Raw genomic sequence first — 72,089 nt, forward strand, 5'->3', positions numbered from 1 at the left:
AAATCACCATACAGAACTGTTGGAATCATCAAAATTTTATTCTAGGGTCGTTTGCACATAAGTCGGCATCTGGTCACTATTTGAACTTAAGCTTTAAAACTTGGAACTAAGTATTCCAATTCATTCCAAAACCTCACTGTACCTAAACCAATTACTCCGGCAAGTCATATATCAGTTATAAAGTACAGAATGAGTAATAAATAGGGGAATGAGGCTATAACTTTTAAAATGACTGACCGGGTTGTTACATATAGTTATTGAAGAAACTAATAGTTTGGAGGAAAAAAATAGAGAAAAACATGTTTTGAAGTCTCCTATTTTTAGCATGACTCTAGTATTCAATAATATTTGAACAACCTAAACCCACACAAACTTGGTTTTGACTTACAAAAATAAATTATTTTAGCTTCCAACTCTAAACTAGGTGAATCTCTAACATTATGTCACGTAACTTACAACTTATTTGGAGGATTGTTACTTATTATATCATATTGTATTATTATCCCAAAATAATTTTTGTTTTGATTGTTTCATTAAAATTAAAAAATAAATAGCAATATAAATTCGTATGATATTTAGTTTTGACCAAGGTCTTGGCATTATTCGAGTGACAATGTGAACAAGTAGAATTACGTTTTGAAGGAGAGAATTCTAGAGAGAACGCCAAAATTATGCTTTGAATACTGCCAAATTAGACAGCTAATACAATTTTCACGATAATCTTCAATAGATTTTCATGAAAAACGCTACTTCAGCATAACTGCAACTTCATTATGAAGTTCGTCTCTCTCGATATTAACAATAAAATTACATCGGCTCGTGTAGTCGTGTGGTAGCTGCTAACTACAAAATCAACATTAATATCATCCTCTTCTTTATAGATTCTCCCTATTTGGAGAAAAATTATATAAAAATTGCCAAAGTACAAAATTTGAAACTTTTTTTCATCAATTTTCAAGGGATACTATGATAGGGAGCAATCACTTGTGTTAGTCTGTTAGATCCTACCAGTGGAGGCAAGTAAACTCCTATAGTACGTGATTTGATACAATTAATCACAAGAATTATGTGACTAAATTACTCTTATCTATCTCTTAAATTTAATAATTAATAATATGCCTTTTTATAGTAGTAATTCAGGGAAGCTGGACCATATGATCTATCGTTTTAAATAAAATGTACACAACATTAAATATCTTAATTATAAAAATATCTGTCTAGACTAATTTTATCTCTTTTTAAATATTGCATTTTATTGAAACTCCCACAAGAGTAAATATGTAAGTAAGAAACATTAAATATTTAGAGTATAGGAGAGTGTCATTTATTTTCCATTATATGTGAAATCACTAAGTGTCTCCTTTCAAAATATGAAAAGATTATACTTGCTAAACCGTTTCTCTCGGCGCACGTTAACGTGGACTTGCTAACGTACGCAGTTGGAAGCCATGGGAGGGAGAGGACGGCCCAAGCAGAACCTTATGAAGATTCCGGTCACTGACCAGAGATTAGCAGATGCACGGAATGCAGTAATGGAGCTGTTTGTCTCACCAAAAGGGGTGAGAATTGAAGAACCAAATGCGACTGTCACTCCGAGGAGCATGCAAAATGAGCAGAGTAAGATGGAATCAGATTCAGCACCTAAAAATGCCAAGATGAAATTACATACAACACTATTGCTGAGCTCCATTTTGCATTTTCCTGTTCAACATTCTCAAGATCTAGTTTCACAATTTTCTCCCCATCTTGAATCATCGGTGCGATATATTAAAGATTCATCCCTCTCATTGCCAATGTATTCCCTGTTACCACATTAGCCCATGATTGATTTTCTTTTACCTTCTCAATTTGCTCAGTACCTTTGGGAATTTCTACAGTGTCAGATTTGCATGGCATTGTTTCATTGCTATGTGGCGTCTTCAGCTGTGACTGAACTTTTTCACTCCCAGATCCACATCATATATCACTAGCAGCTACAGGTGTAGGAGTAATGGAACGATTCATAAATTCAGTGGGTAAATTCTCAACTAAACCTCAGATCTATTATTATAATGAAGATTATTTTGTGATTAGATTTGCTAATTTGAAAGAAAGGAACCAAGTGTTGTTTACTGGGCCTCATACTGTCAATAATCGACCCATAGTAATGAAAGCATGGACACCAGATTTCAATCTGCATGATGAAGTATTGAGAACTATTCCTTTGTAGGTAAGGTTTCCAAATCATCCACCAAATTGCTGGAGTATGAAGGCATTAAGTAAGATAAGGAGTGCATTGGGAAATCCAGTGTATAATGATGATTGTACAACTGGTTCAGTCAGGATTTCTTATGCGAGAATGTTAATTGAGATGGACATCACCAAACCCCTACCTAGAAGAGTGAAGATGGAGGATCCAATGGGCAAAATAATTGAACAAAAGATTAGCTATAATTGGGAACCAACTTATTGCAACAAATGTATGAAGATATAGCATAATTGCGATAAAAACAGAATTCAACAATCACAGAAGATGGCATACCAAGGGAGAGTAAACAAAGGCAAGCAAGTTTGGCAGAGGACTGGCAGAGATGGTTCCAAGGACAATAAGCAGGAGAAGGAGCAAACAAAGAAGCCTCAAACAATAAAACCACCAGAGAATAGGCCAATGTAGGTTGCAATTGTTAAGCAACCTGAAGAAGCTGGGTGGATAACAGTCAGTGGTAAATCATCAGCTAGAATGGCCAAAGCAAAACAAGTTGAATAATAGACTCTAGCTGGAAGTAATGGCTTTCAATCTTTAGGAAGTGATCAAGCAATAAATGAATCAGGAACAAGCAGTATGCAGATGAGAAGCTATAAGGTGCAGGAGCTGTATCAGGACACTCAATTTATACCAGTATGAGTGTGGTTACATGGAATATTAGGGGGGTAAATAAAGCTTATAAGCAAAAGGAGATAAAGGAGTTCATAAAACAGAATAAAAAGGCAGTGATAGCCTTAGTTGAGCACAGAATAAAGGAACAGAAAGCTAGCTGCATAATCAAGAAAATTACTCCTAGTTGGCAGTGGATATCAAACTTTAGCAACAACAATAAGAGCAGAATTTGGGTAATATGGGATCCAAGGATTTTTGTTATTGAGCCAACTGAGATAGATGAACAAATCATACATGGGCAGATCATAACACATTCAAAGTTGCTAGCATGTGGATTCACAGCAATATATGGTTTGCATACTATAAAAGATAGGTTGAAAATGTGGCAGAAGTTGAGACATATACACAGTTTGCAGCAAGGACCATGGCTAGCAATGGGAGACTTCAATGCAGTCTTAAATAGTCAAGATAGGCAGCATGGTACTATGATACAGTATATGGAAATAAAAGACTTTAGAGAATTCATGAATGACACAAGAATGAATGAACTGCATACTGCGGGAAGGGACTACACATGGACAAATAATCATACATATAGCAGAATAGATAGAGGACTGGTGAACTCTAACTGGATGATGACAATGCCTAGCTTGAGGATACAAGTCTTAGAACCATCTGTCTCTGATCACTCCCCATTTAAGCTTATGATCTCACAAATGCAGAGGAAGAAAACTAGCCCATTCAGATTTTTCAATTACATTGCTGAGCATCCTCAATTTATGCAAGAAGTTGATCAAGCATGGAACACAACTGGAACAGATGGAAAGATGCAGGGAGTATAGAATAAACTAATAAGAGTTAAGCAAGCAATCAAAGGGCTTAACACTCAACACTATAAAGGTGTTGATGACAGAATCAAAGAAACCAGAAGGGAGCTACAGGAAGTTCAGGAGAAGATGAGTTGCAGAGTGCTGAACACAGAATTAATTGAGGAAGAAAAGGAACTAAAGAGTAAACTAGAGACATGGATACTGATAGAGGAAAGTATATATAGGCAAAGGTCAAGAGTTCAGTGGTTGAAACTGGGAGACACTAACTCTGCATATTTCTTTGCTCAAATGAAAAACAGGAACAGTTTGAATGGTATTCATGCTCTCGCAAATGAACTGGGGTGCAGGTACATATGGAAGAGGACATAGAGGCAAAAATACTTGGCTATTATAAACAACTGCTAGGTTCTAGTGCTCATACAATTCCAGCTATTAATCCAAATGTAATGAAGAGAGGGACAGTGCTAAATAGAGACCAGCAAGTTAAACTGATCCAACCAGTGACCAGACAAGAGATATGGAAAGCTTTAAAAGATATCAATGTTTGGATACACTAATGTTTGGATTATTGTTATACGTCGTTTCATAATATATTATATTGTATTATATTGTATTGTATTGTTTGATGAATATAATATTTGGATATATTGTATCGTTTGCCGTCATTTTATGATGTCACATACTAATAACATGAAAAATAAACTTGCAACATTACCACGAAAAAATAGGATACAAAGTAGAATTATTATATAAAAAGTAAGATAAAGGATAAAATGTGATTATTTAATAATAAGGATGAGTAAGATGAGAGAAAAAAGCAAGGTAACGACGCCACCACACCAAATCCATCGTTCCATAAAGTGACACTTTTTGTCGTTACCTAACGATGGATTTAGCGATACGATAAAATTGCGATGACCCAAAATGTCATATTTAAATTTAATAATCAATTCTCTATTCTAAGACCTCGAAAAGCACTATTTATCACTCCTCGAGTTGCGTGCGCAGTCTGTAAAATTTTTCGAAAAGTTTTTATGTGAAAACTGGATTAAAATGTGAAATAGAGCCTTAAAATTCAACTGAGTTAACTTTGGTCAATATTTTGAGCAAACGGACCCGGATCAATATTTTGACAATTCTGGTAGGTCCGTATCGTGATTTGGGACTTGGGCGATTTTCACGAAAAAAATTGGGGTAAGTGTTTCTTATCCTATATTGATTATATTTCATGATTCCATACTCATTTACATCATGAATCTATGAATTTATGGAAGAAAAATCAGATTTTTATAAAATCTTCCAAAAACAAAAAATTAAGATTTGAAGGTCCCCCTTATGCAACTACGAGAATTTCTTCTGGTTCGCTACTATTTTTTCCTACAGCTCACGATTGACCTTGAACTAGCCAAAAAGCTTTCTATTTGAACGGAATTCCACAATTGCAGAAGCGGTCCATTTGACATCGGAAAAGGATAATTTTTATATGATTGAACTCGTAGCGGAACGAGTGCTCAAATTTCAGCTACCAGAGGAGACTTGAGGTATACCTGCACGACGTCCGTAGTTCTGAAGTCCCCGTCTACTTTACTTTAGTTGTGTGTTTGTTTTCAGACAGCTTTATTTTATTCAGATCTTTATTTGTATTATTCTAGAAGCTCGTGAACTTGTAACACCAATTCTGGGATGTTATTTAGACTCCGTTATTTTTATGGATTATTCACTACATTTCAGATTTTACTTCTGCATTTATTTTTATTATTAATAATAAATTTAAAAATTATTTTAAAATGGATAATATTATTCTAACTTTGGCTTGCCTAGCAATGAAATGTTAGGTGTCATCACGGTCCGAAGGTAAAAATTTCGGGTCGTGATAGTTGGTATCAGAGCACTAGGTTACATAGGTCTCACGAGTCACGAGCAAGCTTAGTAGAGACTGAAGGATCGGTACGGAGACGTGTGTACTTATCTCTCAGAGGCTATGAAGTTTAGGAACAATATCACTTCTTTTTTATTCTGTCATGCGAATTTATTCTATCATCGATGATTGAACCATTCTACTCTTATTCTCTCGCAGATAGTGAAAACACGTAATACATCTACCGATGGACAAGGACCAGAGCCCCCGATGACAACTATGGCCAGGGGTAGAGGTCGAGGCCGAGGTAGAGCTCAGTCCAGAGCTCGAGCAGTTGCACTTGTTGTAGAACCTCAGGTGGATCTTCAGGAGGAGGTTCCAGTTCAGAATGTACCAGTTGGACCAGTTCAGGTCCCGGAAGGATTCATAGCTACTCCAGTGCTTCAGCCTTCAGGATGCTCTAGTCCGTTTGGTGAGTCTTATGGAGGGCGTGGCCCAAAATGGTACATTTTCAATGGCACCAACCGTTTCACGGGCTGGGGAAGGAGCACAAACTCCCACTACTCCCGTTTCGTAGCAGATGGCTCCCCAGAATCAGGCTCCAGCAGCCCCGCCAGTTGGGGTAGTTCAGCTAGTTATTGCGGCGCAGACCGGTGATAGGCCCGCCATGTCTTTTGAGGCCTTATTGAGACTAGATAAGTTTACCAAGCTCTTTCTAGTTCACTTCAGTGGTACACCTTCTGAGGACCCACATGATTATCTTCACTGCTTCCATGAGGTGTTGCGGAACATGGATATAGTTGAGATCAATGGGGTTGATTTTGCTGTATTTCAGATGACGGGTTCTGCCAAGAGATGGTGAAGAGATTATACATTGATCAAACCAGTTGGATTGCCTGCACTTACCTGGGAGCAGTTCTCTCAGCTATTTCTGGAAAAGTTCCTTCCTATCATACTGAGAGAGGATTTCCGCAAGCAATTTGAGCGCCTACAGCAGGCCAGTATGACTATTACTCAATATGAGTCCCGTTTTATGGATTTGGCCCGTCATGCTCTCCTTATACTACCTACTGAGGGAGAGAGAGTGATGAGGTTTATTAAGGGATTCACTCACCCTATCATGCTTCAGATGGCCAAAGAGACCGGAAGTGAGATTTCTTTTCAGGTAGCTGCTAATGTCATGAGGAGGATCGAGATGGTTCTTGCACAGGAGAGAGGGCAGAGGTCTGATAAGAGGCCTCGTCAGTTCGGTGGTTTTAGTAGTGCCTCGTCTGGAGGCAGGGGTAATTTTGGTAGGGGTCATCCTCCCAGACCGTTTCATTCAGCACTTCATGCATCTCACGGTGCTTCAGGGAGTCACGATCCTATTATGCCGCCTTATGGGCAGCCAACATTCAGTGCACATTCAGCTCCTATCAGTGCACCACCACTCCAGAGTTACTACAGCGGTTATCCGGCCCATTTGGGTCAGCTTCAGTTTCAGCAGCCACGGCATCAGGATGAGTGTTATGAGTGTGGGAACATTGGTCACATCAGGAGATATTGCCTTAGGTTGGCGAGTAACAGATCTCGACAAGATTCTCGTGCCATCATACCGGCACTGGTTGCTTCACTGCCTACTCAGGCAGCTAGAGGTAGGGGTCAGGCAGCTAGAGGTGGAGGTCAGACCATTAGAGGTGGAGGTCAGGCCGTTAGAGGTGGAGGCCAGCCAGTTAGAGGCCGTCCCAAGGACGCAGTTCAGAGTGGTGGGGCTCAGCCCTGATTTTATGCTTTTCCAGCTAGGCCCGAGGCCGAGTCATCTGATGCTGTGATCACAAGTATTATTCCAGTTTGCCATAGAGATGCTTCAGTTCTATTTGATCCAGGATCTACTTATTCCTATGTGTCCTCCTATTTTGCTTCATATTTGGTTGTGCCTTGTGATTCTCTGAGTGCTTCTGTGTGTATCTACACCGGTGGGAGACTCTGTTGTAGTAGATCATGTCTATCGTTCGTGTGTGGTTACTATTGGTAGTCTTGAGACTAGTGTGGATCTTCTACTTCTTGATATGGTAGATTTTGATGTCATCTTGGGTATGGATTGGTTGTCACCTTATCATGCTTTATTGGATTGTCATGCCAAGACAGTGACCCTATCCATGCCGCGATTACCTCGGTTAGAGTAGAAAGAAACTCCTGGTCATTCTGCTAGCAAGGTTATTAGCTCGGCGTATGGTAGAGAAAGGGTGTGTAGCCTATTTGGCTTATATTTGCGATCTCAGTGCGGATGTTCCTTCTATGGACTCAGTACCAGTTGTTTGTGAATTTCCAGAAGTATTTCCTGCAGATTTGTCGGGGATGCCACCTAATCGGGATATTGACTTCTGTATTGATTTAGCTCCGAGCACTCAGCCCATTTCTATCCCACCATACTGTATGGCCCCACCAGAGTTGAAAGAATTGAAGGAGCAGTTACAAGACTTGCTTGATCATGGATTCATTAGACCCAATATCTTGCCTTAGGGTGCACCAGTATTATTTGTAAAGAAGAAAGATGGTTCTATGCAGATGTGTATAGATTATCGGCAGTTGAATAAGGACACTATCAAAAACAAATATCCGCTGCCAAGAATTGATGACTTATTTGATCAGCTTCAGGGTGCCAAGGTATTTTCGAAGATCGATTTGAGGTCTGGTTATCATCAGTTGAAGATTAGGGCATCTAATGTCCCTAAGACAGCTTTTCTAACTCGGTATGGGCATTACGAATTCCTAGTGATGTCATTTGGGTTGACAAATGCCCCAGCAGCATTTATGGATTTGATGAATTGGGTGTTCAAGCCCTATTTGGATTCTTTTGTGGTTGTATTCATTGATGATATCTTGATTTACTCCAGCAGTCGAGAGGAGCATGAGCAGCATCTTCGGAGTGTGCCTCATACTTTGAAGAATAATCAGTTATATGCCAAATTTTCAAAATGTGAGTTTTGGTTAGACTCAGTTGCATTTGGGGGGCATGTTTTATCGGCAGAAGGTATAAAGGTGTATCCTAAGAAGATTGAGGCTGTTTAGAATTGGCCTAGACCTACTTCAGTTACGGAGATTCGGAGTTTCCTGGGTTTGGCAGGTTACTATCGTCGGTTCGTGGAAGGGTTTTCATCTATAGCAAGCCCATTGACCAGACTGACCCAGAAAGGTGTCCCATTCAGATGGTCAGACGAGTGTGAGTTGATCTTTCAGAAGCTCAAGACTGCTTTGACTACGGCGCCAGTGTTGCTATTACCCACAAGTTCAGGATCGTGTACGGTATATTGTGACGCATCTCACATTAGGCTTGGTGTAGTATTAATGCAAGATGGCAGGGTGATTGCATATGCGTCGCGGGAGTTACAAGTTCACGAGAAAAATTATCTTGTTCATGACTTAGAACTGGCAGCCATTGTTCATGCACTGAAGATTTGGAGGCATTACTTCTACGGTATCTCGTGTGAGGTATTTACTGATCATCGTAGTCTTCAGTATCTGTTCAAACAAAAAGATCTTAATTTGAGGCAGAGAAGGTGGTTGGAGTTGTTGAAAGACTATGATATCACCATTTTGTATCACCCCAGAAAGGCCAATGTGGTGGACGATGCTTTGAGTAGAAAGGCTATGAGTATGGTCAGTCTTGCGTATATTCCGGTTGGTGAGAGACCATTAGCTGCAGATGTTCAGACTTTGGCTAATCAGTTCGTGAGGTTAGATGTTTTAGAACCCAGTCGGGTTCTAGCTTGCACAGTCGCTCGGTCTTCTTTATATGAGCGTATTAGAGAGAGGCAGTATGATGATCCTCATTTACTTGTCCTTAAGGACACAGTGCGGCATGGTGATGCCAAACAGGTTGTTGTAGGGGAAGATGGAGTTCTACGAATGCAGGGTCGTATTTGTGTGCCTAATGTTGACGGGCTTCGTGAATTAATTCTTGAAGAGGTACACAGTTCCAGGTATTCTATTCATCCAGGTACCGCCAAAATGTATCAAGACTTGCGAAAACATTATTGGTGGAGGAGAATGAAAAAGGATATAGCTGCATATGTAGCTCGGTGTCTGAATTGTCAGCAAGTTAAGTACGAGCATCAGAGACCTGGTGGTTTGCTTCAGAAGTTAGAAATTCCTGAGTGGAAGTGGGAGCGTATCACTATGGATTTTGTAGTTGGGCTCCCACGGACTCAGAGAAAATTTGACGCAGTTTGGGTCATTGTGAAGAGGTTGACCAAGTTAGCATATTTCATTCCAATGGCAGTTACCTATTCTTCAGAGCGATTAACTGAAATTTACATTCGTAAGATTGTCCGCCTACACGGTGTGCCCGGGTCTATTATTTCAGATCGAGGTACGCAATTTACCTCACACTTCTGGAGGGCTGTACAACGTGAGTTAGGCACGCGGGTTGAGTTGAGTACAACATTTTATCCACAGACAGACGGACAGTCGGAGCACACCATTCAGATATTGGAAGAGATGCTTTGCGCTTGTGTTATAGATGTTACGCCCCAAAACCGAGGAGCGCGACCGGCGCTCAACCGAGTGAACCCGACCTAGCAAGCCTGTTAGATTTCCTTCCACCCAAACTCATCCACGAATGGAGATAATACATATTTTCATTAATTAGACAAAAGGTGTTCACGTCTACAATACCAATTCATTTCCAATAGTTTCATCATTTTTAAAGTTTAAAATGGACAAGTAATACAACTACAACATAATATATTTTGACTTTCCCAGCACCAATACACAACCCACACTATGTCTACGGAGCCTCTATAGATAAAGAAGAGTACAATGATAATGTCGGCAATAAGGCCTCACCTATACATCAACCATAATACATAAAGAACAAAAGATACATTAATCCGGGATGAAGTGGGGCTCACCAAGTCAGCTCGGAAGAAGGTGTACTGCTATCACTGATCAATATCTCCTACTGTATAACCACCTGCATCCATTTAAAAATGCAGCACCCCGGCAAAAGGGACGTCAGTACTGTCGAATCGTACTAGTATGTATAACTAAACACCCTCTCAATAGAATGACAAATAATACAAACAAGATTATCATAATATTAATGAAAGCCTTAATCAACATCAAACCTCAATTTAGGATCAAGACAATGTTCAAATTAATTTTCATATCTCATATTGGGAGATTTTTAGTATTGATATACCATTGCCCATAATACCAGTACCACCGTATTCTCAGTATGGAGTCCGATCACGACCCGATCGGCTAGGCTATCTCATTAGAGACATCATACCACAATTACTCTCAATATCAATACCACCGTATTTAACACAAAGTCCAATCACGACCTGATTGGCTAGGCTATCTATTAGGGACATCGACCACAATCATAATTTTAATTATAATTTCCAGCACAATCACTACCATGTGTGCGGCATGGTGTCCGATCACGACCCGATAGGTTAGGCTGTCTTATTTGAGACATCAACCTTTTTATATCAATCATCGCATTTCATAATACTTTCATATCTTTTTGTTTCATTGGCACTAGTTGCCATAATTATAAGATCATTCTTGGCACGTTGGCCATATTCAGTATTTCATGCTCACCTTATCAATTTCAAATATCATCCTCACCATCAACAACAAACACAATTCAAATCAAAGTGTGTAGTACACATGTGAGCAATTTAGAGTCTAATGCACATAGAGATATTTCACAAAATTTGGCATAATAGCCTTCATTTGAACTTGACTTAAAGTCGAAACATTATTAATGCATAGCCCATATTTTAACACATCCTCAATTGGTAACATAACATGAATAAAGTATTTGGGATGCTTATTGAATATATATCTTTCAACCCAATCTTACTCGGAATAGCCAGTTTCATAATGAATCACTCGGGACTTACATCATTTACATGAATATCGTGGGATTCAATTCTAAGAGAAGAGTTTAACCAACATACCTCAATTGAGCTTCCTTAAACTCTAAAATATTTCGGAATTCTTAGCAACTTCAATATATTGTAGAAATATAACAAATTGAATCAAAATTAGGAAGATGATCGTGGTTCTAGCTCATTTGAGCATTTTTTCAAACACTTGGTGTGCATTAAGGTTCCAAGGCCCTTTTATGGAGAATTCCATCATCCCACAATCCAATCTTTACCATTTTTAACTCAACAATCTTCTTACACCCTTTTATAACACATGCATATAAATAAACAACCCTCCTGCCCAGGAATTATCTTGCTAATTGTCCATTTCTACATAAAATTCGAAAGTGAGGGTTAGGGTGTAGAATCTTACCTCTATGATGAAGACCTAATGAGTTTCCCTTCTTAATCTTTCAAAACTTGGGCAAGAATTGAAGAACAATTATTGAAGAACACCTTCTCACTCTAGGGCACTCTCTCTCACTCTAAAATATTAGATTATAGCTCAAAAATGGCCTAAAGAGTGTATTTAACAAAATAGAGTCGGGTTTTAAAAACCCAAAAATTGAGCTCCGGAACAGTTCTGCGGTCGCATATGCAACCGCATAATGGATATGCGGACCGCATATCGGTCGCATAATTGCTTACAAAAATGATCAAAAATATGTCTGTGTATGCGGTCACCTATGCGACCCCATAACTGTTATGCGGTCGCACCGCATAACAGTTATGGGGTCGCATAGTCGACCGCATAGCTGCTTCCAGAATGGCTCTCTCCTGCTCACTTCTGCGACCATTACGCGATCGCATAATGGACAACATAAACGCGCCTTTCTGGTGCATTGTTCAACCCAAAAAGTCTGAGTTGCGACTCGCAAGCTCGCCACGAAGATTTTCTATAATCCTCAACACGTAAGCCTAGTCCGGCACTATGAAACATTATTTTCTTTGTAAATTTTACCGGGCTTTATACTTAAGTACTTCAAAAATTTTCGGGGTGTTACATTCTCCCCCGCTTACGATCATTCGTCCTCGAATGATGGTAAAAATCCGTTATTAGCATCTTATGAAACATAGTTTGTTTTATACCACAAACTAGCAGCCCCAAATTTGACTAACTCCCTAAATTTTTAAAATTTTCGCAAGAGTTTCCTTTGTAATTTGGCCTATCCACCTCTTAGAGAGCCCCAGAAACACATCCTAACAGCATATACATAATCCAACGACGTAACATAATACGAAACAACACCAACTGTGGCCTCATAAGCAATATATTTCCAAAACGAAACACCCTCAATATCAAATGTACAAATAATACATAATTCATAGAAAGTAAGTCTTATAATTTTTCTAGATCACAACTTTATAAATACTTGGTCATTCAAACAAATAAGGATACTTTTTCTTCATTTCTTCCTCGGCTTCCCAAGTAGCCTCTTCAACCTGTTGGTTTTGCCACAACACTTTCACGGAGGTAATTTCTTTATTTCTCAATTTTCGGACTTGGCGATCAATAATAAAAACCGAAATCTCTTCGTAAGTCAATTTCTCACTTACCTCAATAGTCTCAACCGGAACAATGAGTGTCGGATCTCCAACTACTTTCTTCAACATAGACACATGAAACACCGGGTGTACTAATGACATCTTAGGTGGTAGCTCAAGCTTGTACGCCACCTCACCGATCCTCTGAATGATTTTGTACGGTCTGACATACCTCGTACCTAATTTCCCTTTCTTACCAAATCGCATTACACCCTTCATGGGAGAAACTTTCAAGAATACCCAATCATCTTCTTTGAACTCCAAATCCCTACGACGAACATCTGAATAGGATTTCTGACGACTCTGAGCAGTCTTCAATCGCTCCTTAATGATTTTCACTTTTTTCATTGCCTGATGAACGAGGTATGGCCCTATCAACTTTGCTTCCCCAATTTCAAACCACCCGATAGGAGATCTACATCTCCTACAATATAAAGCCTTGAACGGTGCCATCTGAATGCTAGCATGATAGCTATTATTGTACGCAAATTCTATAAGTGGTAAATGATCATCTCAGCTACCTTTGAAGTCTAGCACACAAGCACGCAACATATCCTCAAATGTTTGAATAGTCTGCTCTGCCTGCCCGTCAGTCTGCGGGTGAAAGGCTGTACTAAGATTCACCTGAGTACCTAAACCTTGCTGAAATTTCTTCCAAAAATTAGCAGTGAATTGTGCTCCCCGATCAGAAATGATGAAAACTTGGGTACCATGCAACCTGACTATTTCTTTGATATACAACTGAGCATACTGCTCCGCTGTGTTGGTAGACTTAACCGGCAAAAGTGTGCTGACTTCGTGAGTCGATCCACAATTACTCAAATTGAATCAAAATTGCGCGGAGTGCGCGATAATCCTACCACAAAGTCCATATTAATTATTTTCCATTTCCACATTGAAATTTCTATCTTCTGTGCCAACCCACCGAGTCTTTGGTATTCGGCCTTCACTTGCTGATAATTCGGACTTCTTGCCACAAAGTCAGCCACATTCCTCTTCATATCATTCCACCAATAGACTTCCTTAAGATCATGATACATTTTTGTAGAACCTGGGTGCACGGAATATCTAGAAGTGTGAGCTTCAGTCAAAATTCTTTCACGGAGACCATCCACATTTGGAACACATAGTCGCTCTTAGTACCTTAGTGTACCATCATCCATGCCAAGAGAAAAGGCCATGGTCTTATGTTTATGAATTCCCTCTTTCAATTGCACCAACAATGGATCGTTGTATTGCTTCTCTTTGACTTCCACAACAAGCGATGATTTAGCCCTATTCTGCACAATTACTCCTCCTTCACTAGAGTCCGTAAGACGAACTCCCAAACTAGCCAATCGATGAACTTCCCTGGCCAATGGCCTTTGGTATGCCTCCAAGTGTGCTAAACTATCCATAGATTTTCGGCTAAGAGCGTCTACCACAACATTAGCTTTTCCCGGATGGTATAAAATATCAATGTCATAATCCTTGAGTAATTCAAGACATCTTCTCTACCTCAGATTCAATTTCTTCTGTTTGAAAATATATTGAAGGCTCTTATGGTCCGTGAATATATCCACATGGACCTAGTCCTCAACACGTAAGCCTAGTCCGGCACTATGAAATATTATTTTCTTTGCAAATTTTATCGGGCTTTACACTTAAGTACTTCGAAACTTTTTGGGGTGTTACAATAGACTTTGGAGGTTCATGGGATTAATTCTTGCCACTTGCTGAGTTTGCTTATAATAATAGCTACCAGTCAAGCATTCAGATGGCTCCATATGAGGCATTATACGGAAGACGATGCCGATCGTCAGTAGGTTAGTTTGAACCGGGAGAGGCTCGGTTGTTGGGTACCGATTTGGTACAGGATGCTTTGGATAAGGTCAAAGTTATTCAGGACCGACTTCGTACAGCTTAGTCTAGGCAAAAGAGTTATGCCGACCGTAAAGTTCGTGATATTACATTCAAGGTTGGAGAAAGAATATTACTCCGGATTTCACCTATGAAAGGGTTAATGAGGTTCGGAAAGAAGGGCAGGTTGAGCCCTAGGTATATTGGACCCTTTGAAATTCTTATAAAGGTAGGTGAAGTAGCCTACATGCTTGCATTACCACCTAGTTTTATCAACGATTCATCCGGTGTTCCATGTGTCTATGCTCCAAAAATATCATGGTGATATGTCCCATGTGTTAGATTTCAGCTCAGTCCAATTGGACAAACATTTGACTTACGAGGAGGAGCCGGTGGCTATTCTAGCCCGGCAGGTCCGGCAGTTGAGGTCTAATAGTTATCCTTCAATTCGAGTGCAATGGAGAGGTTAGCCGGTAGAGGCATCTACCCGGGAGGCCGAGTCGAACATGCGGAGTAAATATCCGTACTTATTCACCAGCTCAGGTACTTTTTTCTAACTTCGTTTGAGGACGAACGTTTGTTTTAGAGGTAGAGAATGTGATGACCCAAAATGTCATCTTTAAATTTAATAATTAATTATGTGTTCTAAGACCTCGAAAAGCACTATTTATCACTCCTTGATTTGCATGCGCAGTCCGTAAAATTTTTCGGAAAGTTTTTATGTGAAAAATGGATTAAAATGTGAAATAGATCCTTAAAACTCAATTGAGTTGACTTTGGTCAACATTTAGAGCAAACGGACCCGGATCAGTGTTTCGACAGTTCCGGTAGGTCCGTATCGTGATTTAGGACTTGGGCGATTTTCACGAAAAAAATTGAGGTACGTGTTCCTTATCCTATATTGATTATATTTCATGATTTCATACTCATTTACATCATGAATCCGTGAATTTATAGAAGAAAAAATAGATTTTTATAAAATCTTCCAAAAACGAAAATTTAAAATTTGAAGGTCCATTTGACATCGAAATTGGATAAGTTTTGTATGGTTGAACTCGTAGCGGAACGGGTGCTCGGATTTCAGCTACCAGAGGAGATTTGAGGTATAATTGCACGACGTCCGCAGTTCTAAAGTCCTCGTCTACTTTACTTTAGTTGTGTGTTTGTTTCCAGACAGCTTTATTTTATTCAGACCTTTATTTGTATTATTGTAGAAGTTCGTATATTTGTGACACCAATTCTGGAATGATATTTAGACTCCGTTATTTTTATGGATTATTCACTATATTTCAGACTTTACTTTCGCATTTGTTTTTATTATTATTAATAAATTTAAAAATTATTTTAAAATAGATAATATTATTCTAACGTTAGTTTGCCTAGCAAGTGAAATGTTAGGCGCCATCACAGTCCGAAGATAAAAATTTTGGATCGTGACAACAATAAATTTAAATAACAATTAAAATAAATATTGTATTTAAACTAACAAACCATACAAAACAACTATCCAAATAATCAAACTTCTCAATGTCAATGATTCTCATTCACTGCATCATTCTTCTCAATCTCTCTACTTCTACGATCTTTTCTACTTTTCAATATTCCCTATAAATCTTCTCATTCTCTTTACTTTTCTACTACCGTCGACCGGAACAAACTTCCCGGGGGAGATCTCCGACTCCGATTTCAGCTCCTCCATTTCCTTCCACAACAACTCTTTTTCTAGCTCCAAATTACCCAGCTCTTTCTTCAGTGCCAAACACGCCTCAGCCACGTCACCACCACTCCCCCGTGAGTTTTGCTTTATCTCCACGTGTTCGATCTCCGACTTGTTAACCACCATGTACGGCATTTGCCCCATCGGAAAACCACTCTCAGTTACCGGAAACTTCAAACTCCAGTGTATCTTCCCCGCCACCTTACCCATTACCGGAAACATCGTTCTCGCACACACTTCGCCGCCAAATAATCCCTCCGCCGCAAATAAATCAGCCCACATCACTTTGCCGCTCTTCTCCTCCGTTATCTTTTCATCCTTAAAGATATTTTTTTTCTGAACGTCGTTATTTTCGGTTTTCTTCGTATTGACTGATCGTCGTATTGAGAAGTCACCTAATTGAGATTTAAAGTGAAGGAAAAAGCTAGGATTTCCATTATGGACAAAATTAAATTCAGCACTCATGGTCATGGGAGCTTCAATGAGAGAACCGAGAGATCCGACTCCAGTTTTAATAACCAAACCGAATGGCCGGTCTGAGTCATTGGGTCGATACAACAACTTCATAACCGGACCGAATTGGAATAAGGTACTGAAACTCAAACATAAATCTTTGTCTCTGGCGTAATTAGTGCTGGTTTCGATTCTAGACCGGAATGGGATACCTAATGTATTTAATGGGATTTTGGCTTTGAAAATTGGGTTTTGATTTTCTCGAAATTTCACTGAAGCTTTCATTATTTTTCAAGGAAAAATTCTATTTTGCGAGTTGTGTAGAGATTTAATGGAGGAGGCTCTTGCCATTTTTTGAGTAGCTAAAGGTTACTTTCAGTGTGTTTAATTTTGGGAGCTAGTATTACAAAAGGTGGTTGTGACTTGTGAATTGTGAGTGCTAAGTGCATGCGTTATGAGTGTAAATTCCTTTTTTTTTTTGTTAATAAAATAAGGTTTAATTATTATTCCGTGACGTGGCAACTGTCAAGCCGTTTGCTTATATATACTTTGTTGTTAGTCTTATGGGATTGTAACACAAATCGCCGGTCAGATTCAATGTTTAATTTTTATAATCCCTATATATAAATAATACATTGATCATATATAGTTAGACATATATTAAATACAAATTACATATATATTATATATTCATCGACTATTTCTAATTTAAGAGATTTGATGAGCGGCTATTTGAGATAATTTTTCTACTTTCATTGGGCTGGGCTGGATGTTTGGCCAATGTTTGTGTGCTGGTCTGGTGCTAAAGCTGTAATGTAAACCAGAAAATTGAGAATGTCCTCATAATTGGCAATATTTAATAAATAAACTCTGCCTCTTTGCCCCTTCGACTCCTTCTTCACCAGAACACCATAATTCATCAATTTTAGAAGTTCAAAATTTTTGTTTAGGGTTAAAAATTTGAAGTAAATGGTTAATTAACGTTAAAATCGTTTGAGTGTTTGTTATTTATGCTTAACTTTTAGTTTAAATAGTAATTTAATAATTTACTTTAAAAGTCACAAAATTTCATTGTCAGTCCTCAGAAAGTATCCAAGAAGACAAAGTCAATCTTGTTGATTTGATGTTATTTGGCTAAATTGGTGATTGAGGATCATTTGTGTTGGTATTTGGAAGCTTTGTTTCAAATTTGAGATTGTTTGGAACATAGTTGGGGTGGTTTGATGAAATTAGAATTGCAAATTCGAAAAATATTTTGCCAAACAACACAAAATATTATAGCATTTAGGTAGACTTTGATGAATAATTTAACAGATAGGTCGATGGTAGATAACACAAAGTTATGTCGATTGATAGAGTTAATCAATAATTGAACAAACACAAAATTACGATAAAATGTCAATCCTTAGAGAGCTTCACGAGTCCGAAGGTCATTTTTAAATGCATTAATTAAATGCATTAAAAAATGAGGACAATAATGAAATATCAACCCGTATAGGACCATTCATGTTAATCACTCAATGTAGACTCAAAAATTATTTAGTTTGTCTATGGTAGGCTTCTTAGATACAATGGTGCCAATGTGATTATAAGTTGCCCTTGTAATTTTTTAGAAAAAAAATTAAATTTTCATTTAATTAAAATTAGCAAAAGAAATGGAATATAAAGAATTGGAGGTGAACGAACGGCCTATATTTGCTGTCAAACTTATCAAAGAGGAAGATATACAATAGAGTAACTGTTACTGAGGATAGTAAATATTTATTGGAAGCTATAAATGCTACTATTATACACGTGTAAGGAAGCAAACAAATGTACAAATTTTCTGACAAACGAAAACATAGACATGAAGAAAATTTGTTAATTTGAGATAATATGCTACAGAATATGAAATTTTTACTCTTGGCGGACTTAAACCACACTGTTTAGGAAAGATTTTAAGATATTTTAGTTTAATAGTTTTTTCCAGTTATCAAAAGAAAAAAGATTTACAAGCTTAAGGTAATTTGACTACGTGACTTTGAAAGATAAATCTTACAATATCGTAGAATAAAAAACTCAACACAATCCAAACACACGTAATTTGTCTAGAATAATAAGGTAAGAAAAACTAAAATCCTTAACTTTTCCTAATCCGTGGCACCCATATACAGGCGCGGATTTAAAGCTGCAAATTAGAAGGTCCAACTTTAGTTCCGGAACCGCCCGTTCTCTCTCTCGGGGCAAACCAAAACCCTAGCAATTTTGCCGTCCTTCCTTTTTCTTTTTTTTTTTGTTCCCCTGCTTTCTTCTGTAACCATATAGCATATCAAATTCAGTTCATTATATGTATATGTATACTTGAAAACACAAATTCAGACCTTTTTTTGTTAAATTATTAGATTTCTTCTCTCTTTTAGTTCATTTTTTCTGTGTAACCAGCAATAGTGGAGTTTGGGAGGAAGAGAAGAGTAAATGGTGCTTTTCGTAGCAATGGAGGCATGAAGAGAGCAAGAAGTGGTTAGTTTTCGCTTTCTAAGTCTTCTTTTCGTGCACTTATTGCACGCCTTGTTGTACCCAGAAGTTTAATATTTTATTTTCTAATGGAATGGGGCAAAAATGATAGTGTAGGAAATTAACTGAAAGTTGAGTTATTTTGTGGTTAGAATGATAAGTTTTATGGTTTTCCTGCAATATGTTATAAGTGAGTAACCTTCTATGTAATTAACCGGAACACCGTATCTTGTTTAACGAGTACAGTTAAATTTAGGTGATTTTGAATTTTTATAATGATAAAATTGGGTTGTATGGAGAAATTGTACTGTGTGAATATATGAATCTATTTAATATATTGCAAATGCCATTAGAAATTATGAACTGAAGAGAAATAATCAATCTTTTGCAACAGAATCAGAATCCTTTACTACTGGCGTAGGAAGCAAATCAAAGCCATGCATGAAGTTTTTCAGGTTTCATGTTTAATCCATCTAAAAGAAGTATTCTCAAACTGATTCCTCTATGTTCTAATGTTTTGTAACGTTTGAACCTTAGCATTTGGAATAGCAAGCTAGTGATGGTAAAAGTTTTCCAGCAGCACGCAGAATTTTATTTTACAAGGCAAATGTTGTTAGAGCACTACTTATAATGTCATCATGAAAGTAAAAAAGGGAAAGAAACAAGCACTCTCTACCTCTGTTTATCCCGACTATTTCTATCAGCTGTATTTACCTACAGGTTCATATAGTAAATTTCTATACTATTGAGAATGTTCAAGCCGGAGTGTTGAATCAAGAACGGCTTATCTAGGTTTTTCCCGTTGGAAGATTTTTCAAGATTGAGGTTGTGAGTGCCAGTGTGTGTGGATAGAGTTTGGAATTGATATCGCCAAAGTTTCCAGATTTTTCTATATAATCTCTCTGAAACTTCCTGATCAAAAAATAACAACTGTTATTACTGTACTATGTATAGCTGTTGTGCCTCTGCTGTGAGCATCTACCAACGCATCTTGTCTTAGATGATATATATGTTACTTATTAGACTAAATCACTAAATTTTAGGCAATATTCTCTTATAGAACCATGACTGTATGGTAACCAACTACACAGATGGTACTGGAAGTAACTCATGAATAAGCCAGGGTGGAATATGAACTTAGTGCAATTATTTTCCTCATTTTAATTATTCAGTGATTGTAGTGTTTTGGCATACCATTTTTTGTCTTATGAAGAAGCATTAAATATCCAATTTTCTCAATCATGACAAGAAGATTAAACAGTAAATCTTCTTTTGTTAGTCAACGAATATTGGTAACTGAAAAGTCCAAAAATGGCATATTGGACAAAAAGATACGGTGGTTATAGATATTGAGTCTATCAATTGCACAATGAAATGAGTATAGGACTGTAGGTTATATGCAATGGCGGAACCAGGAATGTTGCAAAAGGTGTTCAAGGTTTAATGTATATTTTATAAAAAGTAATTTTTAACTTATTTACATAATATAATTTTCTATATACTTTGTATAATTTTCCGATGAAGCTTTCTATGTGGCTACGCCACTGGTTATATGCTTATCGGATGTAGATAAGCTCTGATTTTTCGCCTAGTAAATACCATTACTTGCACCATATCATACCAATATGATATTTTAAGTGGACTCACATTAGGTGTTTGTTTACAAATTTGAGATGGAACTGTCTAACATCTAAAATTTGATTTGAAAAAGAATGAACCTGGTAGATTCATCAATTTAGTTCAGACTGAAGTTCCTCATGAACTTTCTTTTTCTAATTTCGAGTAATCAGAAAGGAGTTTATCTAAGAGCTGGTTTACCTGGCATCCAAGTTAATGAACCTGGTGCTAGTTTCTCGTGCCTTACATTTAATGGAATAACATTTGAGATTCTCGTGGTCTTTGTTTAGTGATAAAAATCTTTCGCCATATTGCTAAATCTTTTTGTTTTCAATCATCTTCTCGCTTGTAAGTTCATGTTGGAAACAGACAGGATTTTTTAAGGTAGTAATCTAATCTTAGAAATTAAGATTTTCTTTCTAGTGCCATGATATTTATTACTACATTTAATAGCAATCGCTCTGTGTAAGTAGTAGCAGGTAGTGTTTGCTGGAACAATGTTATGCACATGCTAAACAGGGAGGGAGAAAGCTAATGTTTTAAACTTGCTGATGATTTAATAATATGCACACCAGTGTGTTCTCTGTTCCCGGCTCCATTTGGCTCTCTTTGGTTGCATTCCATTGCTCAGCTAATAACCATTTTCCTGATGTGGTGTAGCACTTCCGGATGCTCATTTGGGGAGGCATGTCACTTTCTTCATTATGTCCCTGGCTACACTGCTATGAGTCAGCTATCAAACATGGGTTCGAATCCAGCAGCTCTAGTTGGAAGGAATGGTGCCTCTTTTAGTGATGGTCCTGCTCCAGCTGTGAAGTCTAAGTTTTGCAACAAGTTCAACACTGCGGAAGGGTGCAAATTTGGTGATTAGTGCCACTTTGCTCATAGCGAGATAGAGATAGGTCCGGCTTATGATGATTTCCCAGCAAAACGACCTATGAGTGGGTTCTCCGGATACCTTGAATCATCCCAACCTTGTCTAGCTGCGACAAACTTTGGAGCATCTGCAACCACTACCATTGGGATAGATGCCTCTCTTGCTGGAGCGATCATAGGGAAGAATGGTGTGAACTCAAAACAAATATGTCAGCTTACAGGTGTCAAGCTCTCTATAAAGGAGCATGAAAGAGATACTGATAAAAGGAATATTGAGCTCCAAGGAACCTTTGATCAGATCAATCAGGCCAGTGCCATGTTACGGGAGCTCATATCCAATATTCGTACACCTACAGGTGGGTCAAAAAACGCCGCCCCATTTACTCGGGGTTCTGCTGGCCCAACAACATACCAAGTGTAATGCCACAGCTGTGCGAATTTTTCAAAAGGCTTATGCACGTTTGGAGAGAAATGCCATTTTGCTCATGGGGCTAGTGAGTTGCAGAAGCCATTGGCTTGGTTTTCATACTGTTTATTAGCATTTTGTCTGTGCTGTATTAGTGTATTATTTCCATAGAGTATTTGGTGGCCTCATAGACACAGTCCATTGGTGACCGTAAAACACGTTATTATGCAAGTCCGTTTAGGATCCTGTTACTGCCGCTTTAGAATAATTGGATTTCGAAATTGAGAAATGTTAACGACGAGCTTTATAACAAGCCCCTTTCATATCTATGTTCACGTATTTTATTGCGTAGGCTCTTGAAACTCGGGCAAACAGTATCTGTACTGACTGAATTAACAGGAATTCCAATGGAGCTTAATCAAACATCTTAACCATATTGAAGATGTAGTATTCCTTATGTTCCACGTTATGTAGCACCACTACCATTTGGAAAGTTAAAAGAGGTTATTCTTTATTACAATTTTTCCAAATATTTTAAAATATTGAACTCATCACTTAAATGAAGGGAAGTAATAAAATTTGATTCTTTTTTCCGATAAAATATATACTGTAACCTTAAATTTTCACTTTTACAATGCTAGTTCTCCGTTCCTTTCAGTTCCGGAATTGCTAATTTTGCTTGGTGCCTCACCCAGATATTATCTTCTGTCCTTTGAAATATACGTGGCTGTTTGGAAGGGAATGTTTCTCTCCAATCTGGGTGTTGGATTAGATAGTCCCACTGCCTGTAGAAAGAATTTGTTCAAATGATGTTTCACGTGGGAAAGGAATTAGTGTGTCATAATTTTGGAACTATTGTAGTACCTTCTTAGGCCATCCACGAAATCTGGAGCCTCGGCAAAAGGAGAAGTGGAACATGTAAGAAGGATTTCTTGGTCAGATAAATTCTGTAGCATGAGGGCTATATGTATCTTACGCATGTTCCTATGTCAACAAAAATGGAGTTCATTAGGAGATATATTTAAAACATACATCAAAGAGGCCTACCTTTAGTGGCATAGGCAAACAAAAAATGTGTAACCAAGAGATCACAGATTTTGGTGCTTTTTAATACCAATTGTCCCACCTATGTAGGTTCTATCAATTGTTAGAAGTCAAAATCTTTTTTTTTTTTCGTCGCTTAAGTTAGTTAAGTTAAAGTTAGTCGCTAGTGTCTCAGCTGGTATATAGTTGACTAGTGTCTCAGCTGGTGTAGTTATGTATCTATATATTACTCTTGCAGTTCATCTAAACAAAATTAAAATATAGATAAGGAATTTAGCTGACAAAGTAGCTTATAACGAATTCAGGGAAGGCGACAAACTGAGAACTGACATGACAGGATAAGAAATATAAATCATGAGATAATGTTGAAAAAGCAGTAAAACTATAAATAAAGAATCCAAAGGTAAGCAGTTTTACCAAGTGCATGGAGCAATCACGAATTGGTCATTCTGAGTATCATATGTCTCTAATAATCTTCCTTCCCAACTACCGTCCTCAAAAGCTGCAGTCACTCGTATTCTCCTAACAACTTCATCAGGACATCTTGTTGTTGCATCAAAGCTTGCTGGAAAAATAGACCCAGTGGCAGTTTCCACCTAAGCAAATGAATTTTGAAAAATCTAAGAATCTCCCCTCTAAAAAGATCTGCAGTTGCTTAGAAAATTATATACTCGAACAATCGTTTCTTTGTTACAGAGGAGAACCAAAAAGTATTGATGATCAGCCGACTGACTCAAGGCTCAATCCATAATCCCCCGGATGTTTTCAACATGCCAGTCAGTAATGCCGAGAAAACCCAATAAATCTTTCTCCTTAACGTGTTAGTTAATGTTTACTTTCCATCTCTATATGTATCAGTTCTTGATTTCTTTTTTTTTTAAATCAAGTAATAAGATTTTGTTAAGAATTGGGAAAAAATCCCGTATACAAGAAGTATACCCAAAGTAGAAAACCTTACAAAAAGATATGGTTTTCTACAAACGACACAGAGTCCTCTAGAACCCCACTTGTGGGACTACACTGGGTATGTTGTTGTTGTTGTTGACACAGAGTCCTCTACACTTATGGAAACCTCATGGGTGCAACAAAAAGAAACAAGGGATAAGAGGCTATTCCTCAAGTGAACAAAATCTTTCTCTATTCCGTCAAAAGCTCTCCTACTTTCTCTCTCTCCATATGGTCCACATAAGTGCTAGTGGAGCAACATCCCACGCCCTGTGTCTTCTCTTTCATCCACTAAAGGTCCAGCTAAACAAAACTTCTCTGACCGTGCCTGGATTCACCCATTGAAGACAATACAAACACAGTATTTCCCACCACAAGCGAGACGCCATCCAGGACATTGCATCTTGGAATATTGAGGTATCATGACTGTATAATAAAGGCTATCTTTTTTCTGAAATGGTAAACTCACCTACCCAGGAGCCGAAAATGACAGTCTTTTCCCACTTTGCTCCATTGGTGATTTTACCACTAAGCTTTCCCTCCCTTGTCCTGTGCTAATCAGCGCTATAAACTAAAGTGAAATACAAATTAGAGCTTACCAGCAAACCAGAGAAGATGGGGTATGAATTTCCTTCAGAATCTCGTCTTGTATTGTGCCCAAGAACATGAAGAGTGTGAATCTGGAACTTCATATTACTCTTTGCTAGGCTTTCAACTATTTTCTTGCACAAAGGGAAGGAATAGCCCTCCAATTCTGCATGACCTTCCGTAATACCATTAACATGCTGCATAAAAAGCGCAACAGATTCAGCTTCATTATCTAGCCTCTAGATGACTCACTATCTCACTGAAAATCAAAAGAAAAGCGGAGTCTTGGCCAGACTTTAGGCGAGCCATCATCAAAGCCACCAATTATATGAACCTGCATATTATACCCATCCAATGTCAACATCCAAAGTGATTAAAGAGCTAAAAAAGCTAGTTACTAATGTTGTTAGACATCAAGGATTAGAGAAGAATACATCCAACATGGCATCTGAGCTTTGATTGACAACAGATGCCAACATCTGGTCTAGGCCAACATCAACAATATATGGTGAATCCAAGTGAGCAACAGAAGTCCTGTAGCGAAGTCACAATCACAATAGTTAGACTTAAGCAGCATTGTACTGCAAATAATGACGTCCTGTCTAAATAGTTTCTCTTACATTCCACTTTTTTGGTTTCTTATGACAATGCCTACACAAGTTGTTGCCTCATCCGTGCCAACCGCCTATGTTCAAGAGCAAAGGAAATCTTTTAGAACTTCAGCAGAAAAGAGTGGAAATTTTTGAAAAAAATTGCTCATTTTTTGGTACTGCAGTAGATCAACATTGTTTGAGAAATGGAATGGTCAAGAAATGTGCTCTTCAACGTAAACACAAACAGAAATTGCAACAACTTTCAGTAAGTTGCAATTATTTTTACATAAATGACCACTTGAGGTGCGGCGTGGGCCATGTGGTTTCTCTTGAACGTGGAATGCTTTGTGCACCGGCCTGCCCTAAGTGACCTATGAAGCAGAAATACATTCAAGAGAAACCACATGGCCCACCATCAAACATATCCCTCTAACTTCTGCTATAGAAGACAGAAATGCTAAGACAGTAATTAAAAGAGAAATAATTTGACAGAGATGTACCGGAGAACTCTTAGTTATGCCAAGACAAAACCTTTAGAATGTCATCACAAGATCACAATTATTCCAGATGATGAAAACAGAAGTTCTCCAAAATGATAAGAATAAGGATGAGACACACAATAGTCAGCAGAAAGAGGTTTAACAGATGCATCCCAGCAATGCAGATGAATCTCTTAAAGCTATAAACTCTCAGTGGACAGAGGAGATTTGAGCATGGGTGCTTCAATCAGATAGGATCAGGAAAGTGTCCAGAAGAGAGTCCAAGTACTTGAAAGGGAAATAACAAGTGCTAACACAGAACACCTGAATCAGCACACCATAAACATAGTGGACATCTTAGATCCAAGTATATCTGCAAGGTGCACATATGGAATAACATAATGCATTTTACCATCCGGCAGACTGAGGACTGCATTGCCCTCGTGCAAAATATTCAATCTGATCATCCAAATGCATCGCTTTCCCTCTAGGCAATTACACTCTCAACTGTTAAGGCTAATTTATGGTCTACTACTTTCCTTTTGTTGAGCATAAAATATTTTTTCTTGCAGCAATGGGCACGTTTAGCACACAGATACTCACAGCCTTGCCCAATTTTATAGTGCTAAACCTGGTAGTTATAGCCAATGCCTTCTATAACTATTTAGAAAGATTAGGTACTATGCAGCAATCAGCATATTGTGGCACGAAAAGTGGGCGATAAAGACAGATCAGACGAGGAAAGCTCCTTTAAATCAACTTCTCTCCTGCAACTGCAAGTCTGGGACTATGAAAAAAGAAGGAAGAAATCCAAATGGGGAGAAAGGATGAGAAACAAGGTCAGATGTTACTTCAGTAGGATTGTTATAGAAAGCATGAACATACATCGACAAGTGCAGGATCCACAGTTGCATATTCTCTCTGGAAAATGTAAACCCATGTATTATGTCTTGATATACTCAAACTAGAGTCTTTAGAAACAGAGAACTTCCTTTCTTCAACATCATTCAATGAAGACGAGGCAGATACCAAAACTGGATGCTCCATTAAAGCTGTCAGGATGTCATGTTCCTGTTCATATAGGATGTTCTTATTAAGTAGCTACATAAAAACAGAAAACGAAACTTTGTATCCATTGTAATGCAGAGATAAAGTTTGATGTAATGAGATTTTAGATTCAATATGATAATGTCTCCCTGTGAAACTAATCTTGTTGGTTAATAGGAGTCATTAAAAGCAACCTCCTCAGATGTATCTAAATCAATTAAAATTGGTGAATGGCTCATCAGTTATATATGCATCGCCAAAAATATTTGCCTGTGATAAATACTCTGCCTGACACTGTTCTAACCACTGGATTAGATTATAAATATTGCTTATGATTATTTATTGTCTAAAAATTGATAAGATTATCAGTCTTTTTCAATAATAATAATAATAATAAATAATTTTAAAAAATAGTTCAAAGATTACAATTTGTTGTAAAATAACCAAGCAGCGTCTATAATTGATGAAACTGATTAAACAAACTAGAATAAAGAAACTGAGTAAGCCAAACGTAACAATCCAAACCAAACAGTCCCTTTTTAATGCAATGTACAGCTAACAACAGAAAGTCTTTTTCTCTACTCAACACATTGATTCTTTAGACAAATATAAGTCCAAAAGAAATAAAAAATTAATAACCAATCAACAATAGCGCAGATGAACAAATTTAACCAGAAAAAAAAAAGAGAAAAGGGGAAAAGGTGGAGTCTTTACAGATTAGAGTACAACAGCATTACTATAAATCAACCATATATTGCAGAAGACGCATTTATCTCAAGGATAAAGAAGGGATTAGTTGTAAAAGATTCATAGGTGGGTGCAACCCTCAATTAAGATTGAACCTAAACCTGAAGTTGGATTTTTGTTAAATAAAAAAAGAATAAAAGAATAAAAGTTGACAATACCTGAGACTGAGAAGAAGAAGAATCATCTGTAGGGAAAGGAACTCCACCCACAAATATCATAGTGGCGCTTATGTTAGAAAAGAGAAACAAATTGCAGAGGATAGTCTTTTGAGATGTAGAGCTGAAAAACAAAGGCGCAGAGAATAGAGATGACCAGAGGGGCAACGACTGGACTTCTCTCTTCTCTTGCCCTTCGTTTGGTAAGTCTTGAACAATATTTCTGGTAGAAATTATATTATTTGGAGGTTTAAACTTTTGATTTTAAAATATTGGGCAACTGTTTTATATACTCTTGTTTATGGTTTTGATTGGAGTTCAACTGCTTTATTTTAAAAAATAGGGGGTGTATTTACAATTTTATTTATTTATCATTAGTTATTCGAAATTTATTGACTCAATTAATACAATAATTCCGAACAAAATAATTTTAATTTTAAAATGAGATAATTTATTCAGAAAAATTAGTTGTTTTCATGATAAAGTTATTGATTCTATCCACAATAACATAATCAACAACAACAATATACACGGTGTAATCCATAATATCAAGCAGAAATATATAGATGTATTATGTCACAATACATCATAATGCAAAATGGTGAATAGAAAACAATTTAAAGAAAAATTCGAGCCATATTGGACTTTTATATAAATCAATTATTCTAACATATTTTCCTTTTATTCTTCTCTATCAATTTATCTTTTGATAAACAAGTGGCTGTTGTAAACAAATGAGCAAATTAATGAGGCATTCAAGTTTGATGCGGAAAATAATTATGAGTAGAATTAACGGTAGAGTTATTTAACCAAAAAGTATAACTTTCGGATGAAACTAGTATATTTATGTAATAACGGGTTAAACCTAGTTAATGATAATATCTCTAGATGCGAATTTTGAAAACGTGTGTGAGGTGGGACAGATCCAGTAAGGGGTTGACAATAACAAGCATTAAATAGTCATATAAAGTATAAGCAATAATGGAAGAGTGGCCGATAATAAATACCAATAAATAGCATTTGAGTAAATAAGAGGAGTGATTCACCCAATAAATAATGAGCTAGGTGATTATTCCTCCTGGCAATGATGAGTGATAGACAGATCGTAGAACATTCGAAATCTTTTCGGATCTGATGGAAAAGTGTAGGATAATATGAACATGAATCTTGATAAAAAAAGTGTTCTTTGTGTCTTTTCAAGAGGAAGAAAATCTTTTAGTAAGGTCTGCTCTTATCACAATGAATATCACATGCCCTTATTCATTATCTTTTTTGCTGTTTATATGGGCCATACCCCCAATAAACCCTAGTAGCAAAAGTACAAAGAATATCCAATGGAATATTCTTTTTAATATCTTGCCCTAATAAACTAGTCGTTACAGCTTTTCTTACGGCGCTCGACACCGACCATTTTCTGCATCTCGACCACGGGCTTCACCATCTCCTGATCGACCTCGGCTGGCTCTTTTCTCGATATTGCTTAGCCCCCAGTACTGAGATAGATATCGACCCATACAGTTAGTCCCTCCGCTTATTAAGGTCGGCCTCAGGCGAACTTAATGAGCGGATTATGTTTACTGCGGTTGGAAAAATTTGGACGAGCGAGTCGAGCAATGACGTTTCAGACGAGATGACATCGTGACCTTTCGTGAACCACAACCTTTGGGGTTGTGTCGCTTCCACACCAGAATGATGTCATGACATCGTGTGTCATTATGGTGCATTTTCCCGATGCTCTGCGTCGTTTCCCTTGCGACTGTCGGTCGGGGGCTGTTGTTTCGACTCCAGTGCCAGGTAATGATGGCATAGTCTCTTGGTTTTGATGCATGAATTCTTATAAAAAGAGGTGTAACGACATCCATTTGCTCCCTACACATTTTTCTCATAAAAACCTTGTGCTTTCTTCTTCTTCTTCTTCCATTGCCGCATATCTTCTTTACTGGTCTTAGCGATTTTTATTGCCTCTAATGCTTCCTTGCCTGAATATCCTCTTTCAAAAATATGGCTAATGTATCCTCTGGTTCTAGTGCGAGAGCTGACCCTGTCCCTTTGGCGGTGCTTATGTCCCCTAGTGTTGGTGGTGTCTCTATCGCCGTTGAAGATGAGCATTTTCCTACGGTGGAGGAAATTATTCCTCGCAGTGAGAAAGTTAGGCCTGACTTTTCGAAGGAACCTGAAGGCGAGTCCAAGACCTCAGAATCAGCGATGAAAGAGGTCGATCTAGCTTAACTTAGGGCAAAATTCAACATTCTTGCCCACATCTATCTGGTCCCAGCAGGGTGTGATATGGTACAAATCCACCGCCCCGGGTATTGCGCATTCTATGCATATCCTTTCAATGTTGGCTATATTCTTCCCCTTTCTCCCGTTGGAGGAGGAATTTTGCCGCTACTATGGCGTTAGTCCAGCTCAACTCTCTCCATACATCTACAAGCTTATTAGGATCAATGCTCACAAAATTTGCGGAGTTGGCCGGGGTCGAGATCACACTCCGCCATCTGATGCATCTCTTCGCCCCTAGTTTCTACAGGGGGCGATGTTGCACCTTCGCCACTGAGGAGGTAGATGCCTGGTGGTGAAGATGGATGACAAGGAAAATAGTCAGTTCTGTCACAACTACTTTTTTGTGAGGGCCGAAGACGTGGTGATCAATGCGAACGGCTTCCCTGAGGCTTGGAATTACGCCCGTAAGTATCTATTTTTTGCCAAAAGCATTTGATTTGTCTTAGTCGTCGGCTCTGAAATTTTGTCACTTCTTCGTACAGCCAAGACTATGCCCCTCCTTTGGTCGGAGACATTTTGAATTGGGTTGGTCGGGTTCTGCCTCACATTGTGGGGATTCGTGAATGGACAGGCTTTCTCAAGAAGTCTGGGCTTGCTTCTTCCTTGGCCAGTGAGTTCATCTATATAAATTTTTGCTATCTTGACCTCATGGTCACTTGCTCGTTGCGGTTTATTCTTGGTAGTGATAACCTTCAATCTTTCTTTTTCAATTCGAGGAGGCCGAGGGCTCTTCCTCATGTATTTCGTAAGAGGAAGGCTACCACTTCTTTGGTGTCTATTCCCATTGTGACCGCGGCTAGGCCTTCCCGGTCGTCTACTTATGTTTCTTCTTCTACCGCGGCTAGGTCTGCTCGGTCGTCGACCCCACCTACTATTGCCTCGGCATCGGTTTTTTCTCTGCCTGCAGACATATCGACAACAGAGCTTCTAGCTTCCCCTTTGCATCGTCTAGTGGATGAGTAGGAGGAGTCGCCGAGCAACAGAAATTTGGTTCCCCATAAGAGAAGATCGGTGGACATCGGTGATGGGGTCGCCCGGGCTGTGGATTTAGTAAGGGGCGATTTTGTCATCCGTGAGATGACGACAATAGTGCTTGAAGATGACATCGATTTATCGTCTGAGATTCTGCCATCGACTGAGGCCGTAATGGGTGTGTCCATTCCCGATGCCACGATGGAAGTCGAAGGGCCATCTGCGAGGGTCTCTGATACTTTACGGCAAGATGATCCATCGGCCTCGCGACCGGCTGACGGTCCTTCTTCGCTGGCCGACAGGAAAAGTAAAAGTGTTGCCGAGGATAGCTATGAGACGGGCTCTGATATTAACGCTGACGAGGTGAGGATGATGGGGGATGGATCTACCCGACTCGAAGTGAGATTGGAGGGGTCAATGCGGACCATTGCAATCCTCATGGATCGAGATTTGTTGGTAAATACGGAGAACGTGGTTTCTTCCCTTGGTCCCCTCTGTTTCGATGTGGAGGGTAAAATCCTTGAAAAGCTGGATGACGCTACCTTATCAAGGAGCATAGTCGGCCTCGCTCTTAGGGTAAGCTTTTCGACTTCTTTCATTTTTATTTGTCAAGTTCAACGTTTAGGCTACATTTTTACTCTCCGTTTTTGTTTTCTTTCTCTTTCAGACTGTGATTTTGGAAATTGAAAGTGGCCGAAGAGAGGAGAGGCGTAAGGCTATTTTTCTGAAGATGGAGCGAAAATACCGCGAGTACTATGGCAAGTACCATGAGATTTGTAGGCAGTTTTATGAGAGTGGCAATTTCCAGGCTCTTCGAGACAAACTGAAGGAAAAGGATGACGAAAATACCGCGAGTACTATGGCAAGTACCACGAGATTTGTAGGCAGTTTTATGAGAGTGGCAATTTCCAGGCTCTTCGAGACAAACTGAAGGAAAAGGATGACGAGCTGGTGAGGGTCATCAAAAAATACAGCGTTGTTGAGGAGGCACTAAGAGATAAAGAAGAGGAACTTGAGGTTAGTAGGGGGTCGAAGCCCAGTGCGGCGATCTCCAAGCCCAGGTGGTCTCGCTACGCGCCAAGCTTGAGGAGTGTGAATTCAAAGCAGATGATTTAAGTGGCGAGGTCGCCGGGAAGGCAGTGGATCTCGAGAAGGCGGAGTTAGCTCGGTCGGGGGCTATAAGGAAGACGAAGGCTTTGGAGATCGTGATCCGTGTTCTTCATTACGAGCGAGAGAGTGCCTTGAAGACGGCCATAATCAAAGAAGAGCGGCTTGATGAATGGATTGGAGAATTAGAGAAAGAGGCTTCTGGCCTTTGTGATCGAGTCACCGCTTTTGAGGCCAAGAAGGCACAATTACTAGCTCGACCATCATCTTCCTATTTTCCTGACGTTCCTCGAGATTAGTACGAGGAGTGGATTCACGCCGAGGCCCAGCTAGATATATTTAGAGATCTGATGAAGGCGGGAACCATTTTAGAAGCCGTCTTCGAGGATGCTCGTGTTAAGGCACGTGGAGCTCGGGTCGTTTGTGGCTACGATCCTGCTACACCGGAGGCCGGTGATGATGAGGGGTATGCGGGCGTGGATCGGATTGAAGAGGCCGCATGGTATGAGGATGAGTATCCTGAGGGTGATGGTGATGGTGAAGGGGCAAATGGGGATTGCCTAGGTGATCAGGCCGATGGCGTTGCTGGGCCTGGCGGCGATTAGTAGTTTTTCTTTTCCTTCTTTTTGTTTTGCCGCAAACTTGTGCATTTTTTGTGGGCATCTTTTCGAGCCTTTGTAAAAAATATTCTAAGTATGAAATACCAGCTTTGTTATTTGTACCTGATTCTTTATCTTCGGTTCGAACTTGTATGCTTTTGATCTTGTTGCTTGGTTTTCTTAGTCACAATCATTTAGCTCGAGTTGGGTTGAACATATCCTTAGTTTAATTATGGTTGTAGGTCGACATGTGTTAGTTCGATCGAGGTCGAAACAAAACCTAAGTTTGATCATGGTCGAGGGCCAGTAGATGTTAGTTCGAACGAGGTCGAACATATCGTATATTTATTTATGACCGAAGGCCGGTTAGGTGTTAATTCGAATGAGGTCGAATACAACCTATACTCAGTTATGGCCGAGGGCCGGTTAGGTGTTGATTCGAACGAGGTCGAATACAACCTGTACTTAGTTATGGCTGAGGGCCGGTTAGGTATTGATTCGAACGAGGTCGAATACAACCTATACTTAGTTATGGTCGAGGGCCGGTTGAGTGCCTCTAGGTGCAACATTTGTCGGCATTGTGATCTTTAAGGCAACATTGCCTTGGTTGTACATTTAGATAAATAGAGATAAACTTCATGTATTTGTGCTTTGTTCGTACACTTGGAGAAATTTACATATTTTTTCGGACGTTGGTTGGCATTTCCATTCCAGTCCCAGTCCTAGCCTATCCAGCCCCTTCATTGGTCGATCTGGAGAAGTCTTAAGAGGTCGAGCAATAAACTAGCCGTCATGTGCCTCCGTCTGTGCGCATTTTAATCTGAAGTGTCCCCTCCGTCGCCTCGTTAAAAACCTCCTTGAGAAAACCCAATTGGGACAAAACTCAAGTAAAGGAAAAAGAGTACGACTTTGGGGACGCTTTATGTATTAGAAGTTGAAGTACTTGAGGTGTGCAATATTCCAGTTATTTGGTAGTAGCTTTCCTTCCATTGTTTCTAGTTGGAATGACCCCTTGCTCGATGTCGCCGTGATTTTGTACGGGCCATCCCAATTTGTTCCTAGTTTACCTTCCCGTGGATCTTTGCTCGCTTGTGTTTTAGCTTTAAGCACGTAGCCCCCGTCTTTGAGTGGCCTGATCTTTGGCTTTTTTGTTATAATAGCGTTCTAATTGTTGCTTTTGGGCGATCATCCTTATGTAGACTATATCTCTTTGTTCTTCGACTTCATCGAGCTCCTGCCTTCTGCTTTCATCGTTGCTGGGTCTGCTTTCGTAGGAGTATCTTAGGCTGGGCTCCTCGACTTCGACCGGTATTACTACATCAGTCCCATAAACAAATGAGTAAGGCATCTTGATGGTAGGCTATAATCTCATGTTTTAGTTGATTATTACATTCCAATTTACTGCACTTTTGTTGAGTTTGAGCTTTAATCACGAGTGTTTTGCACTAATTATGTGTTTTATGCCTTGTAAGAGTGATTCCGAGCTATGTAGGTGTTATGGAATGAATTCAAGTGATTTTGAGATTTGAAGTCTGAGTAAAAGACCAAGGAATTAAGCCGAGATCGTGTTCGGGGATCAACGAATGATAGTTTAGAATGAACGAAGAATCGAGCAGGCATACTGCGTAGTGTCTAGTAAAATGCACATAACTTTTCGCTCAGGGCTCTGTTTGGACGCCACAATATATTGTTGGAAAGCTAATTCAAAGGGTTATAACTTTCATGTTTTATGCTTTTCAAATTCCCAACATAACATGGTGAAAAGTGCGTGGCACATGCGCAGCCGCCCACTAGTCGCGCATATGGGGCAGAATAGTGTGAAAAGTGCGTGGTCAAGTGCGCGGGCACACTTCCAGGTGCGCGGCTGCGCACGTCCAACTCCGAAAAAGTGTCCTTTTTCGCGTAGGAGAAGGTGTATTTGTTTAGGCCCGACCCTACTTGGTATATATACATAGAAAAAGGTATTTTGAGAACTTTTGACATAATTTAGACCTAAGGAAGCTAAGGAGAAGAGGGAGAAGCAAGAGCACAAGGATTTCACCATTCATCGTCACTCAAGATAAGGGTTTGGATGTTTTATGTTTTTCTTTGACTTAAATTTAATTGTGATTAATTTCTTCATATCCATGGAGTAATTCTTCCTTTGGGATTGATGGATTTGGTGTTTTGAGAAGTGTTTGTTGATATTGACACTAGTTTTATGTATTGAATCGTTTTGGGTATTTTTATTATTGCATATATATTCACTTGTTTATGTAATCGAAAGAGGCATAATTTGTGATGTTCTGTATTATCTTATTGGTTGAATTCATTGATTCTTGTTAGTAATCGAAAGAGACTAGTTTAATTAATGTTTAGACCTAGTTAGGAGAATAAGCGAAAGAGGTTCTTCTAAGGATCAATCCACTACGAAATCTTGCATATATCCACCAAACTTAACTTAGTTCATATCGTAAGGTTGAGACTTAATCGAGAGAGGAATTTCTACTAAATATTTGAACATAATAGAGTGAATTCGAGAGACTCACTTAAACCATAGAAGTGAAGTAACTAGAGTTAATTCCCAAACAAGTATTTTACACTTATCCAATCAACCCATATTTTCTCCCTTTGATATATTCTTGCTTACTCTTGTTGCGATTGTCATTAGCCAATAGTTTAGACTTTTAGTAAATTTTAGTTTTAAATCACACAACTCTAAATTGTTGATCATCTTGGATAGCAATTAAAACTAGAAGCTACGAAAATACTATTTAAATCCAATCCCTCTAGATACGATATTTTTTATACGATATTCGACTAGCGAGCATAATTTTGTGTTGTGTTTTTAGTTCATCACGTCTCTCCTGTGCTCATCTTCGATGCTGTTCGGTAGGCCCAGAGTAATTCTGGTAATATTTCCAGCCACAACCCTTTGGCGTCTTCGAGTTTCTTCTTCATGATGTTTAGTATCGACTTGTTGAAGGACTTCGCTTGTCTGTTGCCCGCGGGGTGGTATGGCGTTGAGAGTATTATTTTGATATGCCTTTTCTCAAAAAATCAGTGACTTTCTTTCCTGTAAATTGAGGTCCGTTGTCGCAACTGATCTCTTTGGGGAGGTCGAATCTGCCTATGATATTTTTCCACATGAAGGTGATCACTTCCTGATCACGTATTTAGGCTAATGCTCATGCTTCTACCCATTTAGAGAAATAATCAGTTAAAACCAAAAGAAATCGTACGTTACCTCATCAAGCGGGGAGGGGGCCCACGATGTCTATTCCCCATTTGATGAAGGGCCAAGGGAAAGTCACTAAGTATAGGTGTTCTCCTACTTGGTGAATCATTGGGGCATACTTATGGCATTGCTCGTACTTTTTCACGAAATCCGCGGCCTCATTTTTCATGGTGGGCTAATAATACCTTATCCGTATGAGGCATCTGACCAAATCCCAATTGTCGGAATGAGCTCTACAGTGCCTTCGTGTACTTCCTCAAGGACATGTCGCGTCTAATTTAGTCCCAGGCATTTCGCCAGAGGGCCATCGTACGTTCTCTTGTACATGTCGCTGTGAATGATGTTGTACCTGGTTGCTTATATCCGCAATTTATTGGCTTCTTTTTTATCAATTGGGAGTATTCCGTTCTTCAAGTATGTAACAATACAGTTGCTCCAGTCCCAAGTCAGGTTTATGTTTCTTACCTCGATTAGGTCTATTGATGAATTGAAAAGATAGACTACATTTTTGTATCTGGTTGCAATGTTTTTGGTGGTTGTGGCTAATTTGGCGAGGTTTTCCGCCTCGGTATTCTGTGCTCGGGGGATCTGGTCGAGTTGACATTTGTCGAACTCGGGTAGCAGTTTGCAGATTTCGGTCTGATACTTTTGCAACCTTTGTTCCTTGATTTGGAAAGTCCATATGACTTAATTGACCACGAGTTGAGAATCGCAGCGCAGTCATGTCCTGTTACACTTCGCCTGATTGTTAGTCATGTCCGGGCATCTTATGGATTGGCGAATCATTTTGCCTGTTGGGACTTCGAGTACGAGTACTAGTCCTGTTACACCTTGTGCGTCTCAAGGTGACGTAATGAATATGAGACTTGTTAATCACGATTTAAATGATTTTAAAGTCATAATATGGCTATATATGATGTTTGGATGGAAAATATGAAGTGTGGGAAAAATCGGATTAAAGTTGCGGAAAAACCGACTAAGGATTTGCCTTGTAACAGAGCTTTTTGAGAAATAAATTTTGTGTGCTATATGAGATCTTTTTGGGACATATTGTATACCAAATTGAAGGTCTTGGAATGTAGTTTCTAACTCTCTTAACCGTTCATTTATACGACACCTGTATAAAAGGTTATAAGCGTTGGAAGAAGGGCCAATCATAGGGTGTCAAGTAGCACCTTTTTGACTTTTAAGAAAAATGGGATATTTACATCCCATCCCGTCTCTTTCTCCATTTTTCCATAGAACACACCCAAATAACACCCCTAAATTTACTCTTAAGCTCTCTGCAAGAGTTTCAAACAAGATTATCATCTCGGACACGGAATCAAGAAGCGATAACATTAAAACGATCCATGCGACGTAAGTATCGCTATATCGCCTCTTTTTTTCTTTGTAGTTTGAGTTTTGGAAGGTACTTCATAGTTAAGAAAATATGTACTTTCTGTATTTAAGTGTTTAAATATCAAGGAATGTTGATAAATTCGTTTCCTAATAGTTAGAACTCACGGGACGGTGATCGAAAGCCGTGAGTTCGAGTTATTTGACTTGTAGTGAACTGTTTTGTGGGTTGTTTCGTGTTGCCTTTGGTCTGTATATTTTTCTACTGTTTAATGGATACCAACATGTGACTCATCTATTAAGTCATCAGAAGCTTCATAGCTTGGATCAACTGCATCAACATCTGCATCACTATCTGCAGCATGTGGTAACCAATGTGCCATACCAAGATCATCATTAAGTGGAGTTGCATTTGTGTTATCAAGAAAGATAGATGATCTGTTATTGCTCTGTTGCTTAAAAGGAAAGATAATTTCCTTAAAACTACATTATTGTTCACAAAAAATACATGCTAGTTAGATCATATAGTATGTATCCCTTTGTTACTTCAGAATACCCCATGTATGTTGCTGGTACTGCTCTTGTTTCAAACTTGTCATGATTATGCATCCTCCTAACATAGCATAAACATCCTAGAGTCCTGAAGTGATCCCAGTCGGGCTGTTTATTATGGAATAATTCATATGGACTTTTTCCTTGAAGCACTACTGTAGGTTGTCTGTTGATAGTGTAGGCAGCTCCTATAACACGATGTCCCTAGAATTTTAGAGGTATGCCTCCCTGAAATCTAACGGCTTTTGCCACTTCTAGAACATGTCTATGTTTTCTCTCAACTATTCCATTTTGCTGAGGTGTATAGATACATGTCCTTTGGTGTATTTCCCCATATGATTGAAATAGCTCCTGGCATTCATGATTCATAAACTCTGTTCCATTGTCTAATCTAATTATCTTCACTCTCTTTGTAAATTGAGTTAGTACTAACTACAAAAATCTTCTCAAAACTACCACAACATCCATTTTTAATTTTAACAAATATAACCATGTTATTTGAGAATGGTCATCAATAATTGTTAAAAATAGTTTATTTTCATCAAATGTTTATACACTATATAGCCCCAATGAATTTCTATTCTCATTGCTGCCACCCATCTCTTATCTCTGGATGCTTCCACTATAGACTATGAGGAGACTGTTGATATGTAGTGGCTGTAACTGTGACATAGTTTGTCATCCATATAGGAGGCCTTTTATCCCTATCATATCTCCTCAAGGAATCATCAGGTGAAACATCTAATGGCTGAGATACAACTTAAAGGTGTTCTGATGGAGCAGGGTCATCTTCTAATGACATGCTAAGTGATCAGTATCTTGAGGAATGTCTCCAGCATCATCTGGTGGACTGTGGATACCAACAGGTGACTCATCTACTGAGTCATCAGAAGCTTCATAGCTTAGATCAAATACATCAAAGCATGCATCAACATCTACACCAGTATCTGCAGCTTGTGGAAACTAATATGCCATACCAAGATCATCATCAAGTGGAGTTGCATTTATGTTATCAAGAAACACAGATGATCTGCTATTGCTCCCTTGCTTGAAAAGAAAAATATTTTCCTTAAAACCTACATTCTTGTTTACAAAAAACACATGCTTGGTTCGATCATATAGTATGTATCCCTTTGTTACTTTGGAATGCCCCATGAATGCTTCTAGTACTGCTCTTAATTCAAACTTGTCATGATTATGCATCCTCTTAGCATAACATAAGCATCTTAGAGTCCTGAAGATCCCAGTCGGGTTGCTTGTTATGGAACACCTCATATGGACTTTTTACTTGAAGCACTATTGTAGGTAGTCTGTTGATAATGTGGGCTGCTCCCAAAACATATTAGAGGTATGCCTCCCTGAAATCTAATGGCTCTTGCCACTTCTAGAACATGTCTATGTTTCCTTTCAGCTCCCATTTTGCTGAGGTGTATAAATACATGTCCTTTAGTGTATTGCCTCATATGATTGAAATAGCTCCTGACATTCATGATTCATAAACTCTGTTCCATTATCTGATTTAATTATCTTCACTCTTTTTATAAATTGAGTAAGTACTAACTTCAGAAATCTTCTCAAAACAACCACAACATCACTTTTTAATTTTAATAAATATAACCATGTCATTCAAGAATGGTCATCAACAATAGTCAAAAACAGTTTATTTTCGTCAAATATTTGTACATTATATGGCCCCCATACATCAACGTGTATCAAGTCAAACACTGCATTAGCTCTAGTAGTACTATTCTTAAAAGGTAATATGGTGTGTTTAACTAATGGACACACAGTATAATCCTTTAAGGCTTGTCTACAAGCATTTACAAACAAGTGAAACACTTGGTTTATTGTTTCAGTTGAAGCATATCCTAATCTCCTGTGCCACAATCTAATATTATTATCTTCTTTTCTGATAGAAAAACCTTGTGTTGTGTTCAACAAACCTTCAGTAGAGGCTTTATGGAGCATTAAGTAGAGTTTCCCACTGCAAAGGTCCTGAAATATGCAAAAATCAGAGTAAAATGCAACCATACATTCCAGCTCTTTAGTGAGTTTGGAGACTAACAATAAATTGTACTTAAAATCTGGAAAACAAAGTACATTATCCACTATGTCTCAATTACTCGGCTTACATGAGCCTATATGGGTTACATAAGTGACACCTCTGTTTGGTAAATGAACCTTTTTTTTGCTTCTGCTTCATTTAGTCTGATCTTATTGAGCAACAAATTATCAGATATTATATGATTTATCGCACCAGTGTCAATTATTCACTCTTTTCTACATGTATCTACTAGAAAAGCATTGAGTGTACCTCCCATGTTTGCTGAACTTTCCCCAGTGTTTTCTTTGTTAAGTAACTTCAGGATATGAGTGAAGAAAATGCCTTTTGATGTGTATGAATTACTGTACCGAGGCTCTTTGACAATGCGATTTCCTCATTCTGGACCATGCATGTTGTGATCTTCTACAGACACATTGTGAGCAGCATGAGTTCCTCCTTTCTTTTTGTATTTGAAATCAGCAGGATATCCTATCAATTTGTAACATTCCTCATGTGGGTGTCCTTTCATCTTACAACAATCGCATTGAATGTTATAGTTCTTCTTTGGTCTCTGCATAGGTCCTGCTCCTGCAGTCATTAAGGCAATTGCTTCACCTCCTTCAATTGAGGTAAAAGAGTTCGTCATGCTCCTTTGACTCCCTCGTTCTATAAGCATTGAATACGCCTTGTTTATAGTGGGAACTGGAATCATCATGAGGATTTGGCTTCGAGCCTGCTCATAAGACTCATTTAGTCCCGTGAGAAAACTGCAAGAGTTTCAGACGCTCCATGAAAGTGACAAATTCTCGAGATTTTTCATAATCACAACCCGGAATTGGGGCTAATGAGTCAAATTATGCCCATAACAGCTTTAATTTGAAAACATATGAAGAATTTGAACTTGTACCCTGATTGATTGTTTGCAATTTGTTTATGAATTTGAAAAATCCTTGAGCAATCAATTTTTGTCGAATCGCTCTTTTAATTCTCCCCAAACTACACTAGCACTTGAAGAATACACAATTCCACTGAGCAATTCAAGTGAGACACAATTCATTATCCACGACAATACTATAGTGTTGCATCGTTCCTAGATATTAACGAGATTCAGATCATAGCTTTTCTCTTTTGCATATGCCTTCGATGAACCCTAGCTTGTTGCGACCTAAAAGCCCAATTCACATCGCTCGGCTCCACACAGAGTAGTTCTCCGATCCTCTCAATTGCAGAGAAATTAACACCGCTCCTGAATTATCATTGGCATTCAAAAACAATGGATGGTTATGACTTAGCTTTTCTGGCAATTCGTTGTCGAGCGCCATCTGTTGAACGCACCTACAATTTTCGGCGAAAAGCTCTGATCAGATGAGATGACCACACTAGTAGCCCATTTGCTCTGATCCCATATTGAGAATCACCATTAACGACCTGTTGTACTTGAATTGAGAACCCTAACTACAACTGGTGAATGCGAACAACTAAGAGAGAAAGCAGATCATGTCAGTTGTGTGTTGAAAATGAAAATGATTCTCATTACCAAAGAAGAGATATACACTATTCTTATATACACGTGTTTAAACCTCTACTGACAGCTATCAACAACTAACATTATAACTTAACTAACTAATTATTCTAATACATAATTAGTTACTAACCACATCCTACTAACACGTGTCCCTCAAGTCGCTGCACCTTCAATTAAAAAAAACACATCTTATGGAACCATTTCTTTTTCATATTCAAAATTCTATGTTATCTTATATTGTTAATTATTGCGTCTTATTCATATTTTGTAAGCTCTTCCATCCCTAAATACTTCTAACGAATATAACTCCATGAACAACTAGTTTAAACAGAAAAAGTTCATAAACCTATTTATCATCAACAAAAGTTAAATCAAGATCAATATATGCCGTGATAAAATCAAAAGTAGCTTATTACATATGTATTTGCTTGGTTATCCCTCTAGTTTCAACGTGATCAGTCTTAATATCAAGTGGAATCATTTTTGGGCTTACCATGGCTTTGTTTATCCTCATTGCTTTGTCGTTCCTTTTTTTTTCTGTTTTCAACTCACTTTTAATGCAACTCTTGCCCATTGAATGATAGTTCAAGCATTAACCTTTTTTGTCCTTATTTTTATTTTTGTCTTATTTTAACCATATGTGTCTTAAAACTTGTGAAATACATACTCCCTCTAAATGGACACAAATATTAAACATTCAAATTATTTATCACCTACGGCGCATGAGAGTATGTCATCAAAGGATGTGACTGAAAAGTTGAGATTCGTTCACACTCAACTAAAAATATTGTATTAGAGTTCAGAAAATAAAAAAACTTTTCAATGAAGAACACTTTAATCCCTTAGTGGACCTATCAAATGTGAATTGAAATTAACAACTCAATAAATTTTGGATGTCAAATAATTTAATTAAAGATATTAAAGCATAAGGGAGAATCAATGCTCAAGGAGAAAACAGCATATTGTTTCAGCCAAGTGTCGGTGCATTGACAGAGTCCAAAGAAAATACTTTAAGGAGGTAAATGACTTTCACAATAATTAAAGGGATGCGAAGTGCAAAATGCCACAATATGATCACAAAACGATGTCGTATATAAATGAGGAATGAAGCACTTTTTTCGCACCGTTGCAACTTGCAAAAATTCAAAGTGAGAAAGACTTCCAATTCAAAATCAAAATCTAGTAAATCTTCAAACCCCTAATAATAATACCCAAAAAATTTCCCCGCCAACACCACCCACCCATATGGCACTTTCTACCCCGCCACCACCGCTAGATCCTCCGTCAACCACCACAACAACCACCATAACCACTAGCACCATAAGACCAATTATCCCAAACCCTATAAGACCACCCACCCCTCAACCTCAACCTCACCCTTTTTCCCTCCAATCTTCTCACTACCCACCTACCCAAACCCAACCACCCCAACGCCTACCACCCCCCTCCAATCCTAATTACTCTCAATTAGTACCAAAACCTCCTAATAATCCCGACCCGCCACCTCATCTTCAAAGCTTTCTCTACCCAGTCGCTTCATCCGGCCGCGGTTTTTTGCCCAAACCTAGTACTACTAATTACCCCAATCGGTCCGTTGTTGGCTCTCGACCACTTTTTGGGCTGAATCACATGGATCCGGGTTCGGTTCAGACCGCTGGTGCGGGTGTTAGACCGACCCATCTGCAACATACTCTTGTTGGGTCGTCTCCTACTGCCAATTCAGCTGTGATTAATGGATTTCCAGTTGTCACTTCTTCTTCGCATCCTAAGGTTATTTTTTTCTTCGTAATTCTTGTTTTATGCTCCCTTTTATTAGCTTGATAATTGACTTTTATCCATTGTGATTCGGTTTCTTGGTATGGAGAGATCTCTGCCATAAAAGAGAGCTCCTAAATGCATTGTATTACTATCTTGCCATGTAGCTTAATCCGTTAAAAAGATTTGCCCATTCTGCAGCGGGCATAATTTCTTACAGAAGCTCTTTAGATTAGTTGTGATTAACTGAAGAGTTGAGAAGTGAAGTCCCCAAATATTTGCTACTAGTAACAGTAGATTTTATTTAAGTGATTAGATTTCCGGTATTCGTTATTTGAATATTATGTCGTAACGCTTCACCTAGATTATCTCCTATTAGCATAGTGGTTTTCTTTACTTTTAAGAGGAAAGCTTTTACCTGCACCCTTCAATGCTTTGCCATTAATTTACTATGAAAGAGTTACCACAGGATTCACCCTATTGTTATGGAAAGTTCAACGTCTTCATAAAGATAATTTTAATCTTACTTCTTGAACCACTATATAGAATACATGAATAGTTTTACTACATATGCCAGGTCAAAGGAAACAACAATAACAACAACTACGTCTCAGTCTCAAAACAAGGTGGGTTGGCAATATGAATCCTCATTTATTTCTTTAAGCTCAACTCATATCATCATCATTACAAAAATAAATTAAAAGTGAAAGTAAAAAATACGATTATATATATAAATATATAATAGAGTTTCTCTACAAGTCTAAGACCTATTCCCAACTAGTAGGTCTCATCTATTTGGATCTTTTTCTTACGTTGTGCCTTATCTTAAGATAAGTCTGCATTGATTTCAAGAATGTGTAGTTCTTCTGAGACAACTTCCTTTCATGTGATTTTAGGTCCATCGCGTCCCTTTTAACATCTTCCCTCACCATAGTTTCATACCTATGGACCAATGCATTTGTAGATCGACGCAGGATATGACCAAATCATCTCAAGTGACTTTCTCTCATTTTATCCTCAATGTGTGCTACTTGCACCTTCGGTGTGATCATTTTTAATCTTATCTATTCTTGTGTGACCGCATATCCATCTTAGCATTCGCATTTCTGCAACACTCATCTTGTGGATATGTTGGACTTTAGTAGCCCAACATTCACTACCATATTAACATAGCTGGTTTTATAGCCGTTCTATAGAACTTACCTTTTACCTATGTAGGCATCCTTCTATCACATGACACCCCAGTAGGCGGTAGCACTTCTTCATTTCAACCATCTGGTTTTAATCCTATGAGTAACATCTTCATCTATCATTCCATTCTTTTGAAACAATGAGCCATATATCTAAATTGTTTGCATACCTGGAATCACGTAAATTAGGATCAAGGAAGTATGAGCTTGACCTTTTATGAATGATATTGACCACGATTGATGACAACAAAGAACTTGCAAAATCAGAAAAAAAAAGAAAAATCAAAAACAAAATAAGAAGAGTGAAGGTTACCCCCAAAAAAGGTACTCATGAGTGTCAACCTAGCACGACCACAAATTCTTTGCTTACGAACTCTAACATATACATAACCACTAGTCTTGTCAAATTTTATCTTCTCTGCCATATCAATCTTTATATAGATACCTTTGGACTAAAAACGAAGAAAAAGAAGAGTAAGCAACAACCAAAACGTAGGGAAGAAAGAAGTGCTTTATCATACACGCTAACACGTTTTGAGAATATATGTATATGTGCTGATATATACAGGGGTCTCAGGCAAGGTGACCCCCTATCCCCAATGCTATTCATTTTAGTGATGGATGCTCTGAGTAAAATAATAGATCGTGCGGCGGGTGGAGGCTTCTTGAGAGGATTCTCAGCTTTGATCGGGGTGCTTAGTGACCGAAGAGTCTCTCATTTGCTTTTTGCGGATGACACCCTGGTTTTCTGTGATGCCGATATGGATCAGTTGACCTGCCTGAAGCAGGTACTGCAGTGGTTTCAGATAGTATCAGGACTCAAAATCAACCTCGGCAAGTGTGAGATTTTCCCGGTGGGTGAGGTTGCTAACATTGATGCTTTGTCTCATGTTCTCGGATGCAAGTTGGGCTCTCTTCCCACTACTTACCTGGGTCTACCATTGGGCGCTTCGCATAAGGATACTACGGTTTGGAATCCAGTCATTGAAAGGGTTGAAAAAAAATTAGCAGGCTGACAGAAACGGTACTTGTCAAAAGGCGGTAAGGAAGTGCTTATCAAAAGCACTTTGTCGAGTATCCCTACCTATTACTTGTCCCTGTTGCAAGCTTCTGCGAGCATCACAGAAAAACTGGAGCGGTTTCAAAGGATTTTTCTTTGGGATGCGGTGGATGGAACTAGAAAGTTTCATCTAGTGAATTGGCAGACAGTCACTTCCCCAAAGAAGTGGGGTGGATTTGGAGTAAAAGATCTTAGGGTATTCAACAGAGCTTTGTTGGGGAAGTGGATGTGGAGATTCGGGGTAGAAGAGCATGCTCTATGGAGGGAGGTCATAGTAGAAATGTATGATTCCACGGGAGGGGGTTGGGGGACCAAGGCAATCACAGCACCGTTCGAGTGTGGCATGTGGAGGAATATCATGAAGAACTGGGAAGCTTTCTATGGCAACATCACTTACAGGGTGAGAGATGAAAGGAGAATCAACTTTTGGAATCACAGGTAGTGTGGAGTGGATACTCTGAGGGTCTCTTTCCCCCACGTCTTCAGAGTTTCAAACCAGAAGGAATTAATGGTCCAACAGATTCGCAAGGAGCATGAAGGGGGTAGTATGAGACCTCTCTTTTAGAAGGAACATGCAAGATTGGGAGATTTCGGAGCTCCAAAATTTGTTGGCACTGCTATACGGGCAAGACATGCCCCATCCATCTTGTGATTCTTGGAGATGGGGGTTGTGTGGCGATGGTTTGTTCACCGTAAAGTCATTTTACCAGAGTATGTTGGCGAGAGAGGAGGTCACTTTTCCATACTCATCGATCTGGATTCCTAAGGCGCCCACGAAGGTGTGCTTTTTTGCATGGCTAGCAGCGAGGGGAGTGATCTTGACAGCTGAAAATCTGCGAAAGAGAGGAATTACACTTGTTGGTGCTACATGCGTAAAAGCTCAGGGGAAGAAGTTGATCATCTTCTGCTGCATTGCCCTGTGTCCTGGGGTTTGTGGAGGGAAGTTTTGAATCTTTTTGGTGTTCAATGGGTGATGCCAAACACTGTAAAGGAAATGCTATATAGTTGGGCCGGTTTCCGTAGAAGAAGCAAGCAAAAAGCGTGGAAGTTCGCCCCGTTAGCTCTCATGTGGATAGTATGGGGAGAGAAATAGGAGAGTTTTTGAGGGGATTGAGTCTCCGTTTTCACACCTTAAAAATAGTCTTTTATCTTTGATCGCTTTTTGGTGCACACATATAGTCCATACTTGTGTAGAAGATTGGGCGTCTTTTGTAGAGAATCATGTTCTGATGTAAATTCTCTACTTTTTGGTATACTTCTTGTATGCGGGAGTTTTTTCTCCCTTTTGATTAATACAATTTACCTTATAAAAAAAAGTGCTGATATAAACAGTTGGATTTGTAGCATCCATCGCTGTACTAACCAAACTTCATGATGGCATCAATGGACAATATAATTTGACTTCTACAAAATGATTTGGGCATCAAGTTTGCAAATGGCTTGAGATTTTCTTAAAATTAATTTTGTCAAGTCGACCGCCCTTTGCATTGGATCGGAAGAATAGCATGCTTCCTACCTTAGGTGGTATTTTGATTTGAGAACTTTTTGGTTTTTGTTTCCTTTTTAGAGATCAAAATATTTCTCTTTTTTGGCTGTAAAGTAATTTTGAGTGTCTAGATCTGAATATGGAAGAGTTGGTTTTGGGATTGTTTTGGTGTTGGGTTTGTCTTTTGGAGATAAGACTAAAGCTGTAAAAGATTTGCTGTGACTTTTATATGGGGAAACTTTAATATTTTATCGATGGCCAAACCTCTTTAGATACAACTACATGTGTTTTCGAGTTTTAGAAAGATGTAGGATGAAGAAAAAAAAGGAATTTCAAATTGACCGAGAAAAAAACAATTTGAGGCTCAATTCATAATTAAGAGAAAGAAGAGGAGATAAAGAAAGGGGATACGAGTTTACACCTTGGGACTGGGTCCCGTTTTTGGTTCACAAGTTTTGAGAAGAAAAGCAAGCCCTCTCTCTGCCCGCGGCTTCTTTTCACTGCTTTGTGGCAGTACTCACCTACAGATTAAACTGAATGACGTATCTCAGTAATGCAGTTTTGAAATTTTAAATGAAAGATATTCTGTTAATGTGTTCCGTAGATCTATTTTAGCTTTTTCTCACAATTTTGTCACCTTCTGTTGTCTTCTAATCCTGTTTACTATTATATTTCTGCATCCAGATTGCTCCTACTCAACCTTCCATTTCAGATTGTAATGGCTTCAGAGAGGGGAGGTAATGTTGGTTTTGCTTCATCTTGTTTTCCTTATATGTTTGATATGGCAATTTTTAGAGCTCTATATTTTGCGAACGGTAGGGACAGAAGTAAGGATGACACCTTTGCTATAGTCAGAGACAGAAAGGTAAGTGTCTATCTTGTTGTTTAGTTTGATTTATGAAATTACTTGCAGTGTTTGTTGTTGTTGATGTTTGACATGACCCTCATTTTTTTCGATGACGGTGATATCCGGGCCAACTTGCGCGTACCTTGACTATTCCACCGGGCATTTGCTACCTCCCACTAGCACAAGTACCGGTAACTCTGCCACCAGGCTTGGACAAATGAGAAGATATCACCTAGTATTTTTTGCCTCCGCTTGAATTTGAACTTGAGATCTCATGGTTCTCCACCCACTTCATTAACTACTAGGCCACACCCTTGGATTTTTGACAGATGGAAGCCATTAAAATTATTTCCCATCCTAAAAAATAAGTTGAAAGGAAAAAAAAATGTTAGAATTTGACTATTTGGCGACTATTTTATCACTTCTCTTTCATTCAGTTGTGAATATAACTATTTTGCTCGAATTTTCCAAATATTTCGCCGATGTGTGTCTGATCCTCCAATGTAGTGCATTATTGGAGGATCCGCGAGGATGCGGTAACATTTATGGAGAGTCGCACCACATACTATATAATGCTATGTCTAGCTTCCAAAAATGTTATGGAAAAGGCCCTCAATAATGACATTGTTTTGGCATCCTTTCACTCATCACACTTCTTTATAATCCAACGGAGGTGCAACCAAATACAATTTAGTTGTGAATAATGTTAGTATTGGGGATCAGCCTCAAGAGTGTGACCTAGTGGTCAATGAAGTAGGTTGAGAACCATGAAGTCTCAGGTTCAAATTCCAGCGGTGGCAAAAACACTATGTGATTTCTTCTTATCTATCCGAGCCTTGGTGGATAGAGTTATCCGGTGCCTGTGCTGATGGGAGATAGTAGGTACTTCATGAAATTAGTCAAGGTGCGTGCAAGCTGGCCCGGATACCACGGTTATTGAAAAAAGAAGTTAGTATTGGGGATTAGGTACTGAATGGATTATCTCTAAGCATTTATGGTATTTGGTAGCCAACGCCAACTAGTTTGGGATTGCAGGTTCTTAATTGATTTATGGTGTTGGTTCTTTCCCTCCAATGAACTTCTAAAACTTGATAATCTTTTTGTGATATGTAACGTTTTAAAATGCAATTATAAGAGACTTTTTTCATGCAGAAATGTGTCTCTGCAATTTTAAATTTCTCTCATTTATTTCAGTGATTTTTCCTATTTTTGTTTTATGTGGTAGTCTTGTCTATGGCTAGAGATGCAATGTGGCATTATGCATCTATTTACTTGATTTACAGCCCATTACTGATGAGATGAAAATTTTACTTATGTCTGGAGATGGCATTCTTACAGTTTTAATTGGATAACCTAGAGCGCGTGTCCTTTCTATATTAAGTTGCTGCTGCCTTGAGATGAATTATATACAATTTAATTGCAACTAAAAAAGGTAACTACCTACTTGACTTGACAGAACACCAAGGTTCTCTTATGAGTTTTACCCAATCTCATATCTGTTGTTGATCGTTCGATCTGTGAGGCTGTTTTGCTTAGTTCTTCGGCGCACTGGGGGTCTTTGTGGTTTAGTATGAGCCTCATTGTAGAATTCACTGCTTAACTATAGATTAACGAAAAGACGAAATGGGTTTGCTGTCTAGTAGTACTGTGAAAGACGTGCGTTCTACGAAAAGGTTCATTTATACAACATCTTAAGTGTATATTTCAAGTGACCCCGCTTCCCTTTTGTTTGCTCAGTAGCTACTGCTGTGCATGTTGCCTGGAATTCACCTCTCATCTGCAGTATTGCATATAGCTTAAAGCTGTTTCAAAAAGAAAGGTTCTATATCAGCTGATGTTGTTTTTGGCTTGAAGGAGCTAACATGAGGGTAATTACTCCCACCAAAATTTAAAGAAAAACAAAAAGGAACAGCACAGATAAGACGTCTGTGAATCTTGAAGACATTATGCAATTCTATGATTTGGTGTAGGCGCTTTATTTACATCCCATGCCTGATATAAACATGTTTTTACTGCATGATGGATACTTTAATTTCTGATGTAGGTCAGAATATCTGATAATGCTTCTCTCTATGCCCTTTCTCGTTCATGGTTGAGGAATGGTCTTCCCGATGAAACTCAGGTTTGCTCAAAAAGAATTGTTATGCATTGCACAAGTCACAAGTGCCTTCTCTTTGAAATATTAGTTCTTTTCCACAGTATCTTGAGTGACTTAAGGCTTCTGGCTTGTAGAAGCTCAGTTAATATACAAACGAACTAGCTGCTTGTCCTTTGTGCAACTAACATGACCTTTTTAGATGCAACTTGAGTTGGTGAATAACAATTGTGAACCATGTCCTCTAGAAATGCAGCTTCGGCTTTTAAAAATTTGATCTGTTTCTGTAGCATTATTTGCATTTATAAGCATGTCTCTCTTGTTTTTGATCAGTACAGTCTTGCATAAAGATACAAAGTTTTTCCTTAAGGTTGGTCTTGAAAAAAGAGAAGAATGATGTATGCCTTCTTTTCAACTTATTAATCTGCGATAGTGGGCTTCATTCAGTATAGTTTCATGGTTCCAGAAGCTCCAATCATCTTTCTCAACCTTTAGTTATTACACTCTGGCATTATGAACTATCTTTATCAGTCACTGCATTTCTGAGGTTTTTGACCTATGTTAACTGTTGTTGGTATAAAATTGTCGCGACTCATAAATGTTCAGTTCCACTGACTGGGTGGGTTATTAGGTGGCATTTGTTAAATAGATGCATATAGAACTAGCAAGTGAAAATGATAAGTGCAACCCTTTTACAGCCTTGTTCAGTTCCACATATGCTTATTACTTTGCTTGTTCTTTAAGCACACTCGCAATAGTCAATCCCAGACATATGTGCCACCTGTAATTCTGTTTTGTTTAGATTTGAATGATTGTAACTTACTGCTTTTCAGATAGTCCATAGATGATATTAATTTTTTAAAGTTGAAATTACAATACGCTAAAGATGTGTACCAGTTCTGATCGTGGTGCTCTCACTTCTCTTCAATACTCATACTGATCCTAGTAGTTCAAAAGTCATTCAGGTTCTTTTTTTTAAAGAGGTGGGTAATTATTCCTCATTGATGTCAGCATCACACGAGTCTGACCAAAAATTCATTCAATTTCCTAACTAGGGCTAATAGTCGTTTTTGCTCCTTTTCCTTTCTCTTTTAATTTTTTTCTTTAATAATTTTTGAGGAAAAGATAGGCTCATGAATTGTAGAGATAGAGGAGGACGTTTGGTGAAATTGAAAGTTTGAAATCAGTATCGGATCATGATTGTCTCTTGCTACTCTAGCTCTGATTCTTCTCTCATCTTCATTTGTGTATTATTAAATTAATTTTCTTGGCAAAAATGATGCAACTATAGTTTTGAATGAGTTTCTTGATGTGGTGTTTGAATTTTTGCAATAAAAACATTGTAGTTTTAGATGACATTTGTTCATTTTTATGTTTATTTGCTTTACCTTTCCTTGGCAGTCGCAATACATGGATGGTGTTAGGTCTCTTCCTAGACCTTTGCCCCTAGCTCCACAAGATGCCGAGTCTCCTGTGAAAAAGGAAGGAGATAAAGAAGAGGAAGAGGTGCGAACTTGAGTTTATCTACTTGGGGAGTGAATTTTGAATATGATTCCTGTACCAAAATGATAAAGATGCCTGGTAATAATTCAGCCATTGTTGTTTGCATTGGGGACGTGAAGTATCTAACTCAAATTTAATAGTAAATCATGGTTTAAGGATGTGTTAAATGAAATCAGGGCGACATTTTTATTACTTTATTTTTAGATTCCCTTTTTTTTTTTGGGGGGGGGGGGGATGGATGTTCTAGGTCCCCGAATTATAGAGAATGTCACCTAGAATATATATCATAGCCAGGGTCCTCATATGTAGAAGCCCTGAATCAGCAACATGCTAGCAGGTTGCATTTGGTATGCCTCACTTCACTGCATGACATGCTCTAGTATTTTCTAATTTTGTATGTTCCTTTTTCAATTTTTCCATTTAGTCGTCCATTTTCCTATCAATTCACTCCCATCCAAATCTTTCTTGTTATTTGTTACCCTCATTGCTTTCCTTCAATCAGTTTTTGGAAAGATATGAAACTATTCTCCAGTAAATGATCCTCCTGCGATTGGTTCAAACTCTAGAAGTGGGAGTATAAAGATTGGTGACTCCCGCTGTCATTTTATGGTGCTGCCTCTAATCTTTATTATCTCATTTTGGTAGATGTTATTTCGAACTAATGCAGTCTTCTTTATCCTTTGTGGAATCACACTTCTTTCTGGTGTTCTGTTCTGTTCCTTTGCTATCTTTTATTTATTTATTACAATTGTCATATTTCAGGTAAGGTCGTAGTCTTATTTTAACTTTTCTTGAATCACTTGTATATGGTATTCCACTTGTTTGCTACTTTTTATCTTTCCTCTACTATTTTCTTAGTTTTGTGGTAACGGCTCTTCTTGACACTAATTTTGTTTATATTAATAGTTGGTTATTGACGCAAGAAAGCAAAAATAGATGTGTTTTCCAGCCACTTAATAAACAGAAAAACCAACTCAAAAACTTATGATTGGTGTATCTGAGATAACTGGTTTCTAAGGTGTCTGGGCTGTTGATTTTTAGTAGCAAATGAAGATGGATCTCAGTTAATGTTTATGTGCCAAAACCTCCCTGACTGACCATGTTTACTCCTTGCTGAGCATTACATCTGCCAGGCAGTTATTGCTGTCCAGATAAGATCAATGATTTGTGCTATGCAATCGTGCTGTTCCAGGATTTTGTACTATTTGTTTAAGTGCCCAAGTTTTGAAAATATGGTAATGTTTAGTTCCCGAGTTCCTTTTGAAAGACAAGTCAATTGTATGTTAACTTTCATCAAAAGCATGTCCTAAGGGATGGCCTAGTGTTTTGAGGCATGGGAGTAACAGCCTGGAGATTCTTGGTATGTATTCCCAGCTGCAGTACTTGGTGTGAGGCCATGTCTGAGTAGGCTGTCCGGTGGATTACTCGTGGTGCGTGTTATAAGAGTTTTTTTTTTTCATCAAAGGCATTGAACGTACCCTTTAAATATGAGCAGTTCAATCATCATTTAGGAAACAAAGGAGTATGTTGGATCTCAAGAGGCTATATCCAACATTCTGTTTATTTGTATCTCCACACTCGGAAGTTTTCAAGGCTTCAGCAGTTCTACTTTGTTCTATACTAGCTAGTAGCTCCATATTCAATTTGTTTGTATCTCCAAAATATTTTTTCAAAGGTTAAGCAAGCTCAATTGTGTGCACTGGATCCTGAGTTTTATAACATACAAAATCTTTTCGAAGGTTGACCTACTAGCAGCATGTCCGCAGAGGCGTGTTTATCTCTTTTAATCTGTCTCTGGGTGCTGCTAAAGCCATGTTGCAATTTCATGGTTTTTCATTTCTAGTCAGCTCATTATGTGTAAGGATTCTCATGTCTGATTGCATAGCAGCATGCATAGTTGCACCTAGTTGTTTGATGTGGTTGGGTAGTTGAGATGGCAATTGGCGTTCGGTATAGAATGGAACAAATGATTCTGCTTTTGTCTACCTGCAGGATGGGGGGTCTGTCGAGCATTTATCTCCAAAAGAACTTTTGCAAAGACATGTCAAGCGTGCTAAAAGGATTAGATCACGGTAAGAAACATTTGTGGTCTTTTGTCTTTTCGAAATTAAGGATGTAACTGTTACCTTGTGGATTGAGCTGCTTCTGACCCTTTCTCTGTGGTGCCCCAAAGAGGTGGGAAGGTCACATATTATGAAATCTACTTTTTCCTTTGTTGATTAGCTTCAACTTCGGCATTTGGTATTTGTTAAGATTAGAGAAGAAGTCGGTAATTTGGTTCAGCAAGGGAAAGAATGCGCACGTACACACACACACACAGACATATATATATCATGAAGTATAGTAGGTTAGCGATGTTTGCATTTTTCTTTACCCAAAATCCCAATGTTACTATTAGCCCTTTGATAAATGAAAGGAAATTTTTGTCACTTTATCTGAATAAGAAAGAGAAAAAGTAGTTGTCCTTCATAAATCATGTAATTAACCTGCTCTGCCCCTTTCGGCGCTCAGAGATGCAAACAAAATTAGACACTTGAAGAAAGAGTTTTAAGTAAAGAAACATGCATTCGGATTCCTCTGGTGCACAAAATTAGAGAGTGGCAGGTTATCGGCCATTTCCATTATTTCCGATAATGACCTATCCGCGGTTCAGAAATTAGGAGATTTAGCTGACAAATTGACCTGGTCTTGACTTTCTGGCTGGACATTGATCTGATGAAGCAGATCATGAACTGTGATAGATCTATAGCCAGTAGTTCACTATATTTTGCAGCCATTCTTCTACCATTCTTCTAGCACTTGTTTCCCGTCTCTCTTCCTTTCCTTTGTCTCCAGGGTGGGGAAGGGTATATGGATTAAATGTGATTAGCTGGAAATTGGATGTAGACTTTATCGGTGACTATATGATTGGTTGTGCTTGGAAATCTGCAGATTAAGGGAAGAAAGACTTCGTCGAATTGCAAGATACAAAACCAGGCTTGCTCTTCTCCTACCTCCAATGGTAGAACAACAATACAAATATGATCCAGCTTCAGGAAACTAAACCATTCAAGATTCACTAACTTAATGGTCCGTAGGCACTCTCATCTGCACCCTGCTGGAGCTTTCATATGTCGTCTTCTATCCGCCCTCAAGGCCTTCGCGGAGCGCTCAGGTTGGATGTTGTTAACGGTGTGCCCAAACGGAGGATTCTGGTGCAATTAGCGCACATAGAACTAGCAGGCTTGGTAATGTTAATTTTAGGAGTGTTCATCGAATCGGTTTTGGTTCGGTTTACTATTCTAAATAGTATGTTGTACCAATATTACACTGAAATAAATGCGGTATGCTTCGATTTTTTACTTTTCTGTTTCGGTTCGTGCGATTCTGTAACTTCGATATTACTCTTTAAAGTTATAATCTATCAACCAAACTTATAGTCGTGATTTATGAAAATGGTTTTTCAGATTTAAGCAAAAAAGAAAAACTAAACAAGAACAAATTAAACCAAACGTTAGTGATGTTTGTTTTTCCAAAACAAGACTTGTTTTTTCCTTTAAAAGAAAAGTAAGGAAAAAGACTCAGTCAATTGATTGCAGGATACTGCTGCAGGGTCAAGAAGGAAAAAAGAAGAAGATGAAGGAGCATCGGTCTTCAGAGTAAAGGATGTTTCTTTTTTGGTGTAAGAGATTTTATTTTGAAGTGTTTCTATTTCTCTTATTTTCCATTTAGTCCTTACCCATTGACAACTAAGATAAGTTGAAATTTTCTTATTCATGGCAACTAGAAAAATTTTTAAAAAAAAAAAAAAACGTTCAAAAACAAATCCGGGGTCATGGACTTGTAGAAGTCCTCTTTAACTGATTTCCTCCAAATTATTAGGGTTCGAAGTGGAAATATAATCATGCATTGTTAAGTGCAAAAATTACATGTGCAAATACGTGTCATTCATTTATTAATCTAGTGTAAATATTTGATGCGAGTAATTTTTTACGTTCCTTCAAGACTAATGCAACTACTGTGTCGTCGTTTGTATGTTTATTTTTCAAAATCTTCTAGTTTACCTTCTCTCTTGTTTCTGATATTTCAAGCTTTATTTCTTGGCCACTCTTTCAACACAGGATCTGATATGATTAAATTGAAATTTAACAGTGTAGTTTTGGAGCATCGCTCCAATTATATGGTAGTTGATCTATTGGTTTTATATATACTAGTTTTAGTATACGTGTGTTGCATGTGTGTATAGTGTCTATCAATTAAAAATATGTACATTGACGTTAAAATAAAATGTAATATTTGTTTAATGGATAAAATTATTTTTCTCATAGTAATTGTATTAAATATCTTCTGACTATGCATATATGATGAATTTAGTTAAATCTTAGTTGTGCATTATTTTGTAATTATACATATTTTATAATATAATTTACAAAATGTTAAATTGTATCTCACCTGAAATCTCTTTATGAATACATTTTTGGCTTCTACTAATTTCATCCTTATTTCTTTAAGTTTGTAGTTAAATAATTTAATTCTATTTTATTTTATATTCTGATTTCTTTTATCGCCGATAGTCCTTTTCTGAAAAATAATTTATGTACTCAGAGATTTTTGTTAACTTGAAAAATAGTTTTATTTATATAATGAATTTGGAAAGGAATAAAATTGAATTATTTTTCTAGTTGGTTAATTCAAATCCAGGGAAAAAAAGGTCAATTCAAATACTTGATTATATTTTGTAATCACTGATGAAAATAATTTATTGTTTGAGGATTTAAATTATTAATATTATCTCATAGAATAAAATAAGCGTTTAATTATAACTATAGTTTTATCCACAAATTCTTGTGTCAAATGATAAAAAATCAAACTTGTGCACTTTATGTTTGTCGTAACGTTAGTAAATGACTTTTGTCAATCACTTTTCTCTCTCTTTCTCTTGCTATTATAAAATATTTTCGTAATTATTTTTTCTAATACAACAACAACAAACCCAGTTTAATCCCATAAATGGGGTTTGAGAAGGGTAGTGTGTAAGCAAACCTTACCCCTACCTCATAGAGATAGAGAGGTTGTTTCCGATAGATCTTCGGCTCAAGAAACAATAAAAATAAAGCACCAAGTAACAAAGAATATTAGCAACAATGTAACATAGTAACGTGTGCGAATGCCGCAACATGCGTAATAAAGAACCGTAAATAAAAAATTATAAAAATACTCCTAGTACTATTGAATGGCCTAGGAGGAACACACTACTACCTGTCAACCTACAACCCTAATCCTCGACCTCCACACCTTCCTATCGTGGGTCATGTCCTCGGTAAGCTGAAGCAATGACATGTCCTGCCTAATTACCTCTTTCCAATACTTCTTAGGCCTACCCCTTCCCTTCCTCAGACCCGCCATGAACAACCTCTCACACCTTCTCACCGGAGCATCAATGTCTCTCCTCCTCACATGCTCGAACCACCTAAGCCTTGATTCCCGCAACTTGTCCTCCAAAGATGCCACACCTGCCCCTAATAATGTTTTAAAATCTATATTAATATTTATATCTAAGTAAATTATTGATCGGAGAATAAAATTAATAGCTAATGGACCAATCTCACATAGAATACTCATAGCATTTATAGGTTAAATAATGATTTGAATAAAGAACAAAGCAAACTACTTCCTCTTTCCTTATTTTATTTTTTTATATCATAATTGTTCACCTAAAATTTAGCAATGATTATACAATTTTTTAGATAAAAAATATATTGTATAAAATTCATATATAAGGAAAAATATATAAATATTTGGTGTTATTTAATTATACTTTAATTAAATGCATATAATATAAAACTTTAATAATTTTAAAGTAATAAATATAAGGACCTCTTACTTAATTCAAACTATTAAATATTCGTAATAAAGAAAAGGTATTGGCCTAAATAAGATAAGGTATAATAAGTAATAAATCTTATTTAATTTTAAATTCCTAAATATTAGCTACAAGAATAATCAAGTGAGTATATCGTCTAGTGTGAACTCTATTTTAAAAGGGTAAAAAAAGGCGAGCGATATTTCGCTATTGACCTTCGTATTTTTAATATAGCCAAGTGAGAAAAAATGTAATAAATAAATTTTTATGAATTTAAAAGTTCTTAATATTAAGAAAATAAGTAATGGCCTCAATTATTCTTATATTTTAATTAGGAAAATAAGTAATGACCCAAGTTATTCCTCATAAATTGTATTTCTTAATTTTAATTTAATATGAAAGTAAGAAAATAATTGAAAAATATATTATTATTCACTGCTTTTAAACTATGATAATATCTTGGTTTAACTTTGTATAATCATTACGAAATTAAGATTAATATATTTTCAGTTTGCATTTAATAAATAAGATATCATATTACTTAATTTAATCAAAATATAATAGAAAAATATTATGTTAAGAAGAATCGTTCCTTTTCATTCTAAAGTATTGTCCGCCCTTCTTTTACTTGTCATTAAATAAATTCCTTAAATTGAATTTATTTTTAATTTATTTTCGTTCTTAGATTTTAAATTGATACGACATCTAGGATCAAACTTCCTAATATTTGGTAAGAGAATATTTAAGTCAAATCGTTTTTAATACTTAGCTTAGAGTTATTGCTTAAATCTTTGGTGTTAGAAGAAATAAATTTTAAAAGGAAAGAATTTATATAGCTAAAATCTTTCTTTTTTTAAAATTCTTCGATATAGAAGTTTGTATATAGTTCGAATAAGGAGTGATTTAATATTTAAAATTTTAATTAATTTTGAAGCTCTAAATATTAGAAAAATAATAAATAATTATTCCTAAATATAACAAGGGAAATAATTAAATGTCTATTCCTAAATATTAGGGAGATAATTAAATAAATACTCTTAAACATTAGGAATATAATTGAAAGACTATTTTGTCTACTCTGAACTCTAGTTTTAAAGGATAAAAAAGGCGAACGATATTTTTTTAAGGGTTTCCGTGCTTTTAATATAATACAAATAGATATAGATTCATGTACATATTCTAGTGGTATCTTTTTATAACATGAGCTAGAAAATGAATAAATGATGTCAGATTGGTGACATGATTTTGCCACAATCCACTAGAGTCTTTACTCATGTTTTCCAAAACCAAATGAATTGTTACAACATCAAAATAGCAACCAATCTTCTCAACATTTTAGCTATTTTTCTTATAATCTTGAAAACTTCAAAATTTGGGCGATGTATAATTCGGCACTCATCTAATAATGTGTTTGTTCCTCCATCTTTCTACACGTAAAAACAAGTCTTTTTTTGTGGCAGAGTACACATGTCACACTGCACTCTTATCACTGAACCACATAGAAGATGGTTTAGTGTATTAAAAATTAATAAGAGTATAAGATGTCATAGAACCTCACTTGCCCAAACGAAAATCCCAAACTGAAAATGGCAAATTATTTGATGTCATATATAAGTACAGAAAAATGATTTGATCCAATTAACAACTCTAACAAAAACATTTGTCATAATTGTAAAAGTATTTTGAGAATAAGAATAAAGTGTTTGAGGATAAAATAGTAAAAATATTGGTGCTGAAAAGTAACTTTTGATCGAATTTGATTTATAAGAACATGACTTATAAACTCTTTTTAAGTGTTTATTAAACACATAAACATACTAAATGATGTTTATAAATTAATTTAACCAGCTTATAAGCACTCTCCTAACACTTTCGATTGCTTATCTTTTCTAGAGAATTACTCTATTCTCTTCCCTTTCTGTGGTCCAACTCTCTTGGCGCGGTAGCTATTTTCCTTTATCTATTTGCTCCTTCCAAGAAGCATCCAATCCTTATCTTTTTCTAATTATAAAATTAGTGCACCATAAGAAGTTGACTTATCCTTGAAGTGCAATTGGGTTTTGAGTTCATTCCCATTTATTCAAAAAGTAAAGAAGAAAAAGGAAAGTGAAAAAGCTATATCATAACAAGAAATACAAAGCTATCACTTCGATGACTATTGCAAAAAAGCAAATTAAAAGATAAAGACCAAACACATTCAACAAATTCCTTCATCCACAAGGCATGTATTTTAATTTGTCATGTGAAATCACCTAAAAGTCTTCTTAGTCCAACTTCTATTTTCCCTTTGTAATACTTATATTTGAGTCACCAGATATAGAATTTTCTGAAAATCAATGACTGCAATATGTTTGCATTCTAAGTTCTTTGACTTTTATTGAGGTTGTTGCAGGGCAACAAATTTTAATTCAAAGCTGGTGGTACAAATGATATCACAAAATCTTACCCAACAATAGGCATGGCAAGTCATGAAAATACCTATCAAAATTCTCGTTGAAGAATTCTATCTTCCGCACCTTCAACTTATAAACACTGATAGGGCAAATGGGCACGGTGCATGAAGTATTCCACATTTATGAAGGGTTCAGAGAAAGGCCGCACCCCAAGAAAGTGTGATGTATGCAGCTATAAGGTCACACCCTACAACTCATAAACATTAATAGTTCAATGATGGATTTCATGGCTCGAATCGATGACCGATATGTTACACAGAGACAATTTTCTATTGCTCCAAAACCCCCTTCTATAAACTCTGATAATTATATCAAAAATTTATATTATCAGTATACTTTAGTACGCATATTATATTCTTTATTTTTTTTTAAAAGGAACTATTTTCACTTATTTTGATTGATTATATATAATTATTTTTTAGGTGACTTGGTAATATAATTTTTTTTATGTTGTTAGTATATAAAGCTAAACTCTACCTTCTAATGGTGAAAATATTAAAGTAACTTAGAAAATAATGTAGTAATCATACGTATAATGATCCCCATCCAACCACTCCCACAAAATCTTTGACAATTTAGCTACCAATATTTTAAAAATATTGATTGTTCGGTGGCTGCAGACATCAACCTTAAAATCATTCTTTTTTCTCATGGTATTCAACGGGTAAGAATGGGGTTTGAATTTTGTCTCAATGGAGTATGTTGGTCAAATGGGCAACGCCTTCTCCACATTTTCAACGTCTAATAGGTTTTCTCCTTCAAATCTTAAATCATTACCATTTGCGTGTAGAAGGTGCCACCACCCCATTAATATATAAATATAGGTGTGTTTAGAGAAAGAATTATAGAGATTATTATCACTAATTAATTACTCAAGCTGTCCACCGCTCCATTAATATATAGTTGAGAATTTTCAGAAATCACTATTGTTTAGTGGCTATTAACTTCCTATAACTACCCATATATATAATACTTTCTATAGTTACTTTTCAGTTGTTACGGTAGTGTATTCACATGTATTCGCACTACTGTATTCATGAATACAACACCAAAAAGCGCCTAAAATCAGGGCAGTCCAGCTGTACGCGCATGTATTCACATGTATTCACACTATGTATTCATGAATACAACACCAAAAAGCGCCTAAAATCAGGGCAGTCCAGCTGTACGCGCATGTATTCACATGTATTCACACTATGTATTCATGAATACAGCAGCAAAAAGCACCTAAAATCAGGGCAGTCCAGTTGTACGCGCATGTGTTCACATGTATTCGCGTTGCTGTATTCATGAATACAGCTGTACGCGCATGTATTCACATGTATTCATGTCATGTATTCGTGAATACAGTAACGGCAATCCCTTAAAGATAGGTATGTCCAGCTGTCTAAAAGAGAGGAAAAACATGAATAACATATTTCATGTCTTATTTCATGCCTCAATGGTCGTATATACCATAAAATACTTATTTTGCTATAAAATATAAAAGGTAGCTATAAAAAATAATATTTTAAAATAATTTTGACTTATAACAAATAGGGTGTATACCTTTGGTACAGGAGCTAAAATTTTCTATATAGTTCCATTAATTCTGACATTAGTATATTTTTTCATACTATCTGTTCCATATTTACTGAAAATTTCTCTTCCTTTTTAATATAGGAAACCCTTACCATATTGGAAAATCTGGAGGTTTACCAATTTTATATCAAATTTATACAACATAATTAATACAACACCGACAACCTTAATCTGGCATCTCATGCAACCCCGGAGAAGTTGATATGTCTCAGGCTTTTGTAGATATATTTCTTAAAAGAATGAAAATCTTTATAATAATGAAATGTCGTGGGAAAACAACTTATGTTTTCTTTTAGTAATTGGAATGTTAGGTAATAGAATAATGTAAGGTTGATAGCTATAAACATAATTTGACAATTTAAAAGATAATCCAAATCTTGCATATCATGTAAGTCAAGGGAATGTGATATCACTGCTCCAACCGACACTTAAAATATTAGTTACATCTTTAATATGTTACCAAAAAAAGTTAATCAAATTTTTATTCGATTAGCTAGCCAATATTATTGTACATTTTATTATTTTCAGGAAATATTTTTTCAGTTACTAAGCAACCACTTTTTGATAATTAATTTTTACAAACGTTTAAAAAAATAAAACCAGCTATTGGAAAATGTTGATCAACTGAATGTGCATTGTATATGTCATATACTTGAAAATCAATCTTTTTAGTGATGCAAGCTTAGTCTTATCCTAAACTGAAGGCTGCCATTGCTTTCATGCATTTTTTACCGAAAAGGTGGTGATAAGATGATATAAAGTATATCACTATAAATAATAACTTTGTATTATGCTGCTACTTTAAGCATTGCTTTTGGTGGCAATTTTATTATTTATTATTTTTATCAGATGATGTGGGCAAAGATTTGTCGTATGTAAAGATTGAAATATATTCTTCTTACTTTATTAATTTCTTTTTCCCGTTAAAACATTTTCTTAATTCTTTGAAAGAAACCTCTCTCGATTAGTATATTATTTTCGACCTATAAGTGTCAAAATTTCACGTTTGAAACAAATCCACGTTTTCAGCGACCTTAGTATGACTATTTTATATATTAAATTGCGTTCTTAACAAGGTCAATATTAAAAAAAATAAAAAAATCAAGTACCTTTACATTGATTGACAAGGTAAATTAAAGACATCTAAGCTCAATGGAGTCTTACTAGGAAATCTCCTACACCAAATTGAAAACCAAATTAAGTAAGAAAAGGATAACTATGACCAATATTTAATGGACCCCATTAAAATCTTTGAATATATAGTACTAAAAGTTAAGAAAAATAGAAAGAAAGAAAGAAAGAAAGAAAGAAAGAAAAAGAAGTCATCTGCATAAAGATTTTTCTTGATTTGATTAATAATCCTTGTCATTATTATTGTCTCCTTATGAGCTTGGTAAGAAAAGGACTACTCAATAAAGAAACAAAAAAAAATCAAAATAGAAATTAACCAAAAGGAATGAGTAACTGTATCTATTGGTTTTCTGGTCTTAAGATGCTTATGCAATGAGTGAGATAGACAAAACAAACGTAGCTCAAATCATTGGGTGACATATAATAATAGGAGTTGAACTTTCTATTTGGGTGATTAGGTCATGTCCTTGTCCCTTTTTGGCCACATAAAATTTACAATAAGTGTTAAAGGTTTTTCTGGGGTTATCTGGGGGGCCATGGTCGGTCACTTATTATAATCTGAAAACTCTGTTTGTTATCTTGTACATAATTCTTTTTTGTGAGTATAAATTTAACGTATAACTGATAGTATAAAGAATATTTATACAATTATTTGAACTAAATATTGGTCCGTTAGTGATTAAAGTGTAATTTCGAGTCAAAACAGCAACGGCGAAGACATCAATAGGCCATATTTTTAAAGGGTGGCAAAGTTAAATCTCTTCGCGAAATGCAAGAGCAAATTTAAATCTGATGGTAAGCACCCTCCACTTCTAACTAAAATGTTGTGAGTTTGAGTCACCCCAAGAGCAAGATGGGGAGTTCTTGGAGGGAAGGATGCCGATGGTCTATTGGAAACAACCTCTCTACCCCAGGGTAGGGGTAAGGTCTGCGTACACATTACCCTCCCCAGACTCCACTAGTGAGATTATACTGGGTTGTTGTTGTTGTTGTTCCTAGATTAAATTACACCATCATGTAGAATTTTTTTTCACTGTCTCTATACATGTATAATTAATTCGTTTTCTTATTGCTTCTTCTCTAAAGAAAAGAAATTCTTGTGTTTATATAGAGAAGCACATCTTCTAGCTCTTAAATAGTTGAGAAAATGTGTTGTCTTGTAGCGTCATTGTCATCGCTTGGCTTCGGCATCAGAATTTTGATATGATTGATTGATAAATTTTTGGGCCAAATTTTTTTCTTGTTTTTCTGTTATTTATTTTTCTTTTTCCTGATATTTCTCCGCGCAGATTTTATTTCGCGGTTAATTTTCCAACGGTCGTTCACGACCAAACATAAATTCTGCCGAAATGGTATCTCATGTGAATAGGTACCTTCGCACCTATTCAACCCCGACTGTTTGGCTATAAATTCAGAGGTTGTGCCTCACTTTTCTACCACCGAAAATCTGAAAATTCTCCCCTCACTCTTCTGCATTTCTGTATTATTTTTCCAAAGCAAAACATAAGCATCAGTGTGGTTTACTGATTTTGTTGATTTCGACGAAATTCTGTAATTTTTATTGCCGGTATTATAGAATAGTTGTTCCGTTCTATCATGGGAGGAATTAATCGAATAACTTTGGGAAACAATGAGGGGATTAAATTCCTTAACAAAACACAGTTGTTTTTTAGGCTTAAACTTTTATTCTTCTGATTCTATTTCTGTTTTGTTTATGCTTTCGTTTTATTTTACATAAATTATTTTTCAACCACAGATTTTTAACAAAGCTAAGGTACAATGCACTTTTCATGCCTCGATTATTTTTTTCTGGCATGCCTCAATTTATTAATTTTTCGTGGACCTAGTACAAGACAAAGTCCATAAGTGACGAGATGTGTAATGACCATCAATAATATAATATATTTCAAGGTATAATCAAATTCAAGATGTACTTCCAAAGAATGCAAAGCTGTGAATTAAAATGATTAATGCATTTAAAATTTTATAATTTTGGTATCAATTTAGTGGAATATCAATTTTTAATCTATTAAAGTAAATTTTCAAATTTAATAAGAGTTATAAATGGTAATATTTGTAATATCTGTAGAATAGAGTAATATTTATATTATTAGGAGATAACTGTTGTCTCATGAAATAATTAAAGACGTACCCAAACTGACACCGTTGGAACAGAATCAGTAATAACTTTTGCATATATTGAAGACAGATGGGCTTAATGTGGAAAAGGAAAATGAGAGTGACAATTCCATAACAGAATGCACAACAGTAGCATAATGACGTTGACCATACATAAATATAAGAAGAAGAGAACAATGAGGATGTTAAAAGAGACTATGGAAATATATGCATAAAAGACAACATCAATCTTCTCTGTTTCTACATGTCATCCCACCTTAGCTGCAAGTTTACCTCCTTCATCCAATAGTTACTATGAGGCAAAATTTGCCTCTATAGTACCCAAGCCAAGATAATATTGGAAGGATTTTCGAGTCGATGTTAGTTAAAGCGACCCAAGAAGCAACAAAATCCTTGGTCGAAGTCGACATGAGCCGTAGTCGAGATGTCGACAAGAGCCGTAGTCGAGATATCAACAAGGGTCGAGGTCGAGGTTGAACATCGATGATAGGAGTTGTAACGGCTAGTTTGTCACGATAGGATATTAAAGGGAATATTCTAGTGGATATTCTCTGCACTTGTACTATTAAGGTTTTTTTAGAAAAAATAACCCGTATATATAGAAAAAAGAGACAATGATAGGGGCATGTGAAATTCATTTGTAAGAACACACTTTGACAAAAAATTCCGTCTCTCTTACTAAGATACAAACACCATCTTTTCACTAAGATTCTTGTCTATATTATTCCATACTTTTTCATCAGACTCGAGAATAATTCAGAACATTCAATGATTTGTCTGTCACTCGTCATTGTCAAGAGGAGCAATCATCTATTTCATCCTTTATTGGGTGAATCATTTATCCTATTTACTTAAATATCATTTATTGTATTCACTGCTATTAAATGCTACATTATTGCTCATGCTTTTTGGAATAGTTATTGCATATTGCTATCATTATTCGACCAAACCTATCTGACGTTTATTGCACCTCGGAAGTTACATCTAGAAATATTATTGTTAATTAAGTTTAACCCATAATCACATAAATTTAATTATTTGAACGAAGAGTCATATTCAAACAATTTGGTGTCATCTGTGGGAATTTCTTAGTTAAACTTTTAGATTCTTCTAGATCTACAATTAGCACGGGTCACTAACATAAAAAAAATACAAGATCTCTTTTCTTTGTGTAAACAAATCCCAACATGGAAGGTAACAGAGAAGAAATGACAAGAATAATAAGTGACCTCCCAACCAACCTCATAAATATCATCAACGAACGTTGTGAAACGGCAGACGAAGGCGCGACGCCCAATGCCTCCCCTAGACGAGATGGGTCATTGCCCCGTCACTGCAGCATAACCAAATCCCATGGTAAGGGAGCCTCCACGTTTGTGGAAGAGGAGATCATCCAATTACGCGAACTAATAACAAGGAACGACATCAACCATATATCATAACGGTCGCCGCCCTCTCCTCCCGCTACAAGAAGGTTCATCCAGACTAAAGACGGGAACTCATCGGAATGACAGAGGTATGTCCCTCTATTATTTGTTCACAATTTTTATGTGTCACCTACAAATATACTCTACGCCCTAGAGAAGCTCGGGCCAAAAGTGAAGTGGCCGCCAAAGATGAGAACGGACCCTAACACCAGAAAATCCGACACCCTCTGTGAGTTCCACTAGGAACGAGGGCACAAGAATGAAGACTGCATCGCCCTGAGGCAGGAAGTTGTGAACATGTTACGACAAGGACACCTTAAAAAACTGCTAAGCGATAGGGGAAGAATCAATGTCGCTAGAGGACGCAAACATCAAGGGTCGCCCAAGCCACCCTCACAAGCTCGTACATCAACATGATCATCGGCGGTGGTGATGGTGCCTCTATCAACAGCGCAACTTTCACCACTACCCACAAACTTAAGTGATCTATCACCCCGCGAACGGTACAACAAACTCGAAGAAAGTATCATCTTCGACAAGTCGGACACCGATGGTTTGGCTTTTCATCATAATGACGCCCTCATTATTACTCTGAAAATTTTAGATACTGATGTTAAACATATTATGATAGATGACGGGAGCAATGCGTACATTATCCACCCCCGAGTACTTACCCAAATAAAACTCAAGGATAAGATAATATCGCGCTGCATCACGCTAACTGGTTTTAACAATGCAATTAAACGGACATCTGGGGAAATTACACTCCCCGATTTGGCTGGTGGCGTGATTCTGGAAACCACGTTCCACATCATGGACCAAGACACTGCGTACGACACCATAGTTAGACGACCGCGGATACACCCCATGAAGGCCGTCCCCTCCAGCTTATATTAAGTCATCAAATTTCTAACTCTTTGGGGAATATTCAGCATACGAGGAGAGCATCGTATGTCCCGGGAATGCGACCGCATTTCTTTAGACAGAACGGCCACCCAACAAAGGAAGTACAAAGAAAAATAGGCATAGTAATCAGTAGGGTCGAGGTCGGGGCATGACGAGATCGAGGAAGGCATCAAAGATCCCGATATAGTTGAAGCCGCATGATCAACCACAGAAGACCTCAACCCCGTTCAATTAGATCCCAATGACCATAGAAAAAATGCCTATATCGATTGTAAACTTCAGGAACTAGGTAAATTCAGTCAATTCTTAAAAGTTAACCCGGATTTGTTTGCATTCAGCCATGCAGATATGCCGGGCAACCCAAAGGAAATCGCCACACACAAATTAAACATCGACCCCTTCCACCCACATGTGAGTCTGGTCAGGCATAAATTCAACTCTGCAATTAATGACACAGTGTGCGAGGAGGTGGAAAAATTATTAGAAAATGGTTCCATCTGGGAGTCAAAGTACCCTAAGTGGGTCGCCAACGTATTAATGGTTAAAAAAAGAATGGGAAAGGGCGGATGTGCATGGGCTTCACAGACTTGAACAAAGCTTGCCCAAAGGATTCGTTCCCTCTGCCTCACATCGACCAACTGTTTGCCGCAACACCCGTACATGAGCTGCTAATCTTCTTGAACGCTTAATTAGGCTATAATAAGATCCTCGTGGAATAGTAAGATCATGAAAAAACCACGCTCATCACCCACCAAGGAACGTACTACTACATGGGTCATGCCCTTCGGACTAAAGAATGCTGGGGCGACATATCAAAGATTGGAGACAAAGATGTTCAAGGATCAGCTCGTTAAAATAATGTAAGTATATATATATGACATGTTGGTCAAGTCCAAAATAGGAGAAGATCACATCAACCATCTGAAAGAAACTTTCGACATACTCAGACGGTACAAAATGAAGCTGAACCCGGAGAAGTGTGCGTTCGGGGTAGCCTTAGGAAAGTTCCTAGGTTTCCTGGTATCATAGCAAGGGATCGATATCAAACCTGACCAAATCAAAGCCATCGAGGGGATACCCAAACTCTTGAGCACCAAAAAACATGTCCAAAGGTTAACTGGTCGTGTCGCCTCCCTATCAAGGTTCATCTCGCGGTCATCGGATAGGTGCCACAAATTCTTTGGCGTACTTAAGAAGGATAACGACCTTCAATGGATTCTGAGGGAACTAAAGGCTTACTTGTCGTCGACGCCCTTACTTTCAAAACCAGAGCCAGGGGAACGTTTCCTCGCTTATCAAGTCGTATCCGAGGTATCCGTAAGCACAGTCCTTATTCGAGAAAATAAAGGTACGCACTATCCCATCTATTACATTAGCAAACCACTAGTCGATTCCTAGACGAGGTACTCAGACCTCGATAAATTAGCTTTGGCCATAGTCGTAGCTTAACGGAAGCTTAGACAGTATTTCCAATGTCACCCCATCTCAGCCGTCACAACTTTCCCCTTAAGAAGCATTTTACATAAACCCGATCTATTGGGAAGGCAGGCCAAATGGGCCATCGAGCTAAGCGAGCATGATATCACGTACCGGTCACGAACGACGATAAAGTCACAAGTGCTCGCTGACTTCGTCGCCGACTTCAGCGCAAAAATAATGCCTGAAGTTGAGAGGGAAGCCGTCCAAACTTCCCCCAAAACACAAGACCTCTGGGTCCTATACATCGACGGCGCATTTAACGCGTCAGGGTCCGGACTAGGACTCGTACTCGAAGTCCTAAAAGGCGAAATAATTCGCCAGTCTATAAGGTGCCCGGATAAGAGTAACAACGAGGACGAGTATGGGACAGTCATTGTAGGTTAGAGACTAACGCTCAAGTATGGGGTAAAACGTTTAGAACTACGTTGCGATTCCCAGCTCGTAGTCAACCAAGACATAGGGACTTTCCAAATCAAGGAACAAAGATTGTAAAAATACCAGGCCGAAATCTGCAAGTTGTTGCCCGAGTTCGATGAGTGCCAGCTCAACCAAATTCTAGGAGCACAGAACACCGAGGCAGATGGCCTCGCTAAACTAGTCGTAACCACCAAAAGCATCAGCAAATGAGACAAAAACGTGGTCCATCTTCTCAACTCATCGCTAGACCAAGTCAAGTTAAGAACCATTAACTTAACTTGGGACTGGCGTAATCGTATTTTCGCATACTTATTGGACGACACACTCCTAGGCGATAAAAAAGAGGCCAGGAAACTAAGAATGCAAGCAGCCAGATACAATATCCTCCATAAAGGCATGTCCAAGAGAACATACGACGACCCTTTAGCGAAGTGCTTAGGTCATTCCGAGGCTCATTCCGACAACTGAGCACTGGTTAGATGCCTCATACGGGTGAGATATTAATGGCCCACTATGAATAAAGAGGCCGCAGACTTCGTAAAAAGATGCGAGCAATGCCAGCAGTACGCCCCAGTGATTCACCGAGCGGGCGAACACCTCCACTCGGTAACCTCTCCTTGGTCGTTCATCAAATGAGAAATAGACATCGTAGGCCCCCTCCCGGCATGATGAGGTGACATACGATTCCTTTTGGTTCTAACTGACTATTTCTCTAAGTGGGTGGAAGCAGGAGCATTCACCCAAATACGGGAACAAGAAGTAATCGCCTTTATATGGAGAAATATCATATGCCGGTTCGGCCTTCATAAAGAAATAAGTCGTGACAACGGACCTAAGTTCACAGGAAAGAAAATTGCCGAATGTTTAGAGAAATAGCATATCAAAATAATACTCTCAACCCCGTACCACCCCGCGGGCAACGGGCAAGCAGATTCCTCCAACAAATCGATACTAAATATCATGAAGAAGAATCGTGAGGACACCAATGGACAATGGCTTAAAGTACTACCAGAAGTGTTGTGGGCCTACCGAACAACTCTGAAAATGACCACAGGAAATGCCCTACTCTTTGGTCTACGAGACCGAGGCAGTAATACCAGTCGAAGTCAGAGAGCCCAGTCTAAGGTACTCCCATTAGAGCGACACAAGCAATGACAAGGGTAGAAGGCAAGAACTCGACGAACGAAGAGATATGGCATACATAAGAATGATCGCCCAAAAACAGCAAGCAGAACACTATTATAACAAGAAAGTAAAGGTTAGGCCGCTCAAAGTCGAGGACTACGTGCTGAAAGCTAAAACTCAAGCGAGCAAGGATCCTACCCTCGGCCATTAACTAAATGAAGGTTGTTCTCGACCTAGCTCGAACTAACACCTACTGGCCCTCGACCGCAACTTTAACAAAAAGTTATGGTCGACCTCGTTCGAATAAACACCTATTGGCCCTGAGACGCAATCTAACGAAAGGTCACAACCAAACAAGTCGACGACCTCGGCCATGTTCCAACGCACAAATAATAGAAGCAAAAACATACAAGTACAAAAAACTAACCACAAAAAAAGAAGCAGATGTAGAGAACAAATTTGGCATTTCATACTTAAAACATTTTCTACAAAGGCTCATGAAGACGCTGCCACAAATACACAAAAGTTTTGCAAAAAAAAAAAAAAAAAGAAAAAACTATTGATCCCTCGCCGTCTTGGGCCCCCTCGCCACCATCGCCTACGCCATCCGAATACGCGATATCGTTCCAGAAAGCCTCCTCGAGTTGATCTACACCTTCACCGTCACCTTCACCGGCCTCAAGCATAGTAGGATCATACCCACCAACAAGTCGAGCTTCGCGGTCCTTCACACGAACACCTTTAAGGGCTTCATCAGAAATGGACCCCGCCGCATGCAAATCTCTTAAGATGTGCCTCAGCATGAATCCACTCCTCATATAAATCCCGAGGAATGTGGGAAAGTCCGAAGTACATGAAGAGGATGGATGTGCCAATAATTGGGCCTTCTCAGCCTCCAAGGCAACCACTCCATCATGGAGAATAGAGGCCTCTCTTTCCAACTCCACGATCCTTTCATCAAGTCGTTCTTCCTGGAGCCTGGTCATCGTTAAGTCATTCTCTCACTTAGAATGGAGAGTTCGAATCACCACCTCAAGGGACACTGCCTTATTCAGAGCCTCCGACCGCGCCGCCTCTGCCTTCTCCAACTTTTCCACTTTCTCGGCGACTTTACCATTAAGGACCTCCACCTGAAGCCGACCTTCTTCCAATTGTCTGCGCAGCTCGACCACTTGTGCTTGCAGTTCGCCGCACTGGGCCTCTACAAATCTGCTGGCCTCAAGCTCCTCTTCCCTACTCCTCAACGTCCCCTCAAGGACGCTAAACTTCTCGATGACTCTCACCAGCTCGTCATCCTCCTCCTTTAATTTATCACGAAGGGACTGCAAATTTCCGCCCTCACCCAACCTCTTACGAAACTCCCGGTACTTGCCGCGGTACTCGAAATTTTTGTTTTTCAGCATCTCAAATATTTCCTTACGCTTCTCCTCCCGTCGTGCACTTTCAATCTCGAAATTCACAGTCTAAAATCACAAAACGAAAAAGAAGGAAGGCAAAAATAAAAATGCTCTTGCTAACAAAGTACGGAAAAGAGAAGGACAAAACACTGAATACTCAACCTTAGAGCAACGTCGGCTATGCTCCTCGGCAAGGTGACATCGTCCAGTTCTTTGAGGGTCTCACCCTCTATTTTGGAGGAAAGAGGTTCGAGGACAGGAATTACATTATCCGTATTCTTCAACAAATCATGATCCATAGGGATCACAATGGTCCTCGTAGACCCCTCAAGCCTTATCTCAAGCTAGGTAAACCCTTCCTTCATCATCTTCAGGTCACCAGCATCAACGTCTGAACGCGTCAACACCTTTGCCTCTCCCATCAGCCGACAAAGAAGTATCATTAGCTGGATGCGAAGTCGACAACTCCTCTTACCGCGAAGTGTCTAAAACTCTAGTAGTCGGCCCTTAGGACTCCGTTAGCATAGAAGGGAGAGACGTACCCACTTCGGCCTCCACCGACATCAGAATCGCAGACATCAGCCCGACATTTTGGTTGTCATCTCGCGC

The 72,089-nt window shown here is 37.9% G+C and overlaps 3 protein-coding genes across 7 annotated transcripts; 2 read left to right on the forward strand and 1 right to left on the reverse strand.

The window, feature by feature from the left end:
- Positions 1-16,250: 16,250 nt before the first annotated feature.
- On the forward strand, positions 16,251-22,739 carry LOC104097928 (zinc finger CCCH domain-containing protein 14-like). Of its 3 annotated transcripts, XM_070176072.1 has the most exons (4): positions 16,251-17,156; positions 19,442-19,519; positions 19,908-19,968; positions 21,791-22,739. In XM_070176072.1, exons 2-4 carry the CDS (start codon positions 19,501-19,503, stop codon positions 21,999-22,001), a joined length of 291 nt encoding a protein of 96 aa, XP_070032173.1. In that variant the 5' UTR covers positions 16,251-17,156; positions 19,442-19,500; the 3' UTR covers positions 22,002-22,739. The 3 variants fall into 3 exon arrangements, 1 of the variants encoding a protein (XP_070032173.1); XR_011408202.1 differs by lacking the exon at positions 19,908-19,968; XR_011408201.1 differs by lacking the exons at positions 16,251-17,156; positions 19,908-19,968 and having other exon boundaries at positions 18,506-19,519.
- An 81-nt stretch (positions 22,740-22,820) lies between these two features.
- On the reverse strand, positions 22,821-28,244 carry LOC104097926 (protein N-terminal asparagine amidohydrolase). The gene is made up of 9 exons (XM_009604546.3): positions 28,014-28,244; positions 26,947-27,132; positions 25,610-25,674; positions 25,424-25,523; positions 25,285-25,323; positions 25,001-25,186; positions 23,874-24,052; positions 23,277-23,396; positions 22,821-23,197 (listed from the first exon to the last, which is right to left on the reverse strand). Exons 1-9 carry the CDS (start codon positions 28,071-28,073, stop codon positions 23,050-23,052), a joined length of 1,083 nt encoding a protein of 360 aa, XP_009602841.1. The 5' UTR covers positions 28,074-28,244; the 3' UTR covers positions 22,821-23,049.
- A 14,530-nt stretch (positions 28,245-42,774) lies between these two features.
- Positions 42,775-54,924, forward strand: LOC104109717 (uncharacterized). Of its 3 annotated transcripts, none has more exons than XR_011408203.1 (7): positions 42,775-43,417; positions 47,823-47,875; positions 47,958-48,003; positions 50,030-50,107; positions 51,482-51,661; positions 53,576-53,655; positions 54,515-54,602. XR_011408203.1 is itself a non-coding variant. In XM_070176090.1 (7 exons), exons 1-7 carry the CDS (start codon positions 42,893-42,895, stop codon positions 54,624-54,626), a joined length of 999 nt encoding a protein of 332 aa, XP_070032191.1. In that variant the 5' UTR covers positions 42,775-42,892; the 3' UTR covers positions 54,627-54,924. The 3 variants fall into 3 exon arrangements, 2 of the variants coding, with proteins under 2 accessions (XP_070032191.1, XP_070032185.1); XM_070176090.1 differs by having other exon boundaries at positions 51,482-51,586; positions 54,515-54,924; XM_070176084.1 differs by lacking the exon at positions 50,030-50,107 and having other exon boundaries at positions 42,776-43,417; positions 51,482-51,586; positions 54,515-54,924.
- The last annotated feature ends 17,165 nt before the right edge of the window (positions 54,925-72,089 follow it).

Source organism: Nicotiana tomentosiformis, chromosome 1, assembly GCF_000390325.3.
Source record: "Nicotiana tomentosiformis chromosome 1, ASM39032v3, whole genome shotgun sequence".
NCBI classification, from domain to species: domain Eukaryota; kingdom Viridiplantae; phylum Streptophyta; class Magnoliopsida; order Solanales; family Solanaceae; genus Nicotiana; species Nicotiana tomentosiformis.

Coding starts and splice junctions, on each gene's coding strand:
- LOC104097928 (XM_070176072.1), top strand. Junction 19,969..21,790: donor CCATGCATGAAGTTTTTCAG/GTTTCATGTTTA, acceptor GATGTGGTGTAG/CACTTCCGGATGCTCATTTG.
- LOC104097926 (XM_009604546.3), bottom strand. CDS start 28,073: ATGATATTTGTGGGTGGAGTTCCTTTCCCTACAGATGATTCTTCTTCT. Junction 25,187..25,284: donor TTGATGATGGCTCGCCTAAA/GTCTGGCCAAGA, acceptor CTTTTTATGCAG/CATGTTAATGGTATTACGGA. Junction 23,198..23,276: donor TTCGTGGATGGCCTAAGAAG/GTACTACAATAG, acceptor TTCTTTCTACAG/GCAGTGGGACTATCTAATCC.
- LOC104109717 (XM_070176090.1), top strand. CDS start 42,893: ATGGCACTTTCTACCCCGCCACCACCGCTAGATCCTCCGTCAACCACC. Junction 48,004..50,029: donor CTATAGTCAGAGACAGAAAG/GTAAGTGTCTAT, acceptor TTTCTGATGTAG/GTCAGAATATCTGATAATGC. Junction 51,587..53,575: donor GAGATAAAGAAGAGGAAGAG/GTGCGAACTTGA, acceptor GTCTACCTGCAG/GATGGGGGGTCTGTCGAGCA.